At 33.1% G+C, this 72,089-nt stretch overlaps 3 protein-coding genes and 1 long non-coding RNA gene across 11 annotated transcripts; 3 read left to right on the top strand and 1 right to left on the bottom strand.

The window, feature by feature from the left end:
• The first annotated feature begins 8,445 nt into the window (after positions 1-8,445).
• On the top strand, positions 8,446-10,663 carry LOC130647694 (uncharacterized). 2 transcript variants are annotated; one of them, XM_057453640.1, is made up of 3 exons: positions 8,446-8,463; positions 9,413-9,521; positions 10,484-10,663. In XM_057453640.1, exons 1-3 carry the CDS (start codon positions 8,449-8,451, stop codon positions 10,594-10,596), a joined length of 237 nt encoding a protein of 78 aa, XP_057309623.1. In that variant the 5' UTR covers positions 8,446-8,448; the 3' UTR covers positions 10,597-10,663. The 2 variants fall into 2 exon arrangements, with proteins under 2 accessions (XP_057309623.1, XP_057309622.1); XM_057453639.1 differs by lacking the exon at positions 10,484-10,663 and having other exon boundaries at positions 9,413-10,474.
• Positions 10,664-25,281: 14,618 nt separating this feature from the next.
• Positions 25,282-25,826, top strand: LOC130647865 (52 kDa repressor of the inhibitor of the protein kinase-like). The gene is made up of 2 exons (XM_057453871.1): positions 25,282-25,465; positions 25,612-25,826. The coding sequence occupies exons 1-2, from the start codon at positions 25,337-25,339 to the stop codon at positions 25,741-25,743; spliced, it is 261 nt and encodes an 86-aa protein (XP_057309854.1). The 5' UTR covers positions 25,282-25,336; the 3' UTR covers positions 25,744-25,826.
• A 4,193-nt stretch (positions 25,827-30,019) lies between these two features.
• On the top strand, positions 30,020-53,918 carry LOC130647863 (uncharacterized). Of its 7 annotated transcripts, none has more exons than XM_057453867.1 (11): positions 30,020-31,506; positions 33,620-33,699; positions 41,599-41,690; positions 41,883-42,849; positions 43,335-43,612; positions 44,089-46,633; positions 46,969-47,235; positions 47,334-47,365; positions 51,722-52,203; positions 53,158-53,218; positions 53,307-53,918. In XM_057453867.1, exons 4-10 carry the CDS (start codon positions 41,894-41,896, stop codon positions 53,170-53,172), a joined length of 4,575 nt encoding a protein of 1,524 aa, XP_057309850.1. In that variant the 5' UTR covers positions 30,020-31,506; positions 33,620-33,699; positions 41,599-41,690; positions 41,883-41,893; the 3' UTR covers positions 53,173-53,218; positions 53,307-53,918. The 7 variants fall into 7 exon arrangements, with proteins under 7 accessions (XP_057309850.1, XP_057309852.1, XP_057309848.1 ...); XM_057453866.1 differs by lacking the exon at positions 30,020-31,506 and adding an exon at positions 33,377-33,511; XM_057453869.1 differs by lacking the exon at positions 41,599-41,690 and having other exon boundaries at positions 41,892-42,849.
• On the bottom strand, positions 30,970-33,361 carry LOC130647866 (uncharacterized). The gene is made up of 2 exons (XR_008982892.1): positions 33,266-33,361; positions 30,970-33,119 (listed from the first exon to the last, which is right to left on the bottom strand). It is a non-coding gene; the product is annotated as an uncharacterized LOC130647866 (long non-coding RNA).
• Positions 53,919-72,089: the final 18,171 nt, after the last annotated feature.

The raw sequence follows: 72,089 nt of genomic DNA, 5'->3' as shown, positions 1-72,089 counted from the left end.
GTTAATCCCATGACTATTTGCAAGTTTTATTACATAGATTTCATTTAATATCTTAAGTTTTTTTAACCTAGTTTCCAGGACTTTCCTTTACAACCAATCTCGTTGACAGGGCCATTTTTTTTCTTATATCATTTGCGGCGCGAAGAAATAAATTTATTTGTGCCGTCTCTGATGTCCGTAAAATGTCCCTAGGAACGAGGTTACTCAACCGCGACCAACCATGTTCACCAGAAAGTATAGGTAGGCAAAAAGGTTCTGGGAAAAAGTTGCTAATTCTAATTGACTGCTGCGCCACTAACACTTCATCAGATCGTGTAAGTGTGGATAGATATAATGTGTATACATGCTTATTACCACTAAGTTTGTTTACATTTAAAATTTTGTGTTAATTGATTCTTCTGATAACGCATTGATTCCTGCACGTTTTGTTTTGTTTTTAATAGGCAACTTAAGATTTTTTAGTCAATATGTAGATCTAAAGTTGCTTAATGGTTGCTTAATTTTATTCAACTAATTTTCACAATTTATGTAAGAAGGAAAAAGAAATCATAATTTTGGTAAAAAGAAAGTTCTTGAAAATATAAACTGAAGCGTGTTGTTTTTACCTTTGAGAGCAATGATTTGAACCTGAACCTTATTCTGTTCTTATTTTTTAGCAAAATATTGGGCTCGTGTTCTTATAAAATGGTTCTTACAAAAAAGATTTACTTTTCTCTCCGCTAATTGTGTTCTTATTTCTAAAATTATTTGAGATTGTGCCGTTCCCTGTTCCTGCAAAACGGAATTATAATTTATTATTTTGCACACAAAAATCAAAACCGTGCTCTTGACCAAGGTTTTGGAATTTTACTGCATTTTAGAGTGATGCTGATGGGTGAATTGCAAAAAAATGCGTAAGATTCGCTGAGAAATTTGGCTAATGAGAGAAATATTCCTGGTTCCATTAGCCAGGAGTCCTGACGCTTATCTCTTCGATGTCGATATGTAAGAAATACTTTGAAAGATATAAACGACGGATTTTCGCGCGCTCTGGTTGGCCAAAAATCGTATGAATTATTTCAAAATATCTGAGCGGTTTTGGTGTTGCACTTTAAAATAAAATGCCCTTAGTTAAGAGTACAAATATCGCAAGCTCGGTCGGTACTTTTGATCTCGGGCTTTGTATTTCACAGTACATTATCCACACCGTTTATTACTTTTTAACGTTTTTGTGTGAACGAGTATGTTAGTGTAGCGGTTATACATCATCACGGGTTACACCGTCTTCAAGTTGCTATAGAAAGAAATTTAATTGATGAATTTAACCAAAACAATTTTTTTATAAAGGCATATATTTCTATTACTTGGAAATTTGCTAGCGAGTGTAAAGTGGGGAAAGAAATTAAAAATTAAATTGCTCTTCTTACAATAGTGTTTTAAAGCTCACTACGTAGTAATGCTAATTTAGCATCCCCAGGGTCCTTTGGGCGCTAAAAGGGCAAAATGCCCTAGGAAGGAGGTATTTTGGAATACTTTATGCTTCAATTTGTTTTAATTTTCTAAATAAATTCTGGGCGTACATTTTCTTAAAGACATAATCTTTTGTTGTCTTTCATTGCAATTCTTATAGCCGCCTGACCTTTTTTCCTTTCCTATTTTTGAATTAAATTTGTTCGAGAAAATGTTCGAGATAACGCAAGATATGACCATATGATTAAACATTTTACACAAGGGTGGTCGTCCAAGTGTGCTTTAACGCTACCTAGTATAGCCAATTTATATTCTTGCTAGATTTAAATCGCCAAATTTATGCTTAAAAATATAAGATAAGCTGCCATTTGTTTATGTTAAATCAAGTAGACCAATGAGAAGCATCACGTGACCAGATGGGGCCAGAGGTTGATCTCAAAGCAAAGAGCTCTTGTGTTTTTCTTATAAACACAAAAAATTCATAAATAAGAACAAAATGAAGCTTTATTCTGAAGCGAACAAATCAGGCTAAAAAAGGCTCAAAAAATAAGAAGTTCCAGGCTCAGGTCAGATTTTACTGTTTCAAATTTTAAACGATATGCAGGAAATGATTTGTTAAGTAGCAGCAGCCGAAATTAGTTTAGCGTCTAAAATTAAATTCAACATATATATAGGAGTGTCTCCTGGTTTTATTTTACCTTTATCATGGTTTATTATCATATAAAGTCTTGTAAGCTTAAAAGTAAAATCAATATATACTTCAAAAACTTAATACTTCTGCATACTTTTTCAATGGGAAAGTATAAACTTCATAGACCCAACAAAAAAAACAGTCTGGAGGCTCGTGTCCACTCGGGTTACTACACTTTCTAGTAGCCAAACTACTTGGAAGAACCAAATGAAAACGAAGACTTTAGTTCTTACCTATATTTATGATTATTCCTGTGACTGGTGACTATCTTATACGTAGAAAAGCACGTATTCAAAAGACTCAAATCGAAAAGTGTACATTTTATCATTCTTCCTTTCAAACTACTAGAATACCTTCCTTCCTGTCGATGTGTTAGGAAGCAGTCCTACTTTTGTATTTATTCGACCGATTTCGTATAATTTTTTACCATCAAGTTTATTTTCAGTAGTTAGTAGTATATTTTCTCTGTAAGTGATTGTGGAAGATTTCTTTGCGTGGACTAATTTTTGCATGTTAATTTTCTTTAATGAAGTAATGAATATCGGAAAAACAATATCCACGTCCAGTGCACTGGAATTTTGCTGTCAAGTTTTATTTATTAATAAATAAAATAAATTAAACCGCGACACGATTTAGAGATATCAAAAAATAGCATGTTAAAACATTTTAGGGCGTTTGGCACGTTATACTACTCACTCATTTAATTTCGTACATATCTTAGTACTATGAGTTGTTTCTAAAGAACCAAAAAAATCCTTCTTGAAGCTAGCTGTTCTACTTTCTCGAGTCTTTTCGAACCTGATTTGTTGTTGTTCTGCAGAATTCATTAATATTATTTTGTTTTTTATTTATATACTTTTTTAAAAGTTCTCTGGAAGTTATGTTTTTATATAAAAAAATTGGGTTTTTTTGTTGCTAATTCAACTTTTATAATTATGTTTATAAACTATCACAAACGAGCACAAGCAAAAACAATTGCTTAAGAGATAATTGCAGGAGAGGTACATACATTGATTCTTTTTTTATTTTCCAGGGTTGTATTTATTTTATTATTTTATTTACTATTTTTTTCTCCTTTTTTTTGAAACCGATGATTTGAGCCTTGGGCTGTTTGCTTTTTAGCAAAATTTGAGGCTGATGTTTTTATAAAGTTGTTTTTATACAAAAATATTGGAATCTTCAATTTTATATATTATCTATATTATAATGTCCGTCCGTCTGTCTGTCTGTCACGCCAAATGGTAGCTGCGACGGGCGAACCCGTGGATTTTTCCACGGGCTAACGACTAGTATATATATATTATACATAACAAGTTTTGTTTCAGGCTTCCAGAAGTTCCCAGATTAATTTTAAAAATATCGAGTGAAAATTTTAACATTTTTTTTAAAAAATATACTATATGTAAAATCTGTAGCTTAAATGTTCCATATAAATTCAGCTGTTAAGTACAATTTTCTATAAAAGCCAGGAGCTTCTGGCTGAACTGCTCTTATTTTTTTATTTTTCAGTAGGATTTTACAACTTTGCAATTGATTCTGTGAAAAATGCGTTGAGTTAAATTTTTGTTGTTGATTTGATATTACCATAATAATCTAAAAATTGAATTTTAAAATTTTAACGTATTCTATCAGTATTTGAAAAGGAAGGCGGTAGCAATATTTTTCGTCAGTTCATATGAAAGAAACCTGTGCAGAGAGGAAGCGTTTTTACCCAACATCAAGTTTAAAATCTCAAAATTTTTTCCATGTCCTCTCATAAAAATAAATGAAGATGTAGGTGTCAGCTACAGCCCTGAAAAGTACCTTATTTCAATAAAAATACTGTAAAAATACTGTTAGATTCGCAAAAATAAAATCTATATTGGTTAAAAAATATCACAAAATGTGTATCTTTTTTACCTGACAACTATAGGCGTAATCCCAGGATTCTTGTCTTATCAAAAACCCTTCGCGAAAATTAGCTAATCAACCTAAGGTATATCTTTACCGTACATCCGTCTCTCCAGCCAGTCAAAGCTATCACATTTTCACAATGGTCCCCACAAGGCGTGTGTATCAATGGTGACCATTTAATAGATGGTTCCCAGAAGGCGTGTGTTTGAAATGTGACATATTCAAAATGGTCCCCACAAGGCGTGTGTATCAAATGTGACATTTTCAAAATGATCCCCACAAGGCTTATGTATCAAATGTGACATTTTCACAATGGTCCCCACAAGGCGTGTGTATCAATGGTGACCATTTAATAGATGGTTCCCAGAAGGCGTGTGTTTGAAATGTGACATATTCAAAATGGTCCCCACAAGGCGTGTGTATCAAATGTGACATTTTCAAAATGATCCCCACAAGGCTTATGTATCAAATGTGACATTTTCAAAATGATCCCCACAAGGCGTGTGTGCGAAATGTGACATATTCAAAATGGTCCCCACAAGGCGTGTGTGTCAAATGTGACATTTTCACAATGGTCCCCACAAGGCGTGTGTATCAATGGTGACCATTTAATAGATTGTTCCCAGAAGGCGTGTGTATCAAATGTGACATTTTCAAAATGGTCCCTACAAGGCGTATGTATGAAATGTGACATTTTTAAAATGGTCCCGAGAAGGCGTGTGTGATTCAAATGCGACCTTTACATAAATGGTCATATAAGGAGTGTGTATCAAAGATAACATTCTCATAAATGGTCCCCACAAAGCGTGTGTGTCAAAAATAACGTTTTCATAAATGGTCCCCAAAAGGTGTGTGTGTCAAAAAAAAACGTTTTCCTAAATGGTCCCCATTAGGCGTGTGTGTCGTTATTATGAATGGGCCTTAGGATTGCGTGTTAAAAGTAAGATTTTCATAAATGTTCCCCAGAAGGCGTGTATGCTAAAGGTGATGTTTTCATAAATGGGCCCTAAGCGTGCAAATGTTTTTGTGAGATATATAACAATAGGCAGTAGAGTTTGGTTGTCACTATGGGATAACGATGAGTTCAGCATAGTGAGACCGCTAAGACTTTAGCCCATAGTGTGAACGTAAAAGTACCTACTTAATCACAGATGAACTCATCGTTAGCAGAAAAGTGCCACGAATTCCTAGAAATCATATTTGCTCCGTGGCTAAATTTATTCTCAAGGGAGCAAATTTTGGCGGGAAGAAAATTTGGTCGAAGAAAAATTTGGCGGAATTAGCGAAATTTAATTTGGCGGATACCAAAAAATATTACATTTAGCAGATAACGAAAATATCTAATTTTGAAGGAATTTAATTGAACGGATGACGAAAAAAATTTAAACGTATGTATTCTTATTTGTTTCTTTGTAAATCAATCGACTTTTTACATTAATAACTTAGATAAAAAAGAAAGTCGCTCGTCGCCAATACCGTCGTCAATTATAATCTTCTCATGCAAGAGCTTTGGGGACGAGAATTTCTTGCAGAAACACGAAGAAATCGACGGATAGCGAAAAAAATATCATTTCGGCAGGGATTTAAATTGACAAACTGTAATAAAGTTTAATTTTGGAGGAATTTAATTTAGCGGATTTTTTGTTAAATCTGCCAATTCCGCCAAGTTTTTTTTACGCCAAAAATTTGTCCTCTTTAAGATAATAAAATAAGATAAAAATTTCTAAAATTAATAACGCGCAGAAATATGCTTCATTCACAATTTTTATGATTTATAGTGGAAATTAATACGAGTAATATTTAGTGGTCCTTTAGGGCATATTATCTCAAGTCAAAAAATTAAATAAGAAAGGGCCAGGGATTTGGATTGGGTCTGTCGTAAACCGAACGTTCTGTAAAGTACGAAAGCAGCAGATTGCGCTTAGTCAGCACTTTTGCCGTAAACAAATTTTCAAAATGACAACACAAGTATGGCGAAGTTCAAGAAAAACGAAGAAAAAAAGCAGAGCCTTTTAAAGTCATGAAAACATATGCACATATCCCGCGTTATTTGCACAACTTCGATTGTGACCATTGTGAAATTTAACACACGGTCTTGTGGGGACCATAGGTAGCATGGTTGGGATTGATGTGTAAATTTACACACTTGCCTTGTGGGGACCGTTGTTGCAGTACATATTCGCGACTTCACTTTCATCTCTGACAGTCGGAAAACTAAAAGATTGGCTAAAAGATTGAGGAACTCAAGGTATGATATTTTTACTTTCCAACTGGTTCTCTAGGCAGCCTTTTTTACGCTTCCTTTTTTTTGCTGAAAATTGACTTCAAGATGAATTTTTTCCCTTTAATATATAGCTAGCTATAACTAACTACAAGCTAACTGGCAAGCTAAGTATTTTATTAAAGTCATGGCCGTTACTCTTGAGTTACTATGCACTTATAATACAAGGACAAGAATTTCTTATTTATCCATCTTCAAGTTTATGTTAATTTTCCAGGCATTTTGCCAGCTAGCATCAAAAGCAAGTGCATATAGAAATTTTATTTTTTAGAGTGGACATGATTATATTGTGTATTTGTCTATCTGAGTTGCAGCTTTTACATGATATGTAACCAAGATTTTTTTGTACTAATTTCAAAGTTGCTCCATATTTTTTACACAATAAAAAATAGCGGCAGTTTGATCTTGCCTTGTACAGTCAGAGAAAACTTTTAAATATACTGTTGCAGTATAAATAGTATATATACCTTTAAATTGAACACCCAGTACACCTTAAAGAAATTACAGTGTAAATATGCTGGGTTAAACTTAGAGAGTATCTTAAAATTTAGCATTGTACGCAAAACCATGTTTATTTAACAAACGGTTAATAAGATAGCATGCTTTCAGCCAAGGTATAGGAATAATTGATTCAAAGTTGTTTCTTGCGAAAACGAGATATTTTTGAAATGGAAGTCGTGACTATCAGAACAAGTAACATAACTGATTTAAAATAATGCTGTTCGACTTTTTGTTTTTTTTGATGTTGTAGTGCCGTTATAAAGTGCCAGCAAAAATTTAATATAAATAATTTCAAGGTTCTTATATATATAAGTCACAAGTACTTTAGGATTTTGTTGAAAATTTTAATACCACACTGCGGTTTGTCACCATTGCCTGTACATGCGGTTTTGGTTAAATGAAAGCAAGATGGATATTGCCGTCTATTTAAGCATGTGTTCCCTACATCAAATTTTTTTATTGCTTTAAAATAATTGGAGGTGGGCATGCATACTTTTCTTCTGCACACCAAAAGAAAGACGAGACTTAGTGCGTGAATTTTAAAGTATTTTGTTTTTAATGGTTTAAATAAAGTGATTTGCTGCTTATAGGATGTACCAAATGCTTAATTGATACTTAACAGCATATAGTAACGGCATATTTGAAAGTTTTCCCTGACTGTTGTATTATATTATTAAAATATATGTCCCAGAAGCAGCTACCTCAGTCTTTCAAATTCATTTTTCTCACGTTAATTCTGTAAAAATATGTTGACCTAAAATTTAATTTGCCTATACCTGCTTTGTACACCATCAATAATTGCAGAGAATTGTTATAGATTAGGATTTGTAAACTTTTGTAGCTGAATCTCTGTATATATCAGGTTGATTAATGAGCTCCATAGTGTTTTAACAAAGACAATATATATATTTAGGAAGAAAAATTGTTGCCTGTGAAAGTACTGTATAGGCGTTATGTTCAGCTTTTTGTTAATATTGTATGAGAATGTGAATAAAATGTGTATAAAACAGGTTTTTTGCCAATCCTGAAACAACTAAAGTATACTTTAATACCTTTTGAGCTTGGTTTTATAAATCGCGATATTTTTGGCAATAGTAAATGGAAGTTTTTTTATTCATACATTACTAAAAAGCATTTTTAAACATATATAATGTTATAAATATAATTTAAAGCTTTTCAAAGAATTGTGAAAGATGTATGTAAAACGATTAATTGTTCTTCACAAAGTCCCAGTTTTTTATTTATTTTACTTCTTTCAAAAATGCTATTTTTTAAGCTAAACTGTATATATAGAGAACACCTTAAGGATACAAATTTATCGTGGAAGAAATTTTTGCAGATGACCACATTTTCTTCCACAAATAATTAGTGAGGTACAAATTATTTGCTGAAAAAAATGTGGTAGGCAGTTTATTTTTTAGCAAAACAAAGTATGGAAACCAATGAAATGACAACAAAGTTATATAGTTATTGTCTAAATTAGTAATATGTATATTAAAATTCAAATATCTGAAATAATATTGAACTCCGACACCAAATTACGCTTGCTACAGTATAAAATATGTGTTCAGTTTACGACACCTAATTTATTTATTTTTTCTCATAGAATCCCAGTTTTCAATTATCAATCTTAATGGCTTGTAGACAGGTTAGGCTTAGATCAGTAATGAAATGCTCTACATGCTGTAATTATATATATATGACTGATTTTAATTTTTTCTGATAGACTACCCGGTTTTATAAAATTGTAAAATGTGAATACCGTTTGATTGGCGGAAGTGTTATTGTACAACGTATTTTATCAATATCGATAAAAGGAAAATATTTTTTTGATTTATTGCAAAAAAAATAGATTTTTAGGAAGTTATCAGAACCGTGAAAATCTTAATTCGAAAATAATCCCAACAACACAAATCACTCTCAAATTCATGTTATTGCTATTACTAATATTTTTATTCCGATTGATATATCGCCTGTAAGATTGTAAATTAGGGGATATTTTTTTGAGAAAGATTTTTACTGCTTTCCTTTATGCGGCCTATAGCCTTCTCTTGAGACACTGATTATTGAGAAACATTTTACATAATTTTAAACTACTGCTGTTTTTGGTAAAACCAGAGTGAAATCTCCACGGTATATACGTTTTTTAATCAGAACCCAGTTTATAGGAATGTTGAATCTGACATTTTGCCAAGAATTTTTTTTAAAGATTATAAGAACAAAATCAGGCGAATCTACATTTACTGCTAAGAAACAATTTTCTTTTTACAGTAGGTGCCGCTTAACTCGAATATGGGCTATTTAAACTTTTTTTGATTTCCTAAGGGTTTTGCTTATCAAACTCTTTATAATTACGCCGGATAACTCGAATACAGTTTAACTCAATCTATATTCTTTGTCTCTTAATAACTCGATAACTACAAAAAATAATGTAAAAATAAAGCAAAAAGCACAATTTACTGCTTTTAAAACAACTAAAAAACACATTGTTCGTTCTTCTTTAAGATTGTCTTGTGCACTCTATCTCCAAAGAAATAAAATTTAATAAGATTAAACTTTTTGGGCATAGTGTTAATATGAGTATTTTAATATTGTAGGGTCGCAGAAAGAGAGCCAAAATCGATCATAATGAAGTGGCAGTGGCTCATGTAACGAAAGGTGTAGATCAGGACGGGCTGAGAAAATATTACATAAATAAAGAAATAGGTATGCTGAGTATTACAAAAAACCACACATTCTTAAATGCCAAAAACAATTATCTTATGCGCACAAATTATTTGAGGAATAAATTTTTGCGAACCATATTTTTGCGGATGAGTAGTCCCCAAATACTTCATTTTGCGGAGTATATTTTTGCGGAATTAATTTTTGCGGAATTAATTTTTGTGAAGTACGAAGAAATTAAAAGAAAAATGGTGTAGAAGTTTTTGCGGATGGAAGTTTACCAACGAAAGAAAATTAGTCACTACGCATTTCTTGTATTAATAATATAACCTTTATTTTTGGGAGATAGAATTTTCAAGGAATTAGTAGAAGAGGTATTTTAAAGTTAGCAGAAGCAAAATACAATGGAATGCAATATCTCGGCGGACGAAAAATTCAGGGAAGAAAAATTATCCAGCAATTTTAAGAAATTTTGCAAAATAATCTCCCCATTAATTTTCCCCATTTTAGAACACGTGACCTCTTTGTCCTTAATTGCAAAGTGAAATAAACCTAAATGGGGCAACAGCAAAAGTACAATAAAATTTCATAGTTTGGGTGGTTTTTAAAGTTTTCGGGGCATTTAATTTCGTGGATGATCAACACGTGTTTTCGCTGTGCTTAATTTGACAAGTTCAATAAAAATTACGTAATTTGAAAAATATAATTCTAAGTCAATTCAAATGCTTAATAACATATCCTTTAACCTCATGAACACTGCAGTTTGCGCACAGTTGTAAATGTTTATACAAATTTTGTCCTTAATAGAATGATTATGAGATACTATTGAAACGACGCCCTTTATAAGTACAAATTAATCCGTAACTCCTTTAGAGTGCAATTTATGAAATTGAGCTTCTTATGAAGCGCTAAAGCAGTAAAGAGTTAATATGTTTTCAATCGTGAAAATTTACTTTTTTATTGTTAAGACATATTGCCTATGGTTACTTGATTTATTTTTTTAGCTATTGTGCTGCTTGCAAATCATAGACGATCACTAGACGATTTTTATGACGATCGTCATAAATACTGGAATTTGATTGGTTTGGTCGCGATTGTCGTCATGACAAAAAGTTGAATTGGTTTCTACTTTTTGTCGCAAAAATCGGCGCAAATATCACCCAGTGGAGACATATCTTTTGAATCATTCTATTAGCAGTTCAGTGTCTAATCATTACCTCTTAATTGCCGGAAAATGCCTTAAATTTAGATAAAATTGGTGTGTTTTAAAGAGATTATGAAATAATATAGTTATTTTTTATGTTCCTTTTTAAAAAAACGTGTTTTAAAAAAATGCCCCTGCGACACTGGATTTAACGTGGCACAGAGGACATTTATTACCCTGTTTTCTTTTATTTCGTTCGCTTTTATAAACTACTAACTAAAAATTAATCGCGAATTGCACTCTGTTTAGTAAATGTAGTTTTGCTTTACTACCAGGCAGCAAGTTCGCAATGTACAAAGTAGCTAATTAAGTTAAAATAATTTTTTAGGTTTCGGAGTTTTCGCAGAAAAGAATTTTACGATGGGGGAGTTCTTATTGGAGTATCCTGGGGAACTTATTAGCGCCGAGGAAGAAGAAAAAAAGCAGCAACGCTATAACGCTAAATTTGGTTCATTCTTGTTTTTTTTCAACAAATGTTTGTAAGTATTAGCCAGATATACCTTATCGGTAAAAAAAGTCAGTAAGAATTTTTTGGTCGGCAAAAATGTTGTTCACTTGCACAAAATTTAGTCACTTTTTGCCGACTTTTTTTTCGTTAAACTAGAATTTGGAAAAATTTTCATGCGAGAATAATAGATGTACATCATTCTCTCGTTTCTACTCTCACATTTTTTTTTGATTATAGTATTGACGGAACCTTCTCAGAGCGGTTAGGTAAATACGTCAACGATAGCGCAGTGGCGTTTTATAATTCGAAAATGCGCCCTATAGAAGTTAATGGCAGAGTCCATTTCTGTCTGTTCGTTCTTGTTAACGAAATAGTGGCCGGAACCGAATTAAGATATTCTTATGGTGACAGCAATCTTCCTTGGAGAACAGTTAGTTAGTTAGTTAGTTAGTTAGTTATAAAGAAAGAAACAACAAATTATAACATTTTTGTAATGTTCTTATAAAATTCATCTTAGAATAAAAACACCAAGATGCCTATTACGATTGCACCAAAAGTCTCTACGGTAAGTTAAAATGCTTTAGTCTTGTCCTGTATGTTTTTTACCCTGTAAAAAAAGTCATGACAATACGCCCATGGTACATGTAGTAAGTAAGTGCGTTATTTAGCGCGACCCTGGCCACACAATGTAATATATACTTCCTCCAATGAATAAAGTTTTCTAAAAGTGTTTCTTTCACAATTATCATTAATGTCCGAAACTATGAAAATTTTACTTTCTTTTTAATTCAAAGAAGTGCTTCTTGTGTACACTTACATCTGCAACAGTCAAGGGAAGATTTTTTTTTAAACAAACAAAACAAGTTTATAAAGAAAATTAAAATATTGCGTACTTCTTTTTCTAATTTTTCAATTGTTGTACGTTCTCTATTGTTGTTTGTTGTGTAATAAAAGGGTTGGTGTGATGATTTTCACAGTAGTAAAATATTGTGTGAGGTCTGGGAAGTGTAGAAACAAAAACATGGCTGTCAAATGACAAGACTATAAATGTGTCATTATTAGACTCCATCGCATATGCTTGTTTTGAGGTTCAAAGTACCTGAAACGCAAAATGTCTTAAAGAAAACAAAAATTTAAAACAGGCTGTATAGTTTTTTAGTTTCATACTCCTACCGGTCTGACAGAAATTTGTTCCCTTTCTTGGCCAAAGTTTCACAGTTTTCGCAGCCAATTTACAAACATCTTGAAAGGTGTTATGTCTACTTACTAAAACATCGGCAACTTTTAAAACTATATTGTACAATATTATTTTCATTGTCACACACTATATTGAGATTGATTACTTTATAAGTAAAAAATAGGAAGGGTTGAGTCGGGAGCGTGGTCCAGAGAAACGAAGGGAAAATAAAAAACAAGTCTTTTACAAAGGACTTTTATGGCAGAAATTCTTTTTGGGCTGACCTCTTATAATTCGAATTTAATTTATTTGGAACATTCCGTTATCGAATTCACGAAGTTGTAAAATCTACTTTACTGAGCGCTTAAAAAATTTGATTTAAATTTTAAAGAGGGCGTTTAAAGGCAGATTTTCTTTGCGCCTCGGTTCGACTTTGAGTTTGCACCGTCTTGTTAATGTAACCCTCTTGATTTCAATAGCTGTGTGTTGGCCCTGAATTCAAATGAATAAAGAGTCTAATGTATAGTGGTTGAGCCAAGAACTTCTAACCTGTATAAACGTTTATTTTGTAGAAAATAAATTATGAGGTTCGTCACTTTTAATGAAAACTGTACTTGCACCCGTTTTATCATTTTCAATGTCGTTAAAGTAGCTCATTGGAAAATCAGCACCAAAAGACTTTCTAGGTTGGTTCTTATAATCATGATTTATGCTCATCGTTTTAGCAGGTTATTTATATATATATGTTTGCTTTGTGAACTTAAAAATTTCTCTATCAAGTTTTTAGAAATTCAAGTATCACATTCTCCCAGTGACTAAAAAGCTTCAGGAAATGTCTATTAATTTTAGGCTTTGTTTTCTGATATAAATTTTATAGTGTTGACCGGTAGTTATTTTGAAAGTTTAGATAGTTTAAGTTTATTAAACGCACAGAACATTTGCATCTCACTAGTTATATTAAAAGGACGTTTGTTCCCAAAAAGTTAAATTAAATAGTTGTTCGAGAGGGAACTAAAACGGGTGTTTTACTAAATATATTATTACCAGATCAAACTGTACTGTATTAAGTTATTTTTTATTTTTAAAAACATAGTTGTAAATGAAAAAATTCTTTTAAGATTAAATACCAAATGAAAACTGTAAATGGTGTATTAATGTGTTATTTTATATTTCATTTTTTAGAAAAGCTAATTGCTTCAACCCTCACGATACTTACGTTTTATATGAAGTTAAAGATCGCACGTGTATTCAAACTAGTTTTTGTTAATTTTTTCTTATAGCAGTATTATTCTTAGAGTTCATTTCTAATTGGAACATTTTGCGCTAATAAACTTGTGCGAAGTTTCCAAAAAACGCGAAAACCGCAAAAGTTTCTTCTGCAAACACTTTCTTCTCTCAAAGTATCAAGGACAGCGCTCAAAAGTCCTGGCAAAACAATGGGATACTCCTCAACTTTCCGAGTCCCGGAGAAAAAAAATAAAGGTTGATTATTAACTTCTATTGTTCCCGTAAAAAACATTGTTTAATTAAAAACTTTAACGTAATTAAAGTAGAGCCACTTTTAGAATTGTCAACACAATGACTGGCAGTAAGCGGAATTGGGTCAGCCGTCCCAGAACTCAGAGCCGCAGACAAACTAATTACACTGCGTGTGTCAATATGTTAACAACACCCACGTTGGCGTTTCTCATGAATGCTTGTCATGGAAATTCCAGCCAAGACAAGCATTCATGAGAATTGTTCACTACGATCGAACCATCCATCATGACGGCCGAGTATTATTGGTGTAATGTAATTGAAGTTAAGCTACTTCGTGTATTGCTAACATACTGTCTGTCAGTGAACGGGATTCAATCCATGGTTCCCCAGAACAAACTTGATGCATCGCGACAGATATAAGAAAGCTATAATCATGGGAAACAATATTTGTCCCCACAAGGCACTTTGAAACTTCACAACCTTGACATGTGGCCCACAAGGCGCTTTCCAACTTTTTTGTGAACCATGCTAAAATCTGTCTAAAAAACCGTTTTATTATTATTGAGTAGGTAAGATTATATGTTTAGGAGCTACAAAACCAATTATATATAACAACCTCATGTAGAAAGATATTTTTCATTTTTATTTTTTTACTTTCGCGTTTGGCTGGGAAGGCGCTTTCTAACTTTGGTCCCCAGAAGGCGCAGATGTGGGTATGTGTGTGTGTCAGTCTGTAACAGGCAAAGTGGATGTGTTCATTTTCCTTTGATGTCGTCGAAAAAGTTGTCTGAAAACCTCAATTTTCTGACGTTACGGCGCGACGTCAATAATACTACTTTAACATGAATCTCTTATAATAATAAGAAGTGTATGTGACGGTCATAGTGGATATCCTCATTTTTCTTTAATATCGCCGAAATTTTCTTTGAAGTCGCCGAAAAAATTATGTCTTAAATGTTAAACTTTATGACGTTACGGTGCGACGTCAAAAACACTAGTTTAACGTCAATATCCTATATTAAATTAATGAAGCCATTACATGGCACTTAAAATTTGAGGCCAAATAACTTGGAAACAAGGTCGTAACGTCAATGATTTTTTACTGCGTGGGTAACTAGGGACCACCTAGGACCAATTTGGGTAATTTTCCCCAACCTAGGTCCCCAAATCCGTTTCGGAATAGGCGGGTTGATGACGTCATCAAAAAACCCTAATATCTCTGCAACCATTTGTCAAAGACGCATGGTCCTATACATTTTTTTGATCAGCGTTTCAAGATCTATACGATGAAGGCAACAGGTATACAAATTCCTAAAAAAAATTTTTAAGGTTTTGACGGGTTTTTGCTGACGTCAGCAAAATTTTTAATCCCTGATAACTCTCTTTTTATTGACCTTTTGCCTAAGTGGATTTTTCCACGGGCTTTTATAGACTAGTATCCTATATTAAATTTAAATCATTACCAAGTTGCGTCAATGTTTACTTTTATATGTTTCTTTGTTATCTTTCCACATATAACGTCTATGTACTTTTGTGTTTTTTGTTGTAGACAGGTTGATGAAAAAGAAAATTATACATGATTAAAACAAAAAAACAAAACAAAAAAAACTTAAAACTTTGAGCTCAAATAACTTGGAAACGAGGTGGTAACGTCAATGATTTTCATCGTTTGGGTAACTAGGGACCACTTAGGACCAATTTGGGTAAGTTTCCCAAACCTGGGTCCCCAAATCCGTTTTGGAATGAATGGGTTAATGACGTCATCAAAAACCCTTTAAACCCTAATATCTCTGCAAGCGTTTGTCAAAAGTATATGATCCTATACATTTTCAGGATCAGCGTTTCAAGATCTATACGATGAAGGCAACAGGTATACATATTTCTAAAAAATATTTTTTTTCGGTTTTGACGGCCGATTGCTGACTTCAGCAAAATATTTAAACCCCAAAATCTGATTAAGCGCTCACCAAAACCACATGATCATATACATATTTTTTGATCAGCAGTTTAAGCTCTACAAAATGGAGGCAACGTGAAACCAACTTTTTTTGTGTGTGTGGATGGGTTGCTAAGGTCATCAAAATTCAAACAACGCTTCGGCCTTCCGTTTTGCCAACATTCACTGTTAGTATTTGACTATTCTTTAGATAGCTAACTTTTAGTGCCGCACACATGTGGCCCAATAACTAGCCAGGAGGCTGAAGGGAAATGGTCTTTAGCTAGCAAACGTTACTTTTCTACTAGTGAGCTAGCTAAAAGTTACTGCATGCTATGCAAATATTTATTTATGCTGTAGGGAATTGTTTTTTAGTAAGCCAGGTGGAATTCACAGCTTCGTCTGGAAAGTATATATATAGCTATAGCTAACTAAATACTGTCACACTGCTAAACACTTATTTTCCCATAAAAATATAAATTGGTGTTTCCTACTAACGCTCAACGATAGGCTATTCTATTTTATATCTCGTGGAATAAGACGCGGTGAAAAAACGTGTATTTATAAATGTTGTTAATTAACTATATTTCATCCAACTTTAGGAGCATAAGCTTTTGCAAGTTTCAAGTACTTCGAGTCCTACTTATGTTGGAAATTCTAAAGCAATCTCGCAAAAGTTTATTCCTGAGAATAAATTTATAATCATTTCATTATTATTATTATTATTATTATTATTACTATTATTTACCCAGGATAGCCTCTTCAGTTCCTATTGGTACTGCTATCAACGAGGGTCCTGCGAAGGGGGTCCTAGCGCATTTAAAGCTCCCATTTGAGCTACGAAAGTCGTGGAAGCACATCAATCGCTCAACTAGACAACCGCCTAAGATATCAATCCTATTCTCATGCTGAGCGCTAGGCAGAAAGGATAGATTCACACTTTTATAGTCTCTGGCATGACTCGGCCGGGGTTTGAACCCAAGACCTCCCGCACTGAAAGCGAACGCTCTACCACAAGGCTATCACTCGGTTAAATTTGCATTAAAAGTTCTTTATGTAAGAACTAAAAATTGCGGCAGCAAAAAATTTGTTAAAATGTTAAAATTTTCATCGAGGTAATCCAAAAAAGGAAAGCACCCCACATATGGTGGGGTATTTGTCACCACGTGCCAAGACAGGTTCAGAGCTAGCTTCGAGAGCTCTGGGGACAAGAATGGTGAAAAAGGTGATCCGATTAATCTTTAAATATTTATCAGAATCTTTTCAAAAGGACAGGTTAATACTGTGACTAACTTAGTATTACAGTATATTACTGAATACTACAAAGTGTTAAAGTGTATTACTGAATACTACAAGGTATTACAGTGCATTACTGAATACTACAAGATATTACAGTGTATTACTGAATACTACAAGGTATTACTGTGTATTACTGAATACTACAAAGTATTACAGCATATTACCGAATACTACAAGGTATTACAGTGTACTACAAGGTATTACAGTGTAATACCGAATACTACAAGGTATTACAGTGTATTACGGAATACTACAAGGTATTACAGCATATTACTGAATACTACAAAGTATTACAGTGTATTACTGAATACTACAAGGTATTACAGTGTATTACGGAGTACTACAAAGTATTACAGTGTATTACTGAATGCTACAAGGTATTATAGTGTATTTCTGAATATACTACAAAGTAATACATTGTAAAATACGGGATATTATTACGTACTACACCGTATTACTGTATATTGCAAAGATATTATGCTAGGCAGTAGTATGTATACCAGGCAGTATTATGTATTAACAACATTACGATGTTGATAAATTGCTTAACGTCGTGTGTCGGATGCCGTTGTCGTCTTGGGAAGAATGCGACAATGTCGGATAGGACATATTCACAGACTAAATGGATCCTTTCATGAAGTGCTTCCCGGGGTAGCAAACGTGCTCCACAATTTCGCTTTGCTCTCAAGGCTTAATTGCTTCGCAAAAACACGCCGGAAAAAAACGTTGTGCGCATCGGGTTAAACTAAAAGCACTATCTTCAATACGCACCATAACATTTACGAAAATAATACTTCTACATCCTAGGAGGTTTGTTAGATCATTATTAACCTTAGAAGTCGGTGCGACCACTAACCAGAAGGCTGTAATAAGAAAAGTTACTGCCGATAGCCTAGTTATACGATGGCCCCTATGGCTCACTTCTCTTCTCAATAAAAACACTTCTCTTCTTAGTCAAAACACTTCTCTTCTGTATAACAACACTTCTCTTCTGTACAAGAACACTTCTCTTCTGTATAAAAAACTTCTCTACTTTGATACCCAAAGTTCTCTTCCGTTCGAAACACTTCTCTTCCAAGTGCGAAAAAATTCTCTTCCATAAGCTTGAAAATTTCCCAGACTGAATCTGGTCCCTAATATATGAATTTATCCAGATCTTGTTCATGAATAAATGGCACACCCCGGGCCCTGCGCGTTTAAAATAAGATTTTTCGCAGGAAAAACTTTGCGAAATTTCAAGCTATATTCTTATACGGTCCCAGAAGCCTAATACGAGATTGTTTTTTTATCTACTTTCCACTAACTTTGAACTTTTATAATTGCGATTCGGCGAAATTAGAACGTTTTGCGGCTTACAATTGACCTCACTTTGTCCGGGAATAAACATTGATTGTGATTTACAAAAACCAAGATATTTTTTTTGTAGCAGTAAACATTGTGATGTTTGTTGGGAAAAGATCTCGTGGTTTTCAAAAAACAAGATATATATATTTCTAAAATCCAAGCATTTTACATTGTTACAGGTGTTGTATTACATATATCTTTCTACTGCACAAATCAAGGCGATATAATAATCAACAAATTCATGAGCTGTATCTGTATCTGATCTTGTACAGATAGTTCGCTAAACTCTTCTAGCTCATTAAGATCTAAAGTTTTTTTAAAAAACTCCCAACCGTATATTTCTAGAACAAAGTACAATGAATCAGTCCTTCCGCGGGGAGCAGTAGCACCTTTGCTTGGTGCTAACAGATGTTGATGTTCTATCACTACTGCTAGCATGACTTGTGTTAGTTACACAAGACAACGAAGACCTTGTGGCTGATGGTTTTATCGTAGTTGCTGTCAGGGACGAGCAGGACATTAGATTTTCAAGCTCCTCTTTAACAATTTCACGTACTACAGACTTCATGTTCATGCTTGCTTGACGACGGTTGAAAAAAATATGTCACATGGCGAGGGGACTGGTCCCATGTAATAAACCTCACAAAAGGTTAAAACTACGGACCAATGATGTAAAATTGCGGACCAGATTTTAGAATTCAAGTTGTAAAGAGCCACATGCAGAGAAGTGTAAGTGCAGAAGGGAAGTGTCAAAGTACCGAAGAGAAGTGTCAAAATACAGAAGAGAAATGTTTCGTTATATAGAAGAGAAGTGTTTTTGATTTGGAAGAGAAGTGAGCCATAGGAACCATCGTATAGTTAGGAGATAAATTTTGCCTAATTTGGCTTTCATAGCCTATTTAGGCTATTCAGTTGTCACGTGACGTACATATAAACATCGTTTAAAAATTCTGTGAAGTTTGCCGGTCTTCCGAACCAGTGTTGTTTCTATTAACTATGGTGTAATCAATAATATATACAGCGAGACTTAGTTATTATAGTTTATTTTTTTGTTTTATTTTTTCATTTTAACATTATGTTTTTGCAGAAAACTTTGTAGCTAAGTATCGCCTATAGATAATAGAAACAACATTATTATTTAGATCTACTGGAAACGGCAATTGTTTATATAATTCTAGAGCCTTTGCTATCTACTTCGAGCTGTCGATTCGATTGAGCTGCGTTTACATTCAAACTTTTATGCTTCACATAATGTTGATAAAAAAATTATGGAGAACTTTCCTTGTATTGAAAGAGGACTTTTTGAATCAATATTTCCTCATGATGTTGCTGATGAATTTACAGGAAATAAAAACTTAGATAGAATATCATGTGTTATCAAGGAAGCCATTTTTAATCCTAAGAATACAAGATTTGCATTTCATGACTTCTTTGCTTTTTTGACGATGGATCATCTGATTGATATCAGAATTAGCAGTTGATGACGATTGAGTTGAGTCAGGCTTGTTGTGAGAATAGACTTAGTTTGCAACTTTGATACCGCACTAGCTCTGCAGTTGGATAGTACTTTTTCAAATGTGATGTCGTTTTCGCAGAGTAGGCGTTCTTTAAATTTTTTGTCTCTTAAACCGATATCGAACGTGTATTCCATAGACTTTAAAGGGAAAGACTCCTGTTAGGTAGAAGACCTTATATTTAGTAAGAAGTTGGGAATTATGAAACTTTTTCGTACAAAAAATTACATTTTATAATTGAGACTTGAAAAAGAAACTTTTCGTTTTTCGGAAAGTCGGCTGTACGAGGTTTGTACCCTGGGTCCATTGAACGTTGATGGCTGGTCCGTTAAATTTTTGAATTATAAAAGATTGAAATCGATTGCCACACATTGGACACGCATGCGTCTTTGTGGTTTTGGGTGGTTCTGGGTGATTCTGGTAGCTTTTATTGTACTTTCTGTTTTTTCACATTTTAGGGAACCAGCCCCAAATTGTTCTATGATACAAAACATGTTGGCACGATTTCATTAAACTAATTTTGACCCAACAATTCACAATTTCAAGCGTCATTCAAACGTGATTTGCATGTGAAGATTTGTTGACAAAAGCGGTCAAGAAAAAGATGGAACAATGATGAAACTGAAGAGCTTGCTGATTTGCTTGATTACCACTTTTTGTTGGATGTGTTTGAAATAAGAATATATTCGATAAATACAGATTATAAATTGAAATAAAAAATACTTGTAATAGCCTAATTTGTAAAGTATTTTTATATAATTCAAATTGACTTTCGTGGTAAAAAATCTCACGATTAGGAATTGGTCTAGGCTGAAATGTCTAAAAATGTGTAAATTGTTATCTTTTTCGTTTAACCCTATTCGGTCCGGGGTTTTTCGAACATACTATGACCGGGGGGGCGGATTCCGCCCCCCCCCCCTCCCCCAATAACTTTTCATAGGATTGTTCAAATTGAATCAAACTTGGCACACTTATAGTACGTCATAAAAGGAAGAAAATGGCGGCAATAAATTTTTGCTTGCGTCAGCACATTTTCTGTGACGTCATCAGAACCTTGAAAATTGTTAAAAATGCCACTATCTGCTTAAAATATAATTACTTTTGTTCTAGAGCGAATTTTTACATTCTGTTTGAAGTTTCTAAAAGCTAAATAAAATGTTTTTAACATATCTTCCGGTTTTTACATGGATCAAATAAAAAATTGCCAAAAATTGACCGAAAATCCGTTTTTTCCCGATTTTCGGGTAAAATCCGACAAAATCGGGAAATCGGATTAGTCACGTGTCAAAATTATTCAAAATGATTCTTCTTGACGAAACAAAGTTGTGTTGCAAGTTTCAAGTTCTAAGGATAATCCTAACAGGAGTTATTATATTTTCCCCATTATAAGGATTTCATAGAGATTTTTGGGGGTAGTTTCGAGTAATGGCCAATATCAAAGCCTCTATATGGTATGGGACCTAAAAATTTAGCATGCAGGTGTCTAATAGATAAATGGTGAAACTCAGTAAGTATCATAGCCATATAAGAAAGCAATCAGGAGTTATTAAAAAAAAAGCGTCAGGGGGGGCGGAATCCGCCCCCCCCCCCGGACCGGATAGGGTTAACATATATATAACTGTACAATTTTTTTTCATTTGCAATCAGTTGCTAGTCTAACAACAACAACAACAATAATGATAAATATTTAAAGTGTTTCTAGCCCAGAAAATAATAAAAACCTATTGTTAGTGGATTATTTCCATTGGGGTCCACTGAGTCTGAGTGAAGCTAGCTTTCTCATCACATTTACGTTTAGTTTTAGCAGGCTTCTAAAAACTAATCAAGACCAACGTTAGAGGTAGCTAAGGTTACAGATCAGATGAATTATTATTTTCCTTTTAAAATTTAATTTTGAAGTATAATATCGTTGTTCTTTGTTTATTTGCGTCTATTTTACATTTCTAATAGTTGTCGACCATTTTTTTTGTGAAAACGAAAGTGAACTGTATGGTGTAGAAAAGCTCAAAATTTTAGTAGTAAAAAAAAGTGGCAGCTACTAACTTATACGATAGAACGCTTTAGGCAAAACTTTGCGTCAGAATGTTCCTGTACTGGTAAATTGTGAGCTAGCCATCCGGGGTTTTGTGCACCTTGCCGTCTGTTTAGGCTGCCCCGGGTAGAAACCAAAGGCGAAATAGTAGTCTATGGTCATCCTTCTTTAGGGAGTGAGGTCAATATCGATGACGTCATAATTTTATGCCGCAGGCGCTTTTTTTAAAAAAAATTTTTGGCACATGCTCACACTTTTTTTCCTTAAAATCGCGGTTTGAATGACCTTATTAGGAGCAACAAAAGCAAGCACGAGGAACCTGCGTACCCACTTCTGTATCTCCAACAGACGGACCTAGGAAAAACGGAAACCTCACAAGAGCTTATGAGTGTGGCGGAAATTGATAAAGCGGGTCGACTTCCTATATCTTTTGATATCCGCCAGCGAAGGCGGAATCTTTAAAATCGGCTGAGGAGATAGAGAGATAGATAGAGACAGCGCGGCTAGGCTGGACGTTTAGCGAGGCTAAAATGACTTTTAAGCCAATAAGAATCCTAACAGTGCAACAACTTGTTTTATTATCCAATGAACAATACTTTATTTTAAATTTTACATGCTATCGAAAGATAACGTTTGTGCAGTGCAGCATAATGAAGTTCGTCTTATAATGCGCCATCTTGGATGTTATTAACGTTTCCCTTTATAATTACGTCATTTCCTTCTGTACAATTTTGCAAGCACGTGGACTAAAGCTATATTCAGCAGAACTGATTAATTATTCACGATTTTTAATTTAAAGAGGAATTGTTGAGACTGAATATTTTTGGTGAAAAATAATGTATTATAGCTATAAAATCGTGACAAGTGTGTTGCAAAAGAAAAAAGAATATGTAGTCTGATGAAAATAGCCTTTCGTAACTGATTATGTAAAAAAAAAATTCCTGCCACCTTTAAAGATATTTTCCAAGTTGTTTTTCAGAGAAAAAGAGAAAATACATAAATTTTCAGCCTTGCCGTTGTTCTTATTTTGTTTTTATTGTTCATCAATTTTCAGGTTTATTATTTTTTTTTAAATTGTTTTTATAAAGAAATGAAGTTTATGTAAGTTAAGTTAGCCATGATTTACAGTTACAATAATAATCAAAAATTTAAATTTAAAATTTTAGAATATTCAATGATTTTGTTTCCCTATTCTTCTCAGTCCTCTTTAAAGTTCCGTACTTTTTCAGATTATTGCTAACGGCGGAAATCTTTACGCCGTAGGGCTTCTTGTTGTAAACTTTATTCGCGAGGTTGTTTGCATATATCATACGTCTTGTTACAAGCTCGTGAGCTTGTATTAACCCTATTCGGTCCGGGGTTTTTCGAACATACTATCCGCCCTCAATAACTTTTCATAGGGTTGTTTAAATTGAATCAAACTTGGCACACTTATAGTACGTCATAAAAGGAACAAAATGGCGCCAAAAAAAATTTGCTTGCGTCAGCACATTTTCTGTGACGTCATCAAAAGCTTGAAAATTGTTTAAAATGCCACTATCTGCTTAAAATATAATTACTTTTGTTCTACAGCGAATTTTTACATTCTGTTTGAAGTTTCTGAAAGCTAAGTAAAAGTTATTTAACATATCTTCCGGTTTTTACATGGATCGGATAAAAAATTGCCAAAAATTGCCCGAAAATCCGTTTTTTTTCGATTTTCGGGTAAAATCTGACAAAATCGGGAAATCGGATTAGTCACGTGTTCAAATTATTCAAAATGATTCTTCTTGATGAAACAAAGTTGTGTTGCATGTTTTAAGTTCTAAGGATAATCCTAACAGGAGTTATTATATTTTTCCCATTATAAGGATTTCATAGAGATTTTTTGGGGTAGTTTCGAGTAATGGCCAATATCAAAGCCTCTGAAAGGTATGGGACCTAAAAAATTAGCATGCAGGTGTCTAATAGATAAATGTGGAAACTCAGTAAGTGTCATAGCCATATAACAAAGCAATCAGGAGTTATTAAAAAAAAACCGTCAGGGGGGGCGGAATCCGCCCCCCCCGGACCGAATAGGGTTAAAACGCAAATGTGTCCTGCAAGAATAGAAATTTTTGCCTCTCTGAGCACCGACACGGGAGTAGTCGTGTGTTCGAATCTCATCTTGGTAACTATTCTTACTTTTTTTTCTTTTTACTATCTCGCCTGCGAGGATGTGTTTCCAACTCGTAACTAACTAACCAAATGGTCAATTGCAACGTCACAAATTTAAACTTCATACCTAAACTCTCTAAGTACTTAAAAGTCATCGGCCAAATTTGGTATTTGTTTTCGACAAAATTTGGCACAGTTAACAAAAAAATTATGCTGAACATAATAGTGACATCATAATTTTGATTTTTGTCACCTAATTGTTATTTTAGGCCAAAATTGGACCAAAAATTAAAATTACTTTATTTTCGACAAAATTTGGCAAAGTTAACAAAAAAAGTATGCTGAACATGATAGTGACATCAAAATGTTAATTTTTTGTTAACTAAATGCCGTTTAAGACCATAAACGTTCCATCGCGCGACTTTCAACCATGAAGGCTGCATTTTTTCTTTTTTCTAGTAATATGGTTTTTTAACTAAAGCTATTTCCTTTTTCGAACAATTAAGATCGTATATTATTTTTCTTTATTTTGCTTTTTCTCACTAAGTGACTTTCTTATACCCCGTTGTTTTTTTGTTGTTGTTGTTGTTGTTTTGTTTTTGTTTTTGTTTTTTTTGGGGGGGTTACTGAATTTCAAAAATTTTAGGTGGAGCTTGTGGTCTTTCTTCTTCTTGTTTTGTCTGGTCTCCAAAAACAATGACGAATAGAATAGAAGAAAATTAAATCTGAGTGGAGAAAGTGATACTTATGTTTTTACGCGCGGCCACTTTTTTAAACAGAATTAAAATTTCTTTCTACTTTTTGCAAAGACAAAACAAGCCAAAAAGAACAGCATTGTGACTCGGAGCCTACCATATTGTGATTTTATCGAACTCCATCTCAGAGCTCATTTAAAGTTAAGGCCGTTTGGTTACCTACGGTTTCACACGAACATTTTGCGATGGCCCGCTTATTAGACAAGAATAAGAGATCAACAAGATCGATAAATATGGCGGCTGAAAAAAGCAACAATAAAATTAAGATATTGAAGTACCATTATTTCGATTTCTAATACCTTTTACATCCTCAAATTTTCAAGAAAGCCATAACTCCGTCTGAACTTTGAAATAAATAAATAAAATGTATATGTTAATTTTTTTTCGATAAGGGTGATTACGCGCCTTTAAGAGGTAGCTAAGAAGTAATTTATTGCTTGTGTTTTTAAAAGAGAAAGTTCTAAACATTGGAAGTAAACATTCAGCTTTATTTCTTAGAAATAATTAATAATGCATTAGCTGCACATATTTTTATGTTTTACCCAAATATCTTCAAGATTTTACATATTCTTGCCGAAGTGCCAGTAACGACATGTTCTTGTGAAAGATCTATATCAACGCTACGACGAGTAAAGACATATTTAAGAAGCTCGATGACCCAGGTATGTTTCTACAATATAACATTGCGTAGTAAGGAGAACGCGACATTTTTAATCTTGTCGCGTATCTTAATTTATTGAGTTATCTGTTTTAATTGTGAAACACCACATTAAGTACATTTAATTATAATTTTAAAACTTTTGTTCAGAATCGATTTAATGGCTATGTGTTGCTAAATATCCAAAACGGGATGAAAATAAATTTAAATGACGTAATCGATATGCTGGCAATAAAATATCCAAAAAGACTTAAAATGTTAGATATCATGAACAACGATTAAAAGTGTAGCAGTCTTGATAAAAATATAAATCTTGTATATTATTATCTGTTGTTTAAATGTCGCCGTATATAAATTCCCTAAAAGTAATAACGTATGACATCACATTTTTTAAAAAAAAAGAATTAAATTACTCAAGTTGTACAAAAAACATTCCAAAATATAATCCTTGTCAGCTAAAAAACCCACCTTACACTTACTTAGCAAAGATGAGTCTGAGAGATGATTTTAAGCTATTTCAGCCGTTTAAGGGCGTTAAAGGCCGTTGGCTTCCAGGGCGCCGCACTGAATTCGTTTGGGGCTCACAACGCCCCCAAACCCCCAGTTGTCAGGCAGTAAAGCCTATTCGAAGTTTTTTTTACAACAGTCAAAAAAAGCCCTGCACGCTAGTCATGTCGCAAATAATGTACTAAGAATTTTCTAGTCAACGGCAGTCTACTATCACCCCACCAGGGGACATATTATGAAAAAAGAAGTCCATATTCGACGGCACTACCAGCGTTCAACAAAACTTATTGTGCCATGTTGATACTGCATTTCTAAATGATGTCATTAAAATTTAACATTATTGTTATACATTGGAAGGTATTGTGAATTTGATTCTTTTGAGGTTGAGATTGTGATTTTTGTTTGACCCTTTATATTTTTAAAATGCAGACCTTTGTTTGTTATGAACTTATTATAGACAATTTAATTTGCTTTTATATCTTATATTTTAGTAATTAAATAGTTTTGTAAAAAAAGAACTTATGAAATAATACTATCCGAATATGTTTTTGAACCATTACGGTGTCTTTAAGTCAATTTTCCTATTAAAACTCTAAAGTTCTTCGACCTAAGCTAGATTGCTTTTTTCTTAAAAAATAATTTCTTGAGTAGCTCAACCTTGGCCTGGTGATTATACAATTATATTAAGTATGTGAAAGGATGGAGAGTGACATTAATGACGGAGATCTTACTTGAGCTGTTTCGTACCCTTTTAATCGGTCCCTATTTTTGGCAAGATTTAAAACCTAATGTTCCTACATAATTGGTTCTCACATATAAGATAATGTGTCTTGTACAACTACTGCTTTTTTGTGACAACCCGAAAATTATAGCTAAACAGCTTTGCCTTGATTAACACACCGTTATGTTTTGCATCCCAATGAAAAAAAATATAGTTGCTATCAGTTGTTGGATTTTTCGCAAATCTTATTAACAGTTTGTAGAAAAGAGGAAATGCAGTTAAAGTTAAGGTTACGTCGGCACTTTTGCAATGACGTCATTAGAAAATTATTAATCGACCAGAATAATCATGTCTACATTTTAGGTATCGCTTTTTTTCTTAAATTAATTTCGGGTCTGGTTAGTTCATTTATATTTGGTTCTAAGACAAGTTCTTAAGATTTTGTTCACGCAAAAAGGTATTTAAAGTTTATATCTTCGAAATTTTTGAATAAAGTAACTGGAAAGAAGTGTACTCAAGTTTTGAAAGTAAATCGAAACACCGAAATCATAACATTTGCAAAACATATATTATTAAGAGACAAACAAAAAGATCTCTGTCTCTCCTATATATCTTAATGCACCAGTCAGGGTTAAACAAGACAAAAAAGTGTTACACAAGACAAAACAGGATTAAACAAGAGAGAACAGGATTAAACAAGACAAAAGTTGAAGAGGCTTTTGAAACTTTTACTTTCAGATTCTTAGGTTATTATTGCAGGGAATTTTACAAAATAAACACCCTATCATGTATTTTTAAACAATCCGACAGATGTATTTAGAAGTTTGAGTGTTCATATTGAATGACAACTAAATGCGTCACTGTTTCTAATAACAACTTGATTTTAATGAGACTTCCAATTAAAGCTAAGGGACGGTGACTTGAAGGCAGCATATTTTTCCATACTAATTTCAGTGTGATTCTGGCTAATAAAGCTTTTCAAAGTGTTTAACTTTGTACAACTTAAAAAACGGATCTTTTATGCGCTGGTTTCCTAGATTTATTGAGATTAGACACATTTTAAATGTTTGTCTAAATTTGACAGCTAAGACCATTTCAAAATACATGGAATGTAAACATATATGTTGTGTTTACAATTGTGACGTTTGTTTCGGTCTTGTTGCGTTAAATTATATGAATACAAATATGAATGACGATTCAGGTTTTTAAAAACAGAACAGAATTTTGAAAATGAATTTCCAATGACTTAAAAAGTCTTTTTCCTCTATAAGAAGTTGAAAGAAGAGGACAATGAAGTCTGTCTATAAATCCGTCAATATTAATAATTAATTTTTCTTTTTCTTTCATTTTAACATATTTTCTGCTTCCATTTCCCTCTGCTCAGCTACACTCACTGGTCACGTTAGTTAGCACAGAGACTGATACTAATCTGTTTTTTATGGTTTTTTTATTGCTGTCATGGTTTCACATGTAGATACTGAATTGAAAAAGGGGCAAAAAAATTGGGCAGAAAATAAGAAATGCCAAATAAGAAACGGCAAAAACATTGGTTGCCTAGCAAACATGTAGTCACTTTTTAACCACCCTTATTTATCGATAAGGTAAGTTAACAAAAGATATGATAACGGATAATGTACCATGGTAATCTTAATCATAGCAGAGCTAAAAAATGCTGTAATCATGTGATCTCTGTTTACAATAATATACGGATACCGTAAATATGAAAATGGATTTGATTGGTTATCACATTCACAATAGGTATTGTGTTACGTTACAAAGGGAATGTTTTTATAACATTGTGAACAAAGAGATGGCTCTTTATGAAACCAATCATAGAACTCGTGACAATCAATAAAATTAGACGGGCTTGGTCAATTGTTAGAAAAAAACTTCACCTTTCAGTGAGGAAGGCCATAGAGATTTTTGAAATAAAAGACAAGTCATAAGGCAAGTTTACCAATTTATTATTTTTATTTTCCTTTCTTTTTCTCTTCGTTTATTTGTTTTTTTGTCTTTAGTAAAAACTTAAGAACATCTGAGGTCTTAAATAATTTTTTGAGCTATGGATATCCAACAAGAAAGTTTAATCGATTTTCCTGTGTTTTAAAACTCCCAAAGCAATAGAGAAAGTGAATTATTTTCATCTTTCGATTTATAGCATTGTTTTGCAGGGATGTCCAGTTTGTGTATTCTCAGGTTTTTGTAAAAGTATACAAGAATACGGTTAATAAAGCTAATTAAGCAGCGACAATGATTTTAAAATTGTTTCAAGAGTTTTGTAGACTATCACTATCTGGAACTTGTTAAGAAACAAAACATTGTTTGGCATAGGTAAAACGTTTAAATAGTAAAAAAGTATATTATATTTCTTACGTATTTAAAGCTAGCAAAAAAAGTATTTTATAACAAAGAGAGCATCTCATCGTACTACACCGGTGAAACAAACTTTCAATTTTACTAAAATTGGATCATAGCTGGTTTTACTGCGAAACAAAAGTTCATTATTTTGATATGATTCAACATTTTGACGGAGAACTTACTCTAACCGTCTCTTATCATATAATTTAAGCTTTTCTCGCAACTTAATTGGCTAATCTGCACGAAATATATGCTGTATTTTGTTTTTCAACCGAGAAAAGAGTGCAGTTTTTACTTATATAGAGTGCAAAAAGCTTATATTCTTCCTTTCATTGGCTGATTTAGCGTGCAAAAAGCTTATATTTTTTCCTTGATTGGTTGAAAATTCGTAGGAAAAGCCTATTATGTTCTTAAAAACGAAAACGGTCGGTGAATCGGTGAATTTATTTTCACAAATATTCATTTTATGATTCGCAAATTTTGTTTTGTTTCAATAGTCATTAAATAGTCATTAATCATAGATCACGCGCTCCCCACCGGCTATGAAAAAAAAACAATTGAATTATATTCAACTATTATAGTCAACTTAAAAGAATAATATTATAGCACGACGATGGAGTTCTGTGTTATTTGGCTTAACAATAATAATTTATTCTTTTAAAAATTAATAGTTTTTATTTCCATTCAGCGTGACATGAACAAATAAATTCATGAATACAAATTAAATAAATTATCTTGCAGTGATTTTAGTGGCCCCCATAACAATGCTTGTTAATATCGCGAACATAATTAAGCAGTGTGCAACCGACTATGTGAAATTAACATCATATAAGACCGAGTACATGATAAACAAGTTATCGCACATGCCCTCAAAAAGTATCAGCTGATATTTTTTTCATTTTTTAGTTCTCGTATATTTCACTCGCCTAAATGTAACAAGAACATAAAAACACTCAAAAAATATTGCCGATACTTTTCTCGGCACTGTGCGATAACTAGTACATATACCTTTTTGAACTGAACAATGAAATATTAAAGCATGTCCATTATGCAGAATTGTAAAATAACGTTATGAAAAATATTCGCCCATACAAATTTCAAACTTAGTTCGTGAGAAGAGTACTAGGTACAAAGTACAATAACTGCGTTGTCATTATCTCGTGACAAATGTTACGTAAGAAAGCAAATCAACACTTATATATGTTTACATTCCAGACAACTTCTTTTATTTGTATTGAATTTTGTTCTATTTTGTTTATGCTTAGTCTGTTTGGTCTAAGTTGACGTTGAAAATAAAACAAAAGTACAAACTTATTGTCATTGTTGTTGTCATGACGGGTTATAGAAACTGTAATTATAGGATATTGGAAAATGAAATGGCAAGTTTCAATAAAATAGCGAAAGTTCGGTCAAGTATAGATTTTGATAAGAGAAATCGATACAGAAAGTACAAGAACTGACTCATGCCATCTTATGATAAGCTGTGTGCAATTAAACAAATAAACACTTGAATAGATATAAATTTCAAACAAAAAGTCGCCCTATTTATTGCTTAGCAAAAACAGAGTACCAAAAATCCTTTTTAACCCTCTCAGAGTGGTATGTATTGACTATTACTCAAAAATACCCCTTATATTTAAAAGAAATTCTAATCTTAAAAACATTAAACTCTTAACACAACTATATTTCGTCAAGGGGATTAATTTTGTTTTGTATTTATTAACCCGACTTCCCGATTTTTTCGGATTTTCTTCGAAAATTAAAAAAGAAAAAATATTTTAAATAACGAGTTTGCCTATCATTAAAAACTAAAGGAATTAAATTTAAAGCAGGTACCACTGCATCCATTTTGTATCAAGTTTAGTCGCACTTGGAAAAGAATATTAAAAGTTATGGAGGGGAGCAGAGTTAAAAACTGGTACTGTATTTTCACATACGTTCCAAAAAAAATTAGTTGATGACAAAAACGTTGTGTAAGATAGTGTGAAAAATTAAAAAATGATGACTCATTGTCATCTTATGACAATGGTTATGACAAGATGTGTAACTAAATAAATAAACACTTGAACATATTTGCATTACAAACTTCTCCTTTCTTAGCATATACGAAGAAAGAGCACGTACTTCTATTGAAAATTGAAAATTTGTATTATATCATTAACGTATATTATTTAATATTATTTTTTATCCCATGTATCAGAAAATTAAAAAAGCTTGAAACCGTAAATGTTTAAATGGCTGGTGTCATTGTGATCAAATAAACATTTGATCACAATGCGTATAATGAATATACGTCATTATATGGTCAAGTAGACGAAAGTGATAGCGATAAGTTGTCAGGGTAACCGAAAAAAAGTAATAGTGATAGATTGTTTTTTTTAATTACAGAGATTGGGGACTTGGATTCAATCGTAAAGAAGCCTAAATAATAGAAGCGAGCGTTCAATGAAAACAATAAGGTAAGTTTTCTGACAGATAAATGCAAAATAGGTGTGTACTAAAAAAGATAAAAATTATTTTTGAATTATACGAAGGAGTGTGTTTACGCTAGATGATTTTACGCATAGACAATATCGTGGTCTAATACATGAAACTAAAAACAAAACATATTCAATTACAGCCATTATGGGCTTTTACGTAAGTAAAGCGATATGAACTTTAAACATATCATGTGGTCAGGTAGACGAAAGTAAAAAGAGTTAAAAATATTATATAAAACAAATAATTAAGCTAACGACCCATCCCAAGCACACTCGTCGGTATGATAATTGTTTATAGGAACATTCGTCTAAAAAGTTAATTTCACAGCACCTAACCTCTCCCATGTTCTGGTTTTATTTAGCTTGCATGGGTGCGCACTCTTCTCGTAGTATTCTCTGTGACGATGAAGGTCGGACTGACTTGTGGCATGGTTCCAAATGGTCTGCCGTCTTTCGTTTGTAGTTTTCTTCCACCGTGAATACAAGAATAATTTAATTTGTAGTACTAAATCTCCGGTTTCATAATTTTCGTTAATTCTTTTTGTGGAGTCGTAATAACAGCTTGACTATCTCTAACCATAGTCACTCTAACATAGACATCAACAAAATTATTTATTTGTATGTATCTAATTTTGTTTTCAATATCAACATAGCAACCACTTTTGTTCCTTTTCTTGTAAATACAATCCACAAAGTTTGTTGCTTTAGCAATCAATTGAATTAGCAATCAGTTTTGAAACAACAATTGGAAAAAGGTATAAACATAACGGAATTGATGAATTATTGTTTAGCTGGAGTTTAAAACTCTAAATTTGCAAAATTAATAAACAAACGGAAAAGAATAGTAACACGACTATCTCCGTTTTTTCTCTTCAAGAAAATGAAAAAGCAGTTCAATCGTACATTTTCTTTTGCGAATATTTTACTAACCTCGCAAAAAAGAAATTAAGCCCTTGTTTAGTCAATAGAACGGTATTTAAGTGCACCTTTGAGGTAAAAACCGGCGTCACCTACCCGCAGTCTTTATATTCCTGAAAAGAATCTTGGTATTGCTTTTACTCTAACCTACCGCTTTGACACATCTATGTTTACTGCCATGCTCAGTGATTAATGTCTACTATATAATGACAACATATGCTACAATCAATTACTTTTAGTCATGTTTTCACTTGTACACATAGACGAGTATAGTCCCATGACACCCATCGGACATACTTGACTGCCAAATGTGTGCGTAACATTACTACATCGTTTTCTTTTGCTACTTGCAAACGACATACGAGATCGTTCTCTACTAATACTAGCGAGATTTTATACAAATAAGCAAATGCTACCTTATTTATTAACTTACCAGAACTGTTCATTGCAGCACTTCTTTTATTTACAACTGGGTCAAAATGAGCTACTCCCATGGATTATTAGCAGAACAAGGGCAGTAAGCATCAGTGACTGCTACCTGCTGGTATATTTTCCTGTTTACGAGCATACAAACACCTTTCGCCGTGTTTCTCGCCCCGAGACATTCACGTAAACAGACGCGTCGCTCAGATCATAGTTCAGTCCTGTAGGACGCAGTTAAAGTCTGTTGTGTTCTAGTTAAAGAATAGCATGAGAAAGATTTTCTTGTGAAAGTTCTAAGCAACTTAGTAGTCATGTGATTAGATTTACGTCGTTTAGAGAAAAAAAACGCTTACGTAAACACGAAAAGAAATATGATTGGTTATTATAATTACAATACCTTTTATATTACACCATGACTATATAAATAATTTGTTTTATGTTGAACAAAAGAATATTTATATATGTAATCAATGTTGCATGACGATTACCAATAAGACAACATAATATATTTTAGGGTTGGTTTGTCATAAACTTTTAGATTTCAGCGAAGAAAGTTCAACAGCTTTTAACGTCAGCACGTTTTTTAACAAAAGATAAATATATATTTATATACAAATATTTATATAAAAAATCTGTTTCACGGGTGAGTTTAGTCAGTTGTTCTCCATCTATTTTGATAAAATCTTATTGACTGATAATTTCGATGTTAAGTCTCCTTGTTTCTTCAAAGTTTCTTTTTTGTTTTTTTCAGCCGAACAGCATTTAACGTTGAAAGAATATCAGGACAGGACATATAATTACATATATATATAAAAGAAATCTGTTACACTGGTGAGTTTAGTCACTTCTTCATCTTTTTTAGTAATTTTTTTTTTGAAATATTATTGAAGTGATATTTTCGATTTTTTACTGCTGTTGTCTGTTTTTCATGTTGTGTTTTTTTGGTTTCCTTATTTCCTTGTCTTTTTATTTTGCTTTCTTGCATTAAGTTTGTTCACTTGCATTTTTGTCATCCATAAAACAGATAGAATGTTGATGTAAGAATTGTCAGTCTGACTCAGGTTTTTCTTAACCTTTTATTTTAAAATTAATCACAGCGATCTAGTAGCAAATGTTCTTAATTTTTTTAATACAGAGACTCATATGTGAGTTTCCTATAAACATGTTTCATATAAAAAAAATGCTAATTGAGTAAAATCAACCTCATCCGACAATATTTCTTCTTCTCATAGTCAGGGACAGCAATTAGAGGCCCTTGAACGAGGTTGACGGTGATGGCTACTAAAAATATAGCTTGCAAAAAAAATTAGAAATGTAACCTTAAATGAGCAATAAAAGTGGAGTTGATGACAAAAACTTTGGTGAAGTATAGAACTTGGCAAGAGAGTGTAAAAAAGTAAATAATGATGACTCATGTTCTTCTCTTGACAAGTTGTGTGTAATTAAATAAATAAATACTTGAAAATATTTGCATTCCAAAATACACTTTTGTAACAAAAACTCTCCTTCGTTGACGTTTTTAGTACTAATACTTTTAGTACTAATATAAAGAAATTTAATACATATACTACAATGCTTTAAAAACGCTCGGCTGTGTATCTTTAGGGGCGTCCAATTTAGAACTGGAGATGAAGGTTTAAGAAAGAAACTTTTGATAAAATTTTACAATTTTAATTTATCTCTATCATTACATTATATTAAAAGTTAGTGCAGCATTTATCATATCTTATTTCTTCCTTATGTTTAAAGTGGGCTTCATGAATATCATTATTAAACAGCCCCAAACTCGTCCCCAGCGCTTTTTGTGTCTTTTTTTTAACGAACAGACAAAAGTTGCTGGGACGAGTTTGAAACAGCTATTTAAAGAAAAAGGTGGTGGTCTTATTAGATGAGCGTTTATTAAAAGAAAATACTGAAAGGACAAAACAATAAATTGAGAAAGAATTTAAATAAACGTAGCGAGCGTTTATCGAAAGCATTCAAAAAATTAAAAATAGGGGTGTACTAAAACGGTAATTTTTTTAATAATATGGAGGAGTGTGTTTGTGCTAAAAAATATTACATATAAACAATTTCGTGGTCAGATGGACGAAAGTAAAAAGAAGATAATTTTAACTAAAACCATGGATTTTGTTGTTTACGAAAGTAGAGCGATATGAACTTTGGACATATCATCTGAGGTAGACGAAAGTGATAGCGATAGGAGAATGAGAGTAATTAAATAAAAATGGACGTGTATTGATTTATTGACGTCAAATGTTAAAATGGAAATAAATAAAAGACATTAAAATACAATCGTGCATTTCGGCCTTTATGTAAGTTAAGCCAGTTCGACTTCCTAACCTCCTGACTAGGAGCAACCTCGTCCCCAGGGCATCTTGTATCTTTCTGACATCACTTTTTATTGTTTACTGAAACCTTCTTCGGTGAAGAGACTATTTAAAGCTAGTCCACGGATTTGTTTGCCCTTTTTACACCGCATTGCGTGTGTCTTGCTACTTGCCGTACTATTTTGCGTAACAGACAGACGTAGACGGGTATTAATAATATAGATTAGTCGTGGATAAAGCTATATATTCCATAGATTTAAGTTTGTAATTATGTCTATGCATTATGTCTAATAATATATAATTGCATGTTATTTTTGTATGTAAGAATATTTCTTCTACAAAAGCGACTATAAAAAACATCCCCCCAAAAACTTCCATTTCCATTCTTGATTGGTTAGAACAAATCACGTTACAAAATTAAAGTCATTTCACTTGCTAGGAATTTCATTGTCTGCCAATTTAATCTTACTGGCGGGTTGTGTAACTACAATGAATGTAAATACTTTGTCACAAATTTATGTTGGGACATATTCACGTTGCCTATTTTGTTTAAATCTTTTTCATTGAATTAACAAACGTTTTATGATAAGAAACAACAAATTAAAAAAAATTTCTGCACGTGGTTTCTTCCACGGGTTTAAAAATTAGTACATTACTACGCTAGTTCTAGTCTGTCTGTAACAAGCAAAGTAGATGTGTTGTTTTTGATTAAAAAAATAGCCGTAGCAACATTTCACCATTGCCAATTTATATTGTTTAAATAACACTTGGGGCATGAAGAAAAAAATCCGGTAAATTCGGACTTGCTATGGATTCCAATTGTTTTGTCAAATGAAGAAATTATCTACAATTAAATCCATGATAAAATGTCTGTTCCGCCTGTAAGTGCAGTTTTGCAGACTTCATTTTGCAGATTCATCCGTGCTTCGTCGGCGTTCACCTCCGCATTAGTTAAGAACCGCATGGCTGGATTTCTTGTGTAAGACCTGGTTACCAACGACGAAGGGGTCAGGCAAAAGAGATTCATGTCTACGTAGTTCTTTTAACTAAGTCAGGAGTCGGTGAATTAGCTAGGATGGTCAGGTTGGCTATGAATAGGCTTGCTAATGGATAAAAAGTGTTTGACCAAGACGGAAATCTATCGACGTTTTGTCCGATGAACGTTCTAAACGAGCTAAGGACATCTCCGAACAAACTGGAAATGTGGCAAGCATTTTGTCTGACGAGTCTCCAAAAATTATTTCGAAGGTTGCCATCGCACGTGTTTTATGCGTGTGCCAAGGCATGCGCGTACGATCGCACGCCTCTTCTGAAAAAGCCTGTTATTTTTAATTTACAATCAAATATTCTCGTCGTCAACTTAATTTGTGTGAGAAAAATCAATTTCAGGTATTTATTCACTTTCTTTGAAGCCAGTATACACCCCCATTCGGACCTGGATATTCTCTACGTATCCTAGACACGACACAAGATTGTATCACCCGACGAACACCTTTTCCCAAGTGGTTATGAACAAACCAATAAAATTGGCGGTATGCCGCATATCGATAAGATCTAAAAATATCATCTTCAAAAAAGATTGGAAGCAAGAGTGCTAGCGACCTATTTGTTAGAAACTTCGTCCTTTTTTTAAGTCTACGGCTTTCCTGATTGTGAATAGCCACTATCGCTGTCCACAAAGTGTTGTTTAAAATCACAACAGCGTTGAAATCTTCGTGCTCTGTTATACATTTCTTATCAAAAACACAACAGAAACCTTATACCCAGGCGCTCATTTATAATACAACCAAAAGAAAAATGTGAGGTCAAATTTTACAGGTAGCGTAGCTGGAAGTAATTTATAGTGTCCACCTCGTTACAGCATAAACAGTCAACAGCTATAGGCATCCTTTCGCACTTTTGCACATAGGCACCACTCACTGATCTGGTGTGTCTGCTTCATTGTCATTATAAGAGGGAATTTTTTGTTTGTTATTGAGTCGTTCTGGCTCAAACTGAAATTCAATTATGTTTACATTTCTGTTTGTGAACATGATTAATAATTGTAAAAAAATTCTATTGGAAATTTCATTAACATTTTTTCGTTATTTCTCTAACTGCATGCGCCAATCTCTACACGGGGTAAATCAATGAATACGTCATTGCATAAATTGCGCATATTAATGTTTTTACCCAGTCCTTTTCCGCTTTCGAAGTTCAGTAAAGATGAGGATTGAGAATGGCATGGTCAAGTAAACAAATTCAGTTTAAACTTAAGCTGGATTTCCATCAGTGCGAGTTCTCTTATCGCTCTGGCTTTTTTGACCCATTGATTTTTTTTCGCACTGGTGGAAATTCCAGAGCGACAATTTTTTGCTCTTATCGCCCAATTTCAGTGCGATAGTTAGAGCGACAATTATCACAAAGTTTTAATATTTATCGCTCTGAGTTTTCGCCCGAAAGTGCAACTTCAACGAAATATCGAATGTCCTTTTAAAGAAATTAAATAGATTCTATTGAAGTGTAACTTCAGCACATGCTTACACGTGTTGAGCACAAGAAATAGTTTGTGTTATGAAGCGAGCAGTGTTGTAAAACAAGTTTTTATTAAATGGGAAAAACAAATAGGTACAACTTAAAGGGAAGATGAGTACTTAGCAGAGGCTGTTCGAAATTTTATTATGTCTATACGACAAAAGTTGCAAAAGAGTATCGAGAAAAAAGATCGAGTGGCAAATGCTTGGAGGAAAGTTGAGGATGAATTAGGATGCGAAGAGGGTAAAGTTTATCCTTTTTCGTCAGTTCAATGCGCTATATTTTTGCGCTGTTAAACCTTGAGCGTATTCAGCTTCTTCTATTACTTAATTAGAAAAAATGTTTTTTAAATTCAACTGTTTTAAGGTTAAGCTTTTCAAAGATGGGACAACTTAAAAAAGATACAGCAAGGAAAGGAATAACCTAAGAAGGAAATTTGCATTGGGATCAGGTTTGGCTGACGTTGAATCGTGTGTCAAATTTTAAAGGAATACTCTTTTTTGTCTTGGCTTGATAAGTATTCAAATTAGAGACACAAAATCAAATATAACGGCTCCGGAGGATGAGGAGGATATTGATTCTTATTCGGAGGCGGCGGTTGAAATTATTTAAATAACAAGAATGACCCTACAACAAAATCACCAAGTTTGACCAAGATGACAACTATTGCCCTCATTGTGCAATTTCACTTCTTAAAGCAGTTGATTATGCACTCCTTTCAATTCTCTTTCTCTATAAATTTGACGAACACGAGAAAATGGCGATTTTCTTCGTCTCTTTTTTTTACTATTAAGGCCACAGCTTCTTCTTTTTTCTGAACTGTCTGCCATCTTGAAATGCGTGTGTTCACATAAGAAAATTTCGCACAAATAATAATATGAATAATAATTTGAAACTCATTTAGAGCGTAGAACTCCTGTCGCACTAAAATTTTGTGTAATTTTAGAGCTATAGGAAGATTCGCTCTAATGGAAACCCACCTTTATGAAAGACAATTTTGGTTGTATTTAAATACTTTTTTCTTTACTTTTCCATGTAACTAATATCAAGTTTTGATTTTTTACCGGGCAGTACCTTTATAACGCGTAAAAACCTTTTTGAAAAATTTTGCGCAACTTCGGTTTAACCCTATTCGGTCCGGTGGGGGGGGGGCGGATTCCGCCCCCCCTGACGGTTTTTTTAATAACTCCTGATTGCTTTCTTATATGGCTATGATACTTACTGAGTTTCACCATTTATCTATTAGACACCTGCATGCTAAATTGTTAGGTCCCATACCTTTCAGAGGCTTTGATATTGGCTATTACTCGAAACTACCCCTAAAATCTCTATGAAATCCTTATAATGGGGAAAATATAATAACTCCTGTTAGGATAATCCTTAGAACTTGAAACTTGCAAGCTTTGTTTCATCAAGAAGAATCATTTTGAATAATTTTAACACGTGACTATTCCGATTTCCCGATTTTGTCGGATTTTACCCGAAAATCCGGAAAAAACGGATTGTCGGGCAATTTTTGGCAATTTTTTATTAGATCCATGTAAAAACCGGAAGATATGTTAAAAGAATTTTATTTAGCTTTCAGAAACTTCAAACAGAATGTAAAAATTCGCTCTAGAACAAAAGTAATTATTTTTTAAGCAGATAGTGGCATTTTTAACAATTTTCAAGCCTCTGATGACGTCACAGAAAATGTGCTGACGCAAGCAAACATTTTTTGCCACCATTTTGTTCCTTTTATGACGTACTATAAGTGTGCCAAGTTTGATTCAATTTGAACAATCTTATGAAAAGTTATTGAGGGGGGGGCGGAATCCGCCCCCCCCCCTCCGGTCATAGTATGTTCGAAAAACCCCGGACCGAATAGGGTTAAATAAGTCTAGTTTTGAATTTATTTTGCTTTATGATCATTTTTATCATTTACCAGTCAGCTATTTCAGGTTAACTGTCTATAAGTTTTTTTTATCACAAATATTTATGTGGTTTACTTGCGAAGGTTTATTTTAATCACATGCGTCATCTGTAAAGAGTACTCACCAGACCACAGACATTTATGTCAACATTCTTTGATCTCTTTAATAAAAGCCGTATTCTATTTGTCTGCTTGCACGCGAGAAAAAAAGTCGTGTTGCGGAAACACGAAATGCGAACAGTATAATAACTATTAAATAGTATTATTGTAGTTTTATTTATTTTTCGAATTTTTATTAGACACCTTTTGAATTTTCATCAAATTTTGTGTTGGACGTGATAAAAAAGGGAAAGTGAACAGAGATGTCTGCTTTTTGTCGATAACAGCGCTGGTTAATTAATCAAGTTTTGAATGTAGGTAATCCCCAGTTACTTAGGGTGGAGCAGCTGATGCCAGTTGCGTCTAAAAGATTTCCCTTTTTTAGCCTCACACTCAAAAGTGCAATGCAATGGCTTCGCTAATTTTATAACGGATTGACGGCAGTCTAAAAGGCTTTAACGTCTTGACGTAACGTCGATAAAGTTAACAAATTAGACATAACGGTTTTAGCGGCTTCAAAAGAAAATGAAAACAACCCATTCTTCTTATACACTGTCACCATATTATGATAAAGGATTAAATAAGTAAATTAGTTCTCTCGAAGTGTGCTTATTACTACAAACTAGTCGTTATCCCGTGAAAAAATTCACAAGAATTCATCTGCCAGGAATATCCACGAAAATATTCCCGTCACCATTTGCAGCTACCATTTGACACAGTGAGTATCCTAATATAGACTAGTCGTTAACCCATAAAAAACACACGAGGTGTCCCGTCTTTAAGTTACACGTTACTTTGTGTGCCCGTAACACGATATGTTTTTTGCGACATGCACGCAGAATATGGCTGTTGTTAATTACACTTGTTGGCATTCCGTGGAAAAATCCAAGAACCACCGGCGATTCAATATAACACCAAATATATTAATCATGTATTTAAAGATGTTATCTAGATAAGAAGATTAAATTGGCTGGGGCACTTGGAAAGAATGGAGGAGGATAATTGGGTAAGAAAGTGTAGAGACTTGATAGTTCCTGGGGCAAAGCCCAGAGGCAGACCGAGAAAGACTTGGCAGGAGGTTATAAGGACAGACTTGATAGAGAGGAAGTTGAGTTTAGATCTAACACAGTCTAGATCAGATTGGAAGAGGGTCATTAATATACCCCGTCCAACCCATGCTAGCATGGAAAACAGACGTTAAGCCGAGAATGATGATGATAATGATTATGATGCCATAATAATAGAATTTTATGACTAACTGTATCGAATGCTGTGCTGAGATCAATTAGGTTTGAAATATTTCTTGACTTAACTGAATGATTGCATGATCAGTTGACTGGCCTGCTTGATAGCCAAATGTCTTATTATACTCGCACTATGTCGAAATTTAAGTTTATGTATATTTTTAAAAGCCTTGGGCTGTTTTCCTTACTGATAGCGTTGCGTAAATAGACTGTGGTAACACATGGGTGTTAAAGCACAAGCTGGAGTGTTTCCATTCAGACTGAAGAAGTAAAGAGGGGTAGAGTGGAGCAAAATTCGAAAACGTACTTCAAATTCCAATCTTATCTTTTGTTTTTTCAAACCAATCAAAAATCAGTTATACAAAACTTTAACCCGCAAAATTATATCTTAAAAACAAATTAGGACCTGTGAAGTCTTAAATTGTAAAGAATTCGTTAAATAGTCTCCCTTTCTCTAATATTATTGTAAGAGAAAGTAAAAAAATGTGATCTCACATTTCAGATCTCACAAACAAATAAAGCAATACGGTAAAATTAAAAATAGCCATTTTGCAAATTGTTTATCGGTGTATTACAACCTATATACTGAATAACTAAGTGAGTAGTATTAAAACTATGATTTTTTTCGTAGAAACAACGAACAAACGCACTAATAAACATTATATGTAGGAACAGAAGAAACGTTCTGTTAAGAGCATTTTTGAAGAAAGAACGTCAACGCGGGTGTGTTGTTGTTCTTTTAATTAATTGATCTAATGTTGCTACAGGACACAAAATAACAAATGCAATGTATCTCTATCGACTTTGTTGCGATAGGCGAATTTCCATGAATTTCTAGTAATTTTGTTGATAAACAGTATGAAAATTATAACTTCTATTGATATTTCTTGAATTGAAATTGAAATTATCTTATAGATATTATAGTCATGGCAACGGCAGTACCTCCAACAGGATCTTCTCACCACGCATTGATCACTAACAATGAATATCAAATTAAATTGGTCACGCTTCTCAATGAATGTTGTGACCACTTACGTGAAATTTTACATGATCCTGCCCGTGGCAACATGCCAAGAGATAAGAAACAATTATATCTGTCATTAAAACAATATAAGAAACATTTAAACCATTTGAAAAGAGATCAGCTGGAAATCGTTTTTCCACAAGATAAGGAAACAGATTCGGAATTGTTTGACATCACTATTTTATGTGACGTTCTAATTAATTGTTGTAACGGCATACAAGCACCAATTGGTGGATGGAGAACTAGAAAACCGCAACCAAATGATTTCAGTGTCGGTGCTGACATCATTCGAATCAGAAATGAGCGCAATAATGTTATGCATGGAAGAGCAATGAGTTCAGCACAATATAATCAGCTATGGAATGCCATAGAAGGTATATTAAGAAGACTCGGATACGACATAACAAAAATTAAAGATTTGAAATCTGGTTGCTTGAATGACTTAGACTTATTTAAGATCAAAATTATTAAAGCAGATACTGAAATTTTAAATTTCAATGTTAACAATAATAAAGACAGTATTCAGCAAAACGAAGATGGTATTAAACAAAATCAAGGTGACATTAAAGCAAGTAAAGTCAGTATTCAGCAGAACGAAGATGGTATTAAACAAAATCAAGGTGACATCAAAGCAAATAAAGACAGTATTCATCAAAACGAAGATGGTATTAAACAAAATCAAGATGACATCAAAGCAAATAAAGATAATATTCAGCAAAACGAAGATGGTATTAAAGAGAATAAAGAGAATTATAATCGATTAGCAGCCGAAGTGGAAATAGTAAAGCAAACTATTTCTTCATCATCATGTGATCAGAAGAGTTCTCAGTTGAAAGAAACTATAAAAGAACAACCCAGGTGTGTAATTCTTTTTCTATGTTGTTGCATCATTAAATTAATTCTGTCAACTTAACATAAAAGGCAAATATGGTAAAGTAAATAAATGACCATTCAATTAAATTCCACTTTATCTTGGTGTAACTAAATCACTTTTCTGTAATGATTTCAATGCATAGGAGAGTCATCAGCAATAAGAGTACAGCAGATTAAAATTATGACAGCAGCGATTGAAATACAAAAATGTAAAGTAAATAAAAACAAAGACAACAATAAGTAAAATCTATATAACTTAAAGAATGGACTTATATATATTCAAGTTGATGTAAGAAAACTCAAAACGGAGTTAGGAACATTCACAATGATTATGAAAGATTGAAAGACGGAATGGGAACAGTAAAGTCCTTTGTTGTCATCGTATCGTTCAAAAACTTGTCATTTAAACACTATTGACTTAGAAAAACATTACGGTTCTATTCTAATTTATATTTTAATCCTTATTTTAGTTATATGCTACTAAAAAATTTTCATGGAGATTTTGTAATAAAATTTGATGATGACTGCTTCAACTGGTCTGCACAAAGTATACAAACTATTATTACTAAAAATTTTACAAGACAATCAAAAGAACTTAATTTCGGCGACGATTATTTTGTAGAAGAAAAAGAAGGAAAACTATTACTGCTTATTTACAATCACAAATCTATCAATGCTGAATCTATCAATGGGTTATCCATTACGTTAGTTGACAGTGAAAATAAAACTCATTTGATTTCAATTGAAGGTGAGTAAATTTAGATGACGTATTCTATCCAGAAAAAGTTCAAGGCGCTATTTTTCTTCGAAAAAAATAAATAAGGAGTTGGAACAATGAAAATAAAAATAGAACACAAAAAATACATTACTAACTAATGTGGATGTGCACAAGGGCAGAGCACAAGTAAAACAAGTTTGGAAAGCTACATTTACAAGCAAATGTAAGGGTTTATTTAAAATATTATTCGAACCATGAAAAACATTGTCAAGATTTTGTTAGAATAGCAATCATTTTAACGATGCAAGCCACTTACCTCGACAAAAGTTTTACTTTGGCTATGCGAACGCAAAAATATATAAAAATTATTGCAAAGATTCTTAAAAAATAACGTTTTGTATTCTACACCAAAACTTTGACGACTCTAGCGCGTTTTTTTGTACATTACTTTGGATTAAAATTGGTTGTGTAGAAATGTTGCAAACTAAAATAACTTTTTTAATTAGATATTAAATTGGTCCAAGCGCATATGTGTGAAACCAGCCATTTTGATGTAACAACGCACAACAGTAGAAGAATATCTGAACAGATAAAATGCATTGTAGGAGCAGAAAGAGAAGAAGCAGATATTGAATTTATATGTGGTGGTAGCCTGCAAACAATGGAACCTAAGGAGTACGAAGCATTTGAAAGAGATTACATCCAGCGTTATTTCACCGTCAATGGTAAATGCATGGAAGAACCACTCCAATTTCCACCTCCAATGCAAAACGTCACACATTCCTTATTCGCACAAAAGATAAAGGATGTTATAATCGAATTACAACATTTGTTTACAATATTTACGCATTATAACACGAAGGAACATATTCGATTTCTAAAACTGGATAAAGAATTTTCTTTGAGTTTGGAAAGCACAATTACTGATAACAAAAGAATTCTACTTGTGTTGCCAAATTATATCGTCAACATTAGATACACAGAAACAACCGACGCAGTTAGAATACAAGATGAAGTCAAAGCGGGCGAAGAGGACTTGAAGGAGCTATCTATCATCACTAAAAAATATCTTAAAAATGGTCACCTGAAAATGGTTAATGTTGTAGCTGCACCACATTTCGAAGATATCGAAAATATCCACCTTTGTGTAGACTGCAACCTACTCTCCAAGAAAACTTTGGCTGAGGATAGAAATATGATAAAGTTCTTTTCAAATATTTTGCAAAGCTCACAAGCACAAAATAATGTTCAGGATAACAAGGAACGGTATATCAACATAGTCGGTAAAGTCATGTGTTTTATGGCTACAAGAAAAGCACTCTATTCTGTTCCTTCACTCAGTAAAAACGTCCACGAACAAATAAGCTCGTTAATACTTTCTCCACAGCAACTCCGTCATTTATACAACAACTCTTTAAAAAAAATTATAATCGGTCCTTTAGGCAGTGGTAAGACAGTGCTAGCTTTAGCACATTTGGAAATTGCTTACGAGCGCTCTGAGAATAGATCGATCATATACTACGTAGTTTGGGACGGCAACACATTGCTGAAACAGGATATTGTCAATCATACTAAAAGATTTAATTTCAAAGCCGCTGTCGAAGTTGTTGTAAAGGATAATGTCGAGTTAGCTCAGGATATGAAAATGAATGAAGTGCCAACACCATACCAGTTAATAGAGTCATTGGTTAAGAAACATGTTGACCAAAACCTGCATCTAATAATTGATGAATTAAATGGAGAGTTATTGAACAAGGAAGAATCATCTTTGCTTAAACACTATCTGGAGACTGAAGACAAATTAAATAACTCCTTCATCATTTTTTTCCCACAATCCATTGAGAAACATAGAACATTAATTTCACACCAAAAAGTCACAATACATGACAAGTACAAGTATGAAGAAACAGGAATGGAAGTATTAAAACTTAACAGAGCAATGAGAACAACCCGGATAATCTTTCAGTTTTTAAAGGCTTTCGAAAATGAAGTAGAACAAGACAAGGTAACAATGAAGCTTCCCGATCAGAAATCAAAAGATGCAATATCCACCAAAACAAAAATCGAAAAAAAAAAGAATCTCTATTCCAAAATTTGGCAACACCTGAAACAACCACAACAACAACGGCGACAACAACAGCAGCAGCTGCAGCAACCACCACCACCACAACAACAACAAGAACAAGGACAAACTACCAGTAGCAATGTCACGCCGATAATAAAAGGAGAAGAAAAAGTATTTGAAACACCGGTTGATATTGATGTCGTTGCAGCTTCCATACAAGATGGGGATCTTTCGGGTAATGTTAGAATTGACATTTCATTAAAATTTAATACAGCGTATTCAATCGGTCATAATATCGAAGGAACAAAACCGTTATTAATACATCCGGCAAATACTCCGACAACAGACAAAAAGTGTATACCAATGTTAGCACTTGTTTTACAAGATGTATGTTTACATCATGCCACTAAACGTTTGTTCATATATAACACATTCCCTCAAAAGGATATTTTTTACAGATTACTGAAACTGTTAAAAATTGATTTTCTTCACTACGACAAGTACACTGACTGGAAAGTTTTAAATTGTGATGATATCATAGTTAAAAATCCCTTGCAGAGTCAAAATTATAACCTGCTTACTACTATTGAGGGAAGTCGTGGAGTTGAAGCAGCCGAATGCATCTGTATAATTGAAAGCAATGATTGCAAGTTAAAACATTTGACGTTAGAAGCAATGTCCAGAGCAACACAAAATCTGGTCCTTGTTTCAGCGTCCAACGTCTACCAATCGGATACAGTAAAATCATCAACTGGTCATATCATCAGTAAACTGTTAGCTGAACATTTGGTTGAATACAATGTAGAAGTCTCAAACGATGAAGATACGGAAATACCGTTCACAAAGTCTATGGAAAGTAACAATAAAATAGTTTTTAACATAAAACCACAATATTGGAAATTCAAAAAAATGGTAAAAGATTTGGAACATGTTGGTTTTCAGGCAACGGATGAACGCCTAAATGCGCATGAGATCGTTAGGAAAAAGTAAATAAAATTTTTAAACAATAGAGAACAAATTCTCTTTTGAATAGTTCTTAAAGGAGAGATGAGTGTGATCATTCACAATCCTCTCTCCTTTCTTTTGTGAAATTTGTTCTAGAGAGGCAAAAAAATCACGACATATGTATCAGGGCCTATTCTGTACTTAATAAAAACATTGTAAGAGTTTTCTGATGTTAAAAATGTTAACCTGCTGCTAAGCATGAAAATAATAAAAAATTATTAGACAAAATTTTGATCATCTTTTAATTTATTTTATTAAGTAAAAGTCATTAGTTTTGTTAAAAAATATGATATAAATGCAATATTAATAATTTTAGCCTTTATCCTCCTGGAAAAGTGAGCAATATAATTTGCTCATATTTGTCAAGTACATCATGTACATTGAGATGGCAACAGGACGCTGATAAGTACACCGTTAGTAGACAAGAAAGTAATAGTTTAACCTGGAATAGCTTAGTAACTGACTTTTCTTGCAATCAATACATCGTTGATGACATGGAAATTGGTGAATCGTGCAAGTTTTGTGTAATTGCTAAAAATCATCTTGGTGTATCTGATGACAGCATTGTGTCTTATTGTCACAAGTAAGATTATATTCAAGTCCTATTTAAAACATTTTGTAGCCATGTGTTGAGAAGTATGTCATTCTTGAGAAATATTAAAATATGCTCAATTTTTTTAGACTTCCAAACGTTAAGGGTGTCAGATTTAAAGGTGAGAGAAGTAGTTATCGTTATCAGCATATATTTGAGCAATAAAATCACCACGAGACTCTTTGTCAAAATTAAAAGACATATAAAAAAACATTAGTGTGAAAAAATAGGCAGAAATAATTTCAGGAGTGTTGACTAATTGTGTGGTTTGGAGAAAGTAACATTTATTTTAAAAATTTCGTTAAAACTAGATGTTCAAAATCATGAAAATTTATAATTATTGCTTATTTAATGTCGCTACCCATATTAAAAGAATAAAATGATTCTGATTATTTGTTAAACATTTAATTTGTTTCAAAGTACATTTATGTTTACTTTTATGTTTACTGTACTTATACCATGGGACACGCAAAGTCAATTTAATGGCACTATTGTCTGAAACGAGTTTATTCCTAGAACCTTTTAAGAAAAAATCTTTCGCTAATTTTTTCCATCTGGTCTTGCTTTTAAAACAGACCTTTACCAAAAACGTAAGAGGTTATTAGACGTTATTGACTTTTTTATAAAATTTTAACAACTTTTTGCTTTTTGGTCATATGACATTAATTAAGAAAAACTGAGTGTTATCAAGTTGAAATAAAGCTACTTTGCATATTGGTAATATATTTCTTAAAAGTGGGTTTCGCAGTACCAAAACACCAGAGTCGTTAAAATGTGGCGCGCTCTGTTGCTGTTGTGTCATAGACCAAACTAAACTCGCTTGTTTCTGACATGATACTATTTATATTATTTCTTGACAATGACTAAACAAATAATTGATAATAATAGGTATAAAATATTTTGAGAATTGAAAGTAACTCTGATCGACCACTTAAACTTGACATTTTTCTAAAATCTCTTATAAATTGCTGACATTTCGTATATATGAAGTTTATTTTTTCGATGAAGAAAATTATTAGTTTCAAGTTTTCACAATTTCCTCATCAGGGAATGTGAACTTGTGAAATATTTAAAAATGAGATACGATGATGTAAATTATCGATTACATCATTGGAACGCTCTGATAAAAGTAGATAAATCTTTGTTAATAGCCCAATTTGGGTGCAAAAATGATACAAATGGGCTGCAATTTTCCTAATAACCCTAGTTTCCTAATAACTCAAGTCTATTTTTTTATCTTTACTGAAGTAAATTCTATTTAATTTTTAACAGCTATCAGATCGCAGTAAACACTTTTTTATTCTTCAATATTTTTATGTCTAATACACAGCTTAAACAACACAAAGCAATAAAATTCTGTTTCGTATGAAAAAATGCAAACCGTATTTCCCGCATATAACCCTCATTTCATATAAGCCGCAGCTATTTAAGATAACAGAAAACCCAACAACATTAGATCACGCATCCCTTCGTATAAACCATATCTTGCGATAAGAAAAAAAACCAATCAGTGTGTTTTTCTTTGTTATACAAGAATACATGACAAGAAAATATAAAACTTATCCCACATAATGATTCGTACGAATGTTCGTAAAAATCGATAATTCAACTTGGCCTGTTACAGAAGGGTGTCAATAAAAGTGATACGAAACCTCTCACTTGGTATTAATAAAGTACATCTTCCATATTAACCCATACTATTTTCATCATTATCTATAGAAGAAATTTTGTTCAAATATTGCCATTAATTTTATTATTATCTCGTGGTTGCTCGATTTATTCAAATCATATATTTAGCATAGATTATTAATAATTTAAAAGTAAATAAGTGCAAATCCCTAAAATTCAATTCCCCCTCACAGCAAACCCGTCATTACAATCAAGCAATGAGCACAAAGCTGGCGTGGTTAACATCTTAAATATTACAAAAATTAATTATATTTGTTCGGGTGAGTGAGGTCATTTGCGCTCAAAACAAAAGATTTTCCTATATTGATCACGTGAGCGAAGAACAATAGAATTAACCAATCAAAGAGCGCAGTCAGTATTATGATGCCAGAAAAATCGTGTGAGACCCAGCGTAATTTAGGGTGAAACACCTTAAGTAAAATTAAATAAAAGTCTCCTGGCTGAGTGTAGTTTATATATTTCGTAAATTTCAAAGACACGGTATGTGGTGTGAAATTCTTTAATTAAGCCTGTTTATAATTTTTTATCTAACGTAATGGCACACAAATTTGGAACAAGGGATTTCTATAGATATCCAAGATAAAATTTATTTTTAAACTCAGATGCAAACTTCGCAAAAGAAGATTGTACTTTGCGTGTCAGTACCGGACAACTCAACACGTGTATGCAAAGGGAGAACGTCCTTTTGAGACCTACCTTGACCGACAAACCAAATTGGGCGGCAAATTAGCAGCGAAATATTTTTTTGATTTTAACGGGAAACAAAAAACGTTTGGCGAATTTAAGATACTGTATTTAAGCGGTCTTGTAGGTATTAAAAACAAGACAATTATTTTGAATTCTTGAAAGTCATGTGTTTTTTTTAAGAATAAACACTGAATATTGCAGTCTGATTAGTTAAAAGTTTACATCAAAATATTTCGCCGCTAAATAGTAGGAACTGTTTCTACTTTACACCGAAGCGAATTTTTCCAAGCACAATCAAAACAAACAAGAAACCGCGGTCGGTTTAAAATCATACTTATCGAAAAGACATTTCATTGTAAACGTTCCGACTAAGAATAGAAGAATTATCGCTAGTATACCAATCTGGACATTAGTGGAGAAAATAATTAGCTACTGTATCCAGTTGCATCGGTTGCATGTGCATGTAAATTCTGCATTAGGAGGTGAATAATTTAACTCACATCAAATTGTTCATAAAAATAATTAAGTTAGGTTTTAAGTTAGTTACAATATAGTAATGAATAACCTCTTTTTTAAGTTGCTCATAATTGAAAATTATTCCTAATAGAAATCATGAGAAAAAACACAATTACAAGCAAATCAACAAGTCATTTCATGGTAAAATTTAAGTCGGTTAGTTTTGTTTTACCAATAGCCTGAAGCTGTTCTCATTTTATTTTCAATTTTTGCAATACCTAAGTCTCATGTTCTTTAAAAATTGTTCTTATAAAGAAACCCGCGCAGTTTTAACCCATCGCGTGTCAGAGAAACATCTTTGAAATATTCGTGCAGACGAAATCGAATATATTGAGTACAGTCATTCTATTTTTATCACCATATCATTTCCAAGCGAAATGAATATGTTTCATTCAGCAAATAATGTTGATAGAAACTGGTCGTGTGAGGTGAGAGAAATTTTAATTTTGATAAAAGCAGCAGCTAGTTTTTATTATACATTATTTTTATTCATGAGAAGTCTGTTCACAATTAACGGAGTATTTACTAAGAGCTGTGTAATTTTAATTTATTTTTACAATTTTTACTGAAAAAACTAAGAAACTCTTTTTGCGTGCTTGAGATTATTTTCTACCTTTATCCTGCACTTTTCTCCATACAATCTGAAGAAAGCGTTATTTGTTCATTTGTTAGGTAAGCACAAGGAGTGCAAAATGAAAAGTAGAAGTTCAGTATTAATATTTAGTGAAGTTTTTTCTTTGTTCGTAAGAAACTAAATAAAGTCATGGAATAAGCATACTAGCCAGCCTCGGTTTTAGGGATTCATCGCCGTCTTCCCACATGCCATATAGATAAAAAAATCCCTGGAATCGAGAGTGCTAGACTAGGCAATATTGATATTTGGTAAAGTTTCTCTTTTGTTCTTAAGAAGCCAAATAGAGTCATGGAATAAGCATACTAGCCACCCTCGTTATCAGAGATTTTTGCCTTTTCGCTATAAAACATCCCTGGGGACGAGAGTGCTACACTAGGCAATATTAATATTTGGTACATTTTTCCCCTTGTTTTGAAAAAGGCTAAATAAGTCATGAAGTAAACAGCTAGCCATCCTATTCTCCAGGGATCTTTACCTTTTCGTTCTTTTCCCGCATAAGAAATAGATAAAAAAATCCCCGGGGACGAAAGTGCTAGACTAGGTTGGTTTATAAAAACGCATTATGTTATCGTAGTAATTGTAGGAATACCTATATTTACTTCCAAGATTTCTATTAAAAATGTCATGTGAAATTATTTTAACAGGCGAAAAATTTTAGGGTCTCGACTTTAACTGAAACATTTCCGTGGTTCATACAAGTAAAACAATTTCCTCCAGATGCAAATTATCCTATACATGATGACGTCAACATATTAATATTAATTTGAATAAAAATAAATTATTACTATACTTTTTGTTTCTGTGTTTTCACAATTACTTTTTTTATGTTTAATACATTATAAAATGTTTTACAATAAAAAAAAGTATTTAATGATGTCATAAGTTTTTCGTTATCATGTTTCATTAATTTATAAATTTATATTTTTTATTCATTTATTATTTTATTTTTAGATATCGTGAAAATTATTAGATCTAACGATGTCAACAAATTGAAAAAATTACTATCCATTCATCCAAACATCGTTCACATGAGAGATGTAGTTGAACACACACCATTGATGTGGACAGTATGGAACACCGACAATACATCAATGGTGGAAATACTCATCTCATATGGGAGTGATGTTTGGGCGGAAGATAGATTGAAACAAAACAGTTATCATTACGCTGCATATCATGATCGTCACACAATATTAGATATGTTATGTCGACATGATGTAACAAACATCAACCGTGTAGATGTTGACAACCTCACACCATTACATGTTGCTGCATGGTTTGGTGACATCTCATGTGTTGATGTTTTGTTGCGTCATGAAAATATTGATGTGACGATCGAAGATGAAGATGGATACACAGCTTATGATGTTGCTGGAGGATCGAAGAATAAACAAAAGCAGGAAATAATAAGACGAAAAATAAAAGAATACGAAGTAAGTTATTAAGTTGATTTAATAAATTAGAAAGAAGAATAAATTTGTATTTTATTTTAATTTGAAAATAATAAGGATTAAATAAATGTTTAAAAAAATATTTAGGTATGGAATGTTTTTATTTTTTTAAATTTTGGTGCGAAGAAATTAAAAGTTAATAAATTAGAAAGAAGAATGAATTTTTTATTTCTTTTAATTTGATAATAATGAGGATAAATGAAAGTTAAAAAACGAATGTAATGATTTGCAATAATAAAAGGATTGATGATTTTTATTTGAGTGAAGTTAACTAATTAACAAATTGAAGGATATAATGAATTCAAATTTAAGAAACTTAAGAATAAAATGTTGAATGTCGAAAATATTTTTTTATAACAAATTGGATAAAATGAATAAAATACTTAAGAATAAAATGTTGAGGTTGTCAAGTAGATTATTGTGACAGTCCAAAGTAGAAAGTATTTTTAATAAAAAATAGTGAATAATTATAGCTGTTAATAATTCTGACAGCATTAATTTTTATGTATGTAAAAATAATGAGAGGAGATACTGTAAGAGATAAGTATATATTATAACGAAATTAAAAATAATAAATTTTATAAGAAAAAAGAAGAAGTAAAAATACAATTTCGTACCCAGACTGTTTTTTATTTTATATCTTCTGAAATTGAATGTTATTATTGTTAGCATGAATTAAATAATATAGATGTGAAAATATTTAAAATAAAAGATATTTAAAACATTTAAAATAAGAATGTCACGATGTTAAACTTTTTTTTCGTAATCCGAAATTATTTTATTTTTTGCATAGCGATTGTACAAATTTCGCGTTATAAAAGGATTTTATGAACAAATTGACAGATTGTCTCTCATTTAGAAGACATGGCCATGACGATGGCTGTTCTAATACTTAGGTAGCTATACTTTGAAATAACAAATCTTTTTATCTTTCAGGACAGGACGAAGTAAATATTTCAAATGATTTTGTTTTGAAAAACAACAATCACTTTGTGAGGTGAGACGGTACTTTATACAATTGGATATATTTATCTTTTGTTATTTCTATTTTAAACTTTCTTTCATGAAATTTATTTATTTTTTAGATGAGGAACGAGTCCATTTTTTAGTTTTATTTTATATTGTAATAAATTTATTTGTAGTAAAACGTACTGAAACATTTTTCTGTTCGATTTTTATCAAGCCTTGTTTCGTTTATATTTCATTCAGGAAGCGACACATGTCAAAGGTCACGTGTTTTTTAAACTGTCTCAAACTTGCCGCATGGTGCAATGTAGAGTAAATCTTATTACAAACATCAACTGATATACTTTCTCAACCTCGTCCCCAAATCTTGTTAGGCCTTTTATATTTTGAAGGCCTGAACAAGGCCCTGGCCCTGGCTGGTCACGTGACTACAGAATACCCACGTATAGTGGGTATTTTGAAAATAATTATTTGTCTCGCTCTTCCAAAATATACACAAGCAGTCGAGAAAAAAATAAAAGAACTGACAGAATTATTTAGAATGGTTAAAATAATATTAATAAGAAAAAAATATATATATATATTTTAATATAAATATTTTTATCTAAATATTTTTATATAAATATTTTTTACATCGTAAAAAATATTTTTATTTACTTATAATAATATTATTTAATGTATAAAAAAAACTGTTAATAAATATTGTATAATATATTAAACATTCACACTTGCTTACCTGTTTTTAATTTCCAGTACTTCTCCCCTTTTTTATAAACTTCCTCCCATTTTAAAAAAGTTCATCTTATCCTGATTATACTGAAGAATAGCAATTTAACATTTATTAAGTAAAATTCGAATGGTAATTTTTTTTGTGGGATGAAATCCAGATTGACGTCATCTCCTAGATGGTAAAAGAAACCCCATGAACATGTTGCCACAAAACTCATAAAACATTTTTGTGAATAATTATAAAATTAATGTCTGGGACAAATAGAAGTAGTGCCAAAAAGCATTCTTTCTTTTCAGCCTCCCAACAGGTAAGAATCAACGAGTTGCGTGAACCATCCTCGTCCCCAGGATTTGTTGCCTGATAAATCAAATCCGCTAGCGCTCGGGCTACATCTCAATAAGGCAAGAACCCCTGGGGACGTGGTTGTGCGTGGAGCCATTAACAGAGTAGATACTTTTTAAAAACGGGTATAATATAAGATGAACACTTCACCGGATGTTTTGATCAACGCTGTTTAAAAGCCTGTGGTAAATTTTAATCATAGTAAATACAGTCCTGCGCAAATTTTAGCATAGATCTTGCGCCAGTTTCAATATGCACTCGTCTTTTACGTTGCACCTAGGGCTTCCCTTATTATAATACAGGAATTTACGGACTTCTATTTTGATCTGTGCGTTATTTTTTCTTGCCGGAACCTTTGCCCGTTTGCGTGAGTTCCATCCTCGATCACAGGACATGTGATGAACAACGCTATCTGAATCAAAAACGTTTGCTGAGTTAAACTGTGTAAACAACAAATACTCTGTCCATGTGGGCATTGCTATACATTTTCTACACTTTTGCGGACTTTTCCGAGAGGGAAGTAGCAAAATAAGTTATTGCTCATCTCCAGTACCTGTTACAATCTCATCTTCAAACAAAACAAAACAACCGTTTGATATATATGACCGCTTATCCATGTGGGTATGGTGACATGATCCATCGATTTGGGAGATCCGTTCTAGAACGAAGTATGATTTCAAACTTCGTGTAAATTTGATTTATCAGCATTTTAAGTACAAATTGCGCGACCTCAATCAAAATTGCTTAGCTTTAATAAAGCTCAGAGAGTATGCTGATGCTGGTCATGAGTAAAATTCTGCTGGGGATTATTTGTTGATGGAACTGTCCGTCCAATATGTCGAACCAAAAGATGTCAAAAAGCTATATAAGAGATAGGAAAATGCGGATGTTAGGACAAAATTCCTTAGCACTTTACCATTTTACGTCAAATCATGGATCATACCTGTTAAATCAACGATAGAAGAGTCCATAAAATCCGTTAGCACTTTACCATTTTACGTCAAATCATGGATCATACCTGTTAAATCAACGATAGAAGAGTCCATAAAATCCGTTAGCACTTTACCATTTTACGTCAAATCATGGATCATACCTGTTAAATCAACGATGGAAGAATTTCTGCCCCCAATCCCCGTCGTGTCCCCCCACCCCCCTGGGCCCCAACCCCCCCAATCCCCGCCGTGTCCCCCCATTACAGTGATAGGATTCAACTGTGTCTATAATGGCCTCTAGCGTACGTAGTAATACCATCAACTATTATTCTTTTGTCATCATCTGCATTTAGAGCGAGTTTATTTGTTTTTACCGTGTGAAGATCATTCATAATCGATTGGAAGGTCATTTGGGTTCTGTAAACATTTACACCCTCGAACAGACATCTCTTATAATCATCAAACCCTATGGTCTTCTTCACCACACATTTCTTGACTCCTTTGCACTTCTTGTCTTCTTTTCCGTCTAGCTGTTTATAAGCATAATTCTTCGCTCTAAGAGCGATAAACTCCGTCATTACCTTACCACCCAACTCATCCTTCATCAGACCTATGACCTTTTTATTCAAACCTAATGGTAGAGGTCTACCATCTCTCCTATCGTACCCTGAAGTGTCAAATCTCGTCGGCACATCATCAGTGATATCTTTGTAGAAGTCGTTGGTTTTGATGTGGTACACGAATGAATCTGTATCCATGTAGCAAAGCTTTACATCCTCACCATACTTAGGTCTCATGTAATCATAGTGAAACTCATACATAACCATCTTCGATAGATGGAGGATCACTGGTCCTAGATAGATTGGCTTGTTCAGTTTGATCTTGATCTTGGACATCTCTATGCCCATCATTTTGAATTGCTCATCATCATTGAAGAATTTTCAAAGATTTTTACACTGATCATCAGAGAGATTGTTTACCAACTTATCCAGGCTACTAGCCATGAAACGAACTGAATCGATGAATCTCAGCTGTATCTTTTTGTCTTTGGTCTCCCCATTTTTGTCAATGTAATCACCAACCTTAACATCAGTCGAGAAAGAGATATATTTCTCCTTATTTTCGGCAATGACGCTTATACCTTCCTCTCCATGCTATTTAGCAAGCTCTTTGATGAATAGATGTGCGTCATATCCACTCAGGTTATGGAAGACGACAGGGATATAGTTGGGTACCTTGTATCGGAGATTACACTCACGGTGGGCAGCCCCGCGAAACTTACCGGTGAAATGGCAGTGATCCCTAACCTTGATGTCATCCTTGTCATCAAATTCTTCCATGCAAATGTGGCACACCCTGGCTCTCTTGAAACTGTCACGCTCATCCTCCGTCAGTGGATCCATTGCTTTCTGAGGAAACATGTTATATAACCTTTTAACCTTAGAAACTACATGATCTACAAAGCGTGGAACACAGTCCTCACCGCGGTAAAGCTTCAGAGGGTCCGGCACTTCACCATGAGCATATTTGCTATAACAACAGAAACCTGTAGGGATATGCTTACCAACTTTCTCGGTGGATGATCCGCATTTTCTCTCTTCTTCAGGCAACTCTTTTGTGAAAGCTTCGAAATCGGCATACATGATGAATGGGGCTTTGAGTTGAAACTTACCATCAGTGAAGGTTAAGGTGCTACCCTCTTTAGGGAGTTGAATCTTAGCAGCATCGTTATCTTTACAATTTTCAAAGTGCTCATCCCTTTTCTATTCGCTTAAGAATCCATTTAGACAATTCAAGCAATAATACTCCTTATTTTTATGCTTTGAGTTGACCTTGCTCACGACACCGCTCAAGTTCTTAACAGTGATATAATGTCTCTTGTCCCTCTCACACAGTAAAAACAAAACAACCGTCTCTTTACGATCCAGATGATTTGACTTGCGACACATGTAGATACCTTCTCTCTTATCCTTTGTCAAAACATGCACGGCAACGTCAGGGTTCCTTCTCTCAAACAAATCTATCTTGTTTAGTACCATTGGGAAAGTTAGACCATCCCAATTATACTTGTCATGCTTCTTAAGAATTGTGGTTAAGCGCAGCGATAATAGCCCATCTGAAACATTCATCATCCTCGTTATAAGGGTTAATCACAGATCGCTTTCCACTGAAATTCTTGGGTAGCGGCAAGTAAGAACTACCTCTGGTTAATTTCAGTTTATGAAAGTCCACATGCATATGTAGGATCCTTTCGATTGTGAACACACTGGCGGGTAGAGCGGGGTTTTCAATCTGCTCGATTATCTTATTACACATCCGATCGAAAACATCGGAAATGTCATCGTGGGCGTGCAGTATCTCCATATAGCTATTGAACGCTTTATCAACATGCATTACTATTGATTCGGGATTAGATGAATCCTCATTGGATAAATCATCCCTTACCCACCTCACCCACAAGGTCGCCTGAGTCTTCAAAGACTTCTTCTGTTCGAGCAAGTCCTTCATCAACCTCTTGACGATAGGATGAACCTTTTTCAAAAATACCCTAACATTCTTCTCACCATCCGAGTTTATCTTAAAGCGTTTGTATGAACCTACAAACGCTTCTTCAATAGGAGTATAGGGGTTTTCCTCTTTCACCTCTTCCTCTTCTTTCTCTCCACTACCCTTTTTATACAAACTCATGATCTTATCCTTCATGGTTTTGAAAGCTTTTGTTGTTTTATTCTTAATAGCCTTAGGTACATGATTTATCAACCATTCCCTCCATTCATTCAACTTACTTTTCGCAATAGGTCTGGTTTTAATCATTTCTTGCAGCTCAAACAAATCCAAATTCGGATCCTGGGCGCAAAGGAACCTTATTAAACGCTTATAATAAAATTATGCAATGCTTTTAGACCAATAACTAGTTTTAAATACACAGAATTTTCCCATTGGAAAATTCTACTTAGGCAAGTGTTGACGTGGCCGACGTCTAAAGAATTATACACACAACTTATGGGACACACACAACTTATGGGACACACACAACTTATGGGACACACACAACTTATGGACCACACACAACTTATGGGACACACACAACTTATGGGACAGAGAAATATGTTTGACAAAAAAAAGTATTTCTAATATGATGGTAATAAAAACAATATGTATAATATAAATTTACATACGTTTAATAAAAATTGGCCCATAACACTAACTCAAACCGGAATGATTTAAATCGATTTATTTGAATTTGTAAGGTTTTTTAAGCGATGTATGTTTGTAATAAGACCACTACATATTGTCTTTAGTTACCACAAAGTAATTTTTCCATTGAAATTAAGAAAAAAAGTAAATTAAAAAAAATCACGCGAATTGTCCCATAACGCTGACTGACACTGATTCCCCCATAATTCATTCATGTGCGTATGTGTGATTTGACAAAAGGGTATCCTTTGAAATATTTTTCCAGAAGATGGTGCGTTGTTAGACCAGAACTCTTTAAGGTTTGTGACATGTGCCGTTATGTATATCTGTGTATTACATAAAGAACAGCTTCAAATTTTCTAGCGCTTAAGATTACTAGAAGATGGAAGAACGTCTAAAGTAGAGGCCAGGCAGAAAAGAGGTAAGTTCGGAAACATGGCTAGAATGGAATTCCACGACAGGTCATTTTTGATGCAGTTTTCTCATCAGGACCACTGTCCTTGAACTTCTAAGGTTCTACCCATGTGTGTCTCCTCATCGATGTCTTTTGCGGTTTCTGAAATAAGTTTTCGATATGACGCTGCCTTGTTTTGGGAACTCTGACACCTTTGCGTATACCCAGACCTGCCCTGCCAAACTGGGGAGTGCCCAGATTTCACAGCTAGTTCTGCTTTGGCTGTGTTTACAGCACCCTCTAATTTCCACAAACCTGATTTTAAGTTTGGAGCACTGTTGGACACTAAATGATCTTTCGAATCTTTTGAATCTTTTAAGAGTAACTAACCACTGAATTTGGAATGCTTTAATAGCGATGTTAAGCTTTTAATAGGCATTGAACAAGGAGAGCATGAGCTTTACAAACAAATGCTTGTGGTAGAGGAGTGAAGGATAGCCAATTCCTAATAAAAACTGATGTTTTTTTCTCCAACTTTGTAACCCGAAATACAGGGACTTCATAAATGAGGATTGGCCATTGCATTCTAGGAATAAGAAGGTTTTGCAAAATCCAAAGTTTTTGGCTTCATTTGAAACAAATTATTAATGATTGTAAGACCACCTGATAGCTTACTGTCAAGCTCGTCAATAGATTTCGAATTAGAGAACCATCAATAATGCGACACAGAAACCGAACCGGTGATTAATGAATTAAAGAGATACACAAAGAGAAGTCAGTTGGTGTTGAGTTTAAAGTCCTACCCTTTACAAGTAATATACAACTTGACTTTCAAGGGCAAAATGCCTTGCCAGTCCATTTCAAAGCAGTGGTGCATCTGGAAAGGAGATTCTGTGCACCGAACACAGATGACATTAGATTGATGTCATCCATAAAAGCTCTAACCAGTGACACAAATACATTTTTGCAAGACACGAAATTGGGGGCTGGTGCTAGGACAGTGTATTCAAGTATAATTTTGATGCCTGCTAAAAACAAAATAATAGAGAGCGTGCAACCAGCAAAAATACCACGCATATCACGGTGCCAGTTGGTGGGTAAGGATGGAGAAAACGATTTGCTGTAAGTACCAATGTAGTACTTTTTAATAACCAATATCCAACATAGATGTAATGGATAGACAGTAATACCACATAAAGTTTCTGGATTTTATTCTATATATAGTTCTGTCCATGCATCTTCATTTCCAATATTATGTACAACAAGCAACGTTTTTGAGTGTATTTTTCACTACTTTATTATAGCACCTTGTTCCCTCAAATAAGAAGCAAAATACCAGATTCGTTGAATTTTTTTTCGTACACCGTCAATATACGAAAATATACTGAAGCGTTCTTCTTTGTATAGTATGGTGGAATACGAAAATATACTTTGCGTATAAGGACCCCAGAGTATACGAAAATATCACAGCCGCGACTCGTCTTGAATATACATGCCGTATATTTACGTTTAAGTTGTATACGAAAATATTCGCGTCGTATTCTATCAAAATATGCGACTGTATACAAAAGTACGAGGTAATATACGGAGTACATCTGGTGTAGTGCTGCCTGAGGGAATTACAGGTTTAACCCATTTCACCCCTTTTGATAATTTTCCAGGCAGAATTTTAAACTTTCAGGAAGGATTTAGGAGCTGTACATTGAGTTGTTGTCGTTATTTGGTTTAGCAAAAAAGGCGTTTAAAGAATAATGAATGTAAAAAGTTTGTTAGTTCAAAAATTTATTGAAACGTTTCATATATATATACAGACATATTTACCAAAATATTAACAAAATTATACACATTCAAATAACAAATAAGGATGGAAGCTAATGCAGCTATTGAGTTTATTAATTAGAACGATTATATTATAACCTTTGCCCTTATATCCCTATGTGAGTAACTTCTAGGTATTCTTGCATCCAATTCATCTTTACCCAAGCGTTTACTATCAATAAAGTGAAGCAGTTCAGTGACTTCTTCACTTCGGTGGAGGTAGATATCCTTCTGCTTCATTATCTGAATGTTCGTCACTCATTATTTCGGCATTAAATAACATCCAGATGTCGGCTTTATCTCGTGGCACGCATTTTGATTGTCGGATAAAATAAAATTATTAAAAGAAAAATAATGGACAATGAAAAGTAATTTTAATGAAGCTAATTGTGGTTTAAAAAACATAGCCAAATTGGTATAGCATAATTGTTTTCAAATTTAACAGCATACCCGGTGCCGACGAGTTGCTCGCCTTCTTTTACGTTTTAATTTACTATTTCTATCATTATCTTCCTCCTTTTCTTTTTGTTTCAGGGTAGAATAATATCTGCTACACGACCCTATTATATATAAACAAACAATTCAATTATGTAAAATACCAAAATAAATTTACGCCTTATGGTAAGAAACAGTAGTTACTCACTGTGCATTAAAGATGGAGCATAGGAATTTTCGTTGCTGTCTTTTACAATTTGGCAAACCAAATTAGTTATTCTACTGTTGTGTATGGAGTCAAATCTATAAAGTTATAGTAATTGAGTTACTTCCTATCATAATATAAAATTTTATATTCCAACAATCAAACAAGCATCTGATAAAATAATGTGGACAGTCTTTACAAGTATTATCTTGGAAGTGCAAGAAAATGGTTATATACATTTTAGAGAATTACCCTTACCTCTCTAAAAAATTCCAAGTACTTTCATCCTTTATACTTCTGTATGCATTTCGAACAAGTTGCTAAAACGAGCAAAACAACCACTTCTTAGTTCAAAAATGTTAAAAAATGGTTCGCAAATAGTGGATATTGGCTCGCAATCTGCGAACCGTTAATTCATTCTCTGTACTTAAAGCTCTTGAAATTTGAGCAAACCTGTTCATCAGTTGTAAAAAATTCAAAAAAGGTGCCTAAATACTGGATATGATATGTCATGGAAAAAAATGACTTTTTCATTAATTTACAGTTAATTCTGGTGGCAATTTCCCTTTTTTGAATCATCAAATTGATTCGCACATTTATTGTTTACATCTACAAGTGAACTTTCCACATTTTCTATTCTTACATTGTTGTTCTGAATTTGAGATTCCAGCAATGAAATACTCTTTCTCAGTGCATCATTAACGTTAGTGAGAGCCATGTATAAAAATATGAAATAAAGTAGCTAAAAAATATGCATGGCAGTAACGAGAACGATCTCGATATGGGGTATATATACAATGTACCCCAATTGAGGTAAATTCCTCTCACACTGTCTGAGGCAAAAAAAAATGACGGCAAATTATTTATTACAAGTAAAATTAAAATTTAGGAAATATATTGTTTTTTATGAGGGTGCTTAAACACGATGTAAGCAGTGTGAACAAGCAGCCTTAAGCACTCTTCAGTTATTGTAATGTTATTATGTTATTACCGCAACATCTGTGGTGAAGCATTATTTTCTTCCTCAAATGAAGTTTCCTCCAAACTTTCATTCTGTTGCTGTAATCTGAAATAAACCAAATTTCTTATGTTAGTGAAAAGTATACATGGCATGGAGAACATAATCATTTTAGCTCTAGCTGGCTAGCTAGCTACATACCTAAACTTCACACCAGGGCTTCGTGAAACACATTTGGTTGAGTTTTTACGTGGCGGTGGTGTTGGATTTAGAACCTTGGCTCTTTTTATTGCTACTGGATTTGTGGCAGTAGAAGTATTTCCATAAAACGAAGACGCCATGTTTTCTTCAAGTATGCTGCTCCTGACTGTATCGTTCTTTGTTCTTTTGAAACAAATTTGCGCGCCCAAACCTGAATGGAATGAAATTGTCTTCAGGGGGTGCGAGCGAAACATTTTCTTGAGCGTTTAGGCCATGGTAATAAAATAGACAACCCCCGATACAAATTGCGATGAGAGATGGGGTGAAAACAATATTAATAATTTTAATGATTATATAACTTTAAATAGAACAAAAGTTTTTCGTGAAAATAATTTAACATTTTATTAAAGAATTATTTTTTAGGACGTTAAAGATGGCTTTTATGCTATTATTATATACCCGTAAGCATAAACAGCCATTGAATAAATAATCGTATTCCACCCGTATTATTCAATGCTTGTGACGTAACAATAGTTTTGACAAAACATTCGTAAACGCATGTTTTGATTTTATCCTTTCCGCCTCATTAATTTTTATCGTTATTAACTGTGATTGGTTGTTTCTTAGTGGTCCGTTTTCTGATTGGTCGATTTCCAAACACGTGAAATGGCGGGAACTTTTTTGTCGAGAAAATTCTTTTTACAAAAACATCAAAACATAGAAATCGAAACAAAAATGAATTTAATTATAACAATCTCTTTTGGGTATATAATAAAACATATATACAATAGGTAAACATAGGTTATTGGATTTATTAACCCTCGGTGATATTATATTCAACTCCGCTGCGCGTCGTTGAATATAAATCACCTCGGGTTTATAAATCTCAATAACCTATGTTTACCTATTGTATATCTACTTATTATTGACCCCCTAATATTGTAAAACATCATTCAAGATAAATAGCTAAAAAGATTGCGCGTAAATGCAAGGAAAGAAAAAGCAGACAAACCTTAGTTTTTTCTTCCTTAAAATTTAAACTTCTTTATGCCTCGAATAAAGAAACGGATGTTATGTCCCCATTGCAGCGAAAATCTATCTCATTTTGCATATTTTCGTCACAGAGAATTATATTACCGAGGAGATGGAACTTGGAAAGTTCAAAAAATCAACGCAATCAAGGTTTGTTTTTGGCTTTTTTTAGCAGTTTGGAATCTAAAACTACAACAAAAAAGGAGTACATGTTTTTTCTTCTAAGCAAAACGTTTATATTTAGGCTCAGGGTTGGTAAAAAAATAAGCATATTACAAGCATAACTATGAGTCCTTGTTTTGCTGCATAGTTTTAGCATAATTAGCATACAGTAGACGTCCGTTAATTTGAATGCCGCTTAATTCGAAGTTTCCGTGATTTCGAACAAATTGCTAAGTCCCTTGAGTTTGGTTAAATAAAGTGCTTAATTCGAACTCCGCTAAATCGAACATTACGCTAATTCAATTTTTTAATTTGACCTTTTTATGTATTGATAAATAAAATCTTATGGGAAAATAAAAAAAGCGTTTTCATTTTTATTCATTTTTATTGCATCAATGGTGGCAAAATTTCTTTCAATTTATTGATTAAATTGACATTTCTAATAAAATGAAATTTACAAGGAATTTGGAGGCCTTGCCCATCTCCAAGCAAACAACGTTAAAAGATTTTTATAAAAAAGTTGTAGCAAAGTTGTAATAAAGTTATATCAGCATAAAACCTTTAAACGTTTATTAAAATTCTTGTTTTTTCTGAACTTCCGATAATCCAAACATTCGTTAATTCGAACAAATAATTTAGTCCCTAGCGTGTTTAATTAACGGACGTCTGCTGTATTTTCAGCACATTGCATCATTTTACAATCGTTATCTGCAGAGACATGTGTTTGATTGCTTTGGTCATTTTTGTCTAAAACTTTGTTCTTTATTTTGGTTATTGGGTTTGGAACGGTAACGGAAAAAAGCGTATTCGTAGCATAATTTGAGCATCTTTTGTAATTAATGCTAAGCATACCTTATCCTGATTTCAAAAAGTCATATGCTAATAAAAAAAACATGTATATTTTGCTTAATTTCGTCATTATTTGCTACCTTTTGTGCTTTTCCATTTAGAACTTCACCCTTTATCTTCGAAAAAGCAAATAATACAAACAACAGATGATAATGACGTGCAACATACAGATGTTAACCTACATTCTCAGGTTAGGCTTGTATATTTGTTTTGTGCCATGATAATAGCTGAGTTGTAAATTATTCTAAATTTGTGAACTAATGTAGAAAAAATGTAAATATATGCATTGCCTTAATTTAGGATAAAAAATTTCTGCCTATTGATCACACACTAATTGAGAGTGATGTTTCAATCGAGAGTGATGAATCAACATGTAATGATCATCATGATCCAGATGACAATTGTGTGTTAACATCCTTTGTTATAATTTGGTCTTCAAATTACATGTTTGCAACAATTTCCATATTTTATAATGTATATAAAGTATGCCAACGCTTAGCTATGTTGCACTTGATTTACAGAATGAAGAAACTGCAACGGAATTGTGGGAAGATCCTGAAGCAGAACCAGAGGACGACTTTAATGTTGTTGTTGGTCAACATGCTAACCATCATACCACAAAATTCATCACTCTGGTACTGCAAGCAATGTTCATTTTGCAAGTTCATATTTTTCTCTCTGATAACACATTGGAAAGTATTTTAGGTTTTTCAAAACTGATTTGTTTATTGCTCAACAAAATGTTTGGTTTACGCATTCTTGATGAAATATTGGAAAAATTTCCAAATTCATTATACATAGCTCGATAATATCTGGCTCTGAATTGGGATTCTTTTACAAAGTATTCTTATAATCAATGCTGGAAAAAAGAAATTACTGGTAGAAAGACAAGCTGCAAATGTAGTCATGTGAAATTCCCTAATCACCCATTTCCTGCCTACAGGAAACATTGCAACAATATTTTAATGAAAGTGGTTGTATCCTTTGAAAAAAATATAAACTTATACCCAAAGAAGGTTTATGCTTATCGGAGTATAAAGACTGGCCTAGAAGAGTTGCTAGCACGTCTAGGTTTCTTGAAATTATTATTTACTAACCTGATGAACATGTCAAAATGTCAGATATTTTTGATGGACAAATTTGGAAAAGTTTTCAGGACAGCATAGGGGAATTATATTTTGCAGATAAAAGAAATTTGTGCGTTATGTTAAACCTTGATTGGTTTAATCCGTATAAGAACAGAGAGCATAGTGTTGGTGTAATTTACCTGTCAATTTTAAATTTACCAAGACAACACCGATTGCTGTGGAAAAACACACTCATCATAGGTATTATTCCTGGTGCAAAAGAGCGAAATCTTCATATTAATTCTTTTATCAAACCAATGGTTGATGAGCTTTTACAATATTGGGATGGTGTGATTATGAAAGAGTCAAGTAGCGTTGGTTATTCTTTATATAAAATTGCTTTAATATCAATATCAAATGATATTCCTGCTACTCGAAAGTTTGGTGGTTTTTTGAATTTTAATGCAAAGTCAGGTGACAATTTTTGTTTTGCAAAATGTCCTTTTCTAAATAAAAAACTAATTCTTTTTAAATCACAGCATTAACTTTTTATTATGACAGGCATGTTATTTTTGACCAAAAATATTTATTTTAACAGTTTTCCAGTTGGAGCTCTTGTTAGCTCACGAGACAAAATATTTATGTTTGCTGTGATTTTAGGGTGCAGCAAGTGTGATGAGTGGCGCCATTGGACACACATCTATTCATGCTTCTGTTGAAAAGATGTAATACCAGATAATCATTTAAACATGTGGTTGATCTTTGTAGCAGCTTGCAATAAAATCTGCACACGAAGTATAACTGCAGGTGACGTTTATCAAGTGCATACTTTATTTTGCATGTTTATTGGCATATTTGCAAATATATGTGGAAAGTTATGGTGTACTCCAAATATGCATGCTCACCTTCACTTAAAAGATTGTTTGCTGGATTACCGACCTGTGTATGCATTTTGGTGTTTTAGATATGAACGTTTCAATGGAATTTTAGGTTCATACCATGTAAATAATCATGACATAACATCCAACTAATGCGCAAATTTATAATTGGTTGTCAGGTTAAAGCTTTTAACCTATTGGAGGATGACTTCACTGATATGCTAAAATTGTCGTCTGACAAAGAGACCGTGCATTCCCAGGAATCACTCCTAAAGCTTCAAAACGTTCGTGACAGTGATAAAGTTGTTGGTACTGAACCTGAGTTTACAGGCTGTGAAGACAAAACTCAGCAAAGCCACTCAGTTCAGTTTACCAGTACATCAAATAGACGAGTTAACTAAGTTGTTTTCATCTCTTTACCGACATATGGATATCAAAAGAGTGTCACGATTCATTGTGCAAATAAAAAGAGTCATGCTGGGTAATGAAGTTATTTGTTCAAAGCATTACATTCGGAGCAATGGACATGGATCATTTTTAAAGGCAACATATAATCATGGTGATTATTTTGACTTTGAGCCAAAAGAATGAAGACCAGCCGTTGTGAATGGTATATCTGAAATTAAAGTTGCTTTTTCTGATCGTGTTGTGAATCATATTGTTGTTGATGTGAGCTGGTTTAAGAAACACGTGCAGTATAACTTTTTCGGTGTGAACTCTCCCATGAAAGTATGGTGTACCGAAATTGATATAAGATCGTTGATACCGCTAAAGTTTGTGCATGGACGTATATTAAAGGAACAGATAAGAACAAGCAAGCAACATGTTGATATTGTTAAAGTTTGCATAAGTTTGCCTTCTAAGTCATTGTAATATTAATTTTGTTATTCACAGATTATTTAGCGACTAATGGTTAATTTTTTGTATATACATATTTTTGTCGACAAGAAAAAATTTCATAAAAATTTTGCATTGTTTCTATTTAAATATAACATCCATTGTGTTTATTTATAATGCTAAAACGTGCTTGCAGCAAGTATTTGGTTAAGCTTTGAGTTTATAAAATTTTGCTAATTTAAGCCTCAAATGTTTCTTAAAAAAATATTTTATTTACAAGTCTTATTTTTTTTCATTTAGACTATGTATGTATGTCTTCTTTTTATCAGGTGCTTATTATACATACTTTAGTACAACATAATGTATATTTATACATATATTTTGCATAAAACCTGTTTCATTGTGTTTTAGATTTTTTTAGTTTGATAAAATTTGTGCTTCATTTTCTAGGTTAAAAAACATAAAAACTAAATAACAATGCTCGAACAACAGGAAAAGCAAGACTTAAACGACAGCGTGATTAGGTGGGTAAATCATTCTTATTTTGGCCGGATGCGCTTTTTTTTTCTTATAAAACCTGTAATACTTATAAGCATATTCAGGCTCAGATAGGTATGTTTTTCTTGTGTTGTGGGTATTTTAATTAGACAGTCTTTTTTTTTTCTTAAACACAGTAACACTTAATTAACCCCACTATACTGTCTAAACCTTGGAGAAAAGAATACGGATCTGCATAGTCTAAACTTAAAAAAAATCATGTATTTGTTCTGCTTTATTGTTAGTAAACGTAAGAGATCTTCGGAAAAGAGAGCTGAACGCAACAAAAAAAAAAGAAAAGAATGCGTCAGGAAAGAAAGAAAGCGGAATTTGACGCGGAAATGGAAAAAGAATATTAATTGAAGAGAGAATTCGAGAACTAGAATTTCAGAACGCTGTTTTAAAAAGAAATGTGCCGAAGGTTAAAGCCACTACTAGCAGGTACATTTTATTGTGCTGTTTATCGAGATCGAGTATATACCGCACTCAAGATAAAAGCATAGCCATCACACGGACGCTCAATTTTAATGTCATTCAATTCTCAAAGTGTGACGTGCATATAAACGAAACTATAGGTGCTGGTGTTTTCGGGAATGTTTCGAAAGGATATGTTAAAAGCATCAAGCAAGTTGTGGCGATCAAATGTTTATCCAAAAATTCACGACGAATTGATGCGTACGCGGAATGCAAGAAGGGTATGTTGATGGCATGTGATAAAGGCTTTCCTTAGGTTTTTGGATTTTTTAGACCGAAATTCATTCTTCTTGAATTTGTTTGTAATGACTGTGGTTCATGTTCACCAACATTAAAAGAATTCATTTAGAGAGTACCTGCACCGTGTTCCAGTCATTTAAATGAAATTATAATTGGATTATGCTCCGCTGTTCACCAAATGCACGTCCGTGGTCTGTTACACAACGATTTACATCCAGGAAATGTCCTTGTCCGTAATTCAACCACGGTAAAATTGATAGATCTGGGAAAGCCTACACTAGTCAGTGATTCAGCAAGATATGACATTGAACCTGGGTCTTCACAGCAAGTTAAATTTAACGGCAAGCATCTATTTCTTGCACATGAATTAAGAAATGTTAAAGGTTCTTACCAGTCGGTTCAATCAGATGTTTATTCATTAGGATACAACGTGGATTTAATCAGTCGATGTATAAAAAACATGAAAATAGCGTCTATCGCAAATGATATGATGTCTGAAGAACAAAGTAAAAGGCCTTCAATATCACACTGCATAACCCGCTTTAAAAATATATTTGTAAATCCTTGTATATAGACTCTTTATAAGTAACAAGGTTAAGAAATCCACTTGATTAGTTATTGATGTTTTTTTAGGGATGCTAGGCTGGGTTTAAAATACGCTACGGTTATATATATATATATATATATATGCTTAGGTAAGGAGGTTTTCTCCACTACTTTTCATCCTGCTTTAAGTAAGTGACTCAAGGTATTTCCGCTGTTCTTATTGCTCGGGAGAGCCCACGGAAAATATAGCTCGGCTAAAAACAAATTTTCAAAAATGTGATGCAAACAATTCCATGTTTTATAATAGTTTTTTTGTCAAAATAAATACAAAGTTCTTATACTTACGGTCACCGTAGGTTTGTCCCCCATTTTGAGTTCCGCTGTTATCAATACGATGAAAGGTATTTCCGGTGTTTGTGTTGCTTGGCAGAACCCACGGATAATGTGGCGCGGCTAAAAACAAATTTTCAAAAATGTGATGCAAACAATTCCATGTTTTAAAATAGCTTTCCTGACGAAATAGAAACAAAATTCTTATACTTACGGTCACCGTAGGTTTGTCCTCCATTTTGTGCTCCTTGTTTCCAATATGGCCAAAGTAATTTCCGCTGTTTGTATCGCTCGTTTTTAAGTACAGCGGGGCTAAAAGGAGTTTTGTAAGCAGGTATTAGGAAGATTTTGCTTTCATTTTTTCAAGAGAGAGTTGGGAAGTTAATATTTTGGTCCCTGGTAAATATGTGTAGTTTATAGTTTTATGTCTAAAAATAATGAATTTCCGACAAGCATTTTATCCATTTTAATATATTTGTGGTTAGTGGCAATAGGTTAGTAATGCAAGAAATATATGTATACAATCTTACCTGCAAAGTATGCCCCAATCAGCGCAAAGCCTAGGGTCATGAATAAAGTTTGCTGCATCTTAAAATATGAGAAGGATTATTTCAATTACGAATCTGTGAATTAAGAATTTCGTTTATACAAAATTTTGCTTACCTTGATGAGTTTCTTTCAGCTGTCGAAGTTGACTAAAGATTGAAAAATATTTGGGTATATATAGATGTTTTACTCAGCTCCAGTCTCTTTTCGCCACATTTTTTCGCCGTATTTGTATTTTGTGATTATTGTTAAATTCAAAGGTTGATCTTGTGTTTCACAGAATTTCTGCAAGCAAATAGTTTCGCGAAATTATTACCAACTTTTTTACGGGTCGTTAATCCTCCCAAAATTTAATGGAATGTAAAAAGCCGCTCTAGAACGTAAGTAATTGAATTTGAAGCAGATAGTGGAATATTCTACAAATTTCAAACTTCCAACTACGTGCTGCAATTATTGCTGCCATTTTGTTTCTTTTCGTGACTTATTCATAAGTGTGCCAAGCCTGTCAAGAGTTTTGAAGGCTTATAAAACGTTCCAAATACCCTGGATCGAATGGGGTTAATAATATGAAATGAGAAGTTAATATGGAAAATACTTGTGCATTTGTTTTTACCCAATCTAGGACATTAAAGTTTAAGAACATTCCTTCCCCTTTTTTGTCTGCTATTTCATTGTACCGTGTTGGTAAAACATAAAACTTCTCATTTATGACATTGAATAAGAGTTGTGTGTTTTTTTAAACTTCTTTTTAAAACACAAAATTACTTGCGTATGTCGCACTTCTTGGGATAAACCATTGTTCCTTTAAAGATGGTTGGCAGGTTTTTACAGTTCAAATCTTACAATACGAATATTTCTAATAATAAGAAGAGCTTTAAAACACTCTTCGTTCTTTGGGGTGGGGAGCGGAGGGGTTGGGTATAGAAAAAAGTTAAAACGGGGCGTAACGCCCTCCTGTTTAATTTATTTCAATAACTTTTTGTTTGATATTTTGTTATGTCTTGTAACCTTTTTTTAGCTTTAATTTTCCCGGAAAATATTCTTGGGAAAATATGCCGAAGTTGAGTTAAGTCAATTTATTTAGGAGACATTTTTTAATTGTTTTTACAAGCTTTAGGTGACTGCTTAGGTGACAAAATACCATGTCATACAAAGTTATACCAGCGGTAGTAAATCTTATGACGCGTTTACCAAAAATGCTGACAACAGGAATTTTTTTTTGACCGCTTTGTTACTTAACGCCTGGGCAACAATTCTCTAAAGTTTAATGTTTATTGAACAACAACTTTAGAAATTACAGAGTAGGGCCAAATCAGCCCTCTGCTGTGTGCACTGATGAGGCCTCAAATAGACCAGCATTAAAATTTTGCAATAAAAGAGCTATAAGTTGTAGTTATTTTTCTAAACACACATTTTCATCCCGTTTCTGTGATATACAAAAAATGTACTATGTATTGCTAATTAAAGTTAGTGTTTTGATACTAATTTCTATCCAAGCTTTGTTTTGATAACAAAGCTTAGTTTTTATTATTATAAAGTAAAATACTGAATAAAGTTTTGTTGTGATGTGCTTATTGATCAGCTTTACTTTGCATTATTATTATCTATACTAATTGAATCTAGTTTTGAGTTGTGCATGCCTCATTAAGCACTCAGAGTTTACCAATTTAAGATTAGTCAACCTAAATGTTTCATGCTTTATTAATTTTTGGTGATCTGTACATCAGGAACAAGGACGTAATTTTTCAACTTTGTGAAATAGCTAAGCATCAGTATTGTTTAAGCCCCTCCCCATTCGTCTAGATGAATACATTTTAACTTAGAAGGAGACAACTTAATTAGAGTGTGGTGATTCAGTGTTGTTGTCTTTAATCTAACAAAAAAATATAAGCAAACTTAAGTCGATGTTTACAATCTTTTGAAATATATTCGATTCTTAAATTCGTAAATGCTGCATTGTTATCAAATCAAAATAATTGATTTTCTTGATCATGAGTTTGAGTCTGTTAGGCAAATAGTTCCTTTAAGATGTTGGATTGAAATATTGCGGTAGATATACAATATACAAAAAAGTTTTTAGTTTTCTATTTTATGAATTGATAACTGGTGATTACTTGTATTTTGGGCAAAACTTTGATGGGGTTGTTGTATGCAAAAGACTGAATATCGGATTTTGGTATGACGTGTTGAA

The sequence above is a fragment of the Hydractinia symbiolongicarpus genome, chromosome 6 (genome assembly GCF_029227915.1).
Source record: "Hydractinia symbiolongicarpus strain clone_291-10 chromosome 6, HSymV2.1, whole genome shotgun sequence".
NCBI classification, from domain to species: domain Eukaryota; kingdom Metazoa; phylum Cnidaria; class Hydrozoa; order Anthoathecata; family Hydractiniidae; genus Hydractinia; species Hydractinia symbiolongicarpus.
The sequence above is the reverse complement of the archived record's forward strand: the minus strand, read 5'-3'. Positions and strand labels throughout refer to the sequence as shown.

What these genes read in the sequence shown, in the direction of transcription:
- LOC130647863 (XM_057453869.1), top strand. Translation starts at nt 41,894, where the DNA reads ATGGCAACGGCAGTACCTCCAACAGGATCTTCTCACCACGCATTGATC. An exon ending in TCATTTGATTTCAATTGAAG is followed by an intron (nt 43,613 to 44,088) that starts GTGAGTAAATTT and finishes TTTTTTAATTAG; the next exon opens with ATATTAAATTGGTCCAAGCG. An exon ending in ATTGTGTCTTATTGTCACAA is followed by an intron (nt 47,236 to 47,333) that starts GTAAGATTATAT and finishes CAATTTTTTTAG; the next exon opens with ACTTCCAAACGTTAAGGGTG.
- LOC130647865 (XM_057453871.1), top strand. Translation starts at nt 25,337, where the DNA reads ATGTTTTACCCAAATATCTTCAAGATTTTACATATTCTTGCCGAAGTG. An exon ending in TAAGAAGCTCGATGACCCAG is followed by an intron (nt 25,466 to 25,611) that starts GTATGTTTCTAC and finishes ACTTTTGTTCAG; the next exon opens with AATCGATTTAATGGCTATGT.